Raw genomic sequence first — 71,569 nt, 5'->3', positions numbered from 1 at the left:
CCTCTTGAACTGTCTCCACCTCTTCTGAAGGAGAAGCTGTTCTTGCTGCTCTGTTTTGCAATTGATAGTAGTGAGGGATGCTCTCCTGGTGCTTTCATTTGCCTTGCTCCTCTCCCTCAGTGCCCATCTGCTTTTGGTTAGTCCTAGTTTAGTTCATGGAGCCACTCTTGTGATTGAGAGATCAAGAAAGAGAGCCTACAGTGTGCTGCAGTAGGAGAGAGAGTCATTTAAATATGACCCCACTGCACTGTGGAAGTACTGTAGGAATTTTTATTATTATATTATTATTTCTTCCTGAGGATGGCAGTCCTGTAGATCAAATTATTTTATTAGAAGCTAATCCTTCCTCACTCACTTTTCTGTGCTGCACCTACCTGAAGATAAACGGCCAGACCAAACACTCATTCCTAAACTCTGAGGGAAAGAGGAGTCACAACAACCTGCCAGTCTCACTTACATCAGAGATGAATCATCAAATGTGATAATCACTGACTGCAATAAACTACCAGCCAATAGGAATTATGAATGAATAAGGCAAATGAAATCATATACTCGCACAATTTTGAGGAGTACTGCATTATTTAACTTGGCTCAGCTACAACAACTCAGGCCACCTTGGATAAATCAGGCCATTTTCTAAGCAGCGAATGACTATGCTTGGAATTATGAGTCAAATGATTAATATTTGTAGCTATGTCTTAATGCCTTTAATATGGTTTATGCAAACATGTCTTTGAAAAACTGGCTTGCAACTATCTTGCCTTCCTTTCTCTTGGGATTTATCAGTACTAGAGAAGCACTTTGATACAGCCGCAGTCAGGTCTATGTAAGAACCTAGACAGAGAAAATAGCTCTCACTCTGATGCTATAGGCTGAGAGGAGCTATTTTAGGATGAAGAGGAGCTCCCTATTCAAAGCTTTCCTTTTTTAAAAAATAAGAATCTATGCATCATCTATATTCAGTGTACAGTTTTTCCCCCAAAGCAGCTATGCACCTACACCCTATGGGTTTTCCACGGGAAGCCAGTTTGTAATTCCCTCAAAGGCTTTTCAAAATTGCTTGTTTAGACAGACAGCTCCTCTGCCAAGAGCCAAGGACCCTGGCTGTGACTAAGAAGAGTGACACAACTGTGAAGCTGCAGCAACACTTCTCCTCCTCCTCCATCCCCATCTCTTGCTCATCACCAGCGGGCAGAGCCAGTTTGGGTTAGAAACCTCCGTCCTCCGTGTCACACTGCTGCTACCATTGACCTGCCTGCTGGCGCCGAGCCCTCCTCTGGCACCCGCGTGGACAGACGGGCCCCGCAGCCCCCGGGGAACACCTCCAAAACACCAAACCCTCCAGCACGTCCCTCAGCTGGCCCCACTCCTGCCCGCTGCAGGGTGCTGGGCACACCGGCGCAGGCAGAGCCCTCGTGGCTCCACGCGGCCACAGGTTCCAGTCCCAGCAGGGATGGGTATGGTCAGCAAGTCCGACCTGTATTTTTACAGGCCGGAGAACTTGATCAAGATTTCAAAAGAACAAAACAGCAAGGCAGCCATGCAGAAATGAGAGCTGAGCCGTGAAGAGCGAGCTCAGTTTGTTGTAAAATTCAGCAGGTACCTGGGAGTCCTGCTGTGCACATCAACTACTTGCTTATTATTTTATCACTGCTGGACTGAGGAATTCTGTTTGCAAACCAAGACCTTTAAACAATAATTAAAAATGCATATTGGTCTGCTATATTTTAAAAGTAGGTATTTTATTTGTCTGCATGCAGAAGATGCAAACATGTTCACAACTGATACCAACCACGTGTATATATTACTGAAAGGGAAGGAAGTACAAGAGCCGTACGCTGCCCTGGCTTTTTTTTTTTTTTTTTTTTTTTTGCGTTCTTCTGAATCTTAAGTTTGCAGATGGCAGGAACAAAGTGGAGCATATTAAAAATAATAAACCCAACCTCATAGGTTTTTAGGTTTTTGGTGACTCATGTTATATCAGTGCCTAAGTTCATCCACAAGTTCTCTCCAGTATTCTGAAGCAATAACCTCTTCGTCTGGCCTCAACTTTGCTCCCAAGAATATCATTCCCATCATGTGAGCTGATTTTACAACAAAACCCAGACAAAGGTTTAATTTCCAAGCTCCGTCAATCGTTAAACCACACAAGACTAACAAATATAGTTTTAGAGATCACCAGAGAGATATCGATATTCATGATATAGTGCATAAAACAAATGATCCATACATTTTCATGCAATTGCTTAACCTTACACTCTTATCACATGTACTCTCATGGGGGACTTGCTTTTCCTTGCCATTTCCAATGGTGGTGGTAGGGTTAGAGGTGCAGGATAAAATAAGAACAAAATGATCCAGGAAACTATTTATTCATCACTCTCACATGATGCTAAACTAATCTCTGATTCTGCAAGTCGTTAGAAATATTCACAGATGTAACATAACCTTTTTGCCAGTGTAAAAATGTCCAAAACTCAGGCTCAACTTTGCACCAATTTAGAAACAGAGCATTATCTCTCATTAGCCAGAGTTGGACAGTTCCCTGCTAGACAAATATTTTAGAAAAATACCAAGATTGGAGCCAAATGAGTTCTGTAGTTTCACTTTTCCCTTATAAATAATACAGTTTGTCAGAAAGTATCTGGAGTGTGTATCTAATCTTTTTCTCCACCCCTCATCCCAAGCCTCCAGGAAAATGTGCCAGAGGACAATTTTGACAGGGAGAAGAAACCAACAGGAAAAAAACTGCATGGAACTCCAGCTTCCCACGTTACAATGTCTTGAGAGGGAAACCTCCTAAACAGTTCTAAGGAATATAGTTACAGATTTAATTTAAATAATGCAGCAAGACTGAACGGTACATAAAAATTAAATATTTTTATGTTAATTAAATACTTCCCTATGCATTATATATATATATATATATATATATATATAGTTTGTTACAGAACTTCCAAGTAGATCTTTTTTAAGCTTTTTTAATTTTTTTTTTTAATCTAATCCCTTGAAATTTCTCTGCCCAGCTGGTAAATTGTTTTCCTGACACTTAGTGTACTGCAAACTCCCAGGTAATTCCAGAGGAATTGCTATGGCATTTTCACTAAGGAAAGTCAGGCATGACCACGCTGCTTTTCCAAAGTCTCCTTGCTGCGGCATGGTGGGGTGGCCTGGCCTGGCCTGCAGTCAGCTCAGCCTGGGAGCCGCCAGCAGCATTGCATTGCTCCTCTCGTTCCCTGGTGAGGCTCTGGGAGGAAGTACCCGAGAGGCACCGTGTATGGTACCAAGCCAAATTTTCAACCTGGGTAAGATGACTTAGTAACATTGTCTTCAACAGAATTGCACCAATTTAGACCAGGCAACAGTTTACCACCAGAGGTTTAAATCAACCTCTTTCGCCAGAGGTATAAAACCCTTTTAAGGTTTTTTTTGAATCAAACGTGTTTGTGGAGAAAACCTCCTAGACTTGGTGCTTTGTTGCAGCTAGCCAAGCTTTGTTATAAAGAAATTGCCCAAACACCAGAGCCTTCCTTCTGTTCTCGAGCAGTTTGCCCTGGTTTCTGGGACTGCATTTATTGTTCAGAAATATTCACCGCCCTGGTTTCGTCAAACTGGTTGAAACTTATGAGCTGTCTGAAGTTTCTTCACTTTCATTGGTTGTTGTTTAATACGTGAAATTATCTTGCTGAATAGCTAGGCGAGGCGGCATTTGTGTTTAACCCCAAACAAGATGGGGTAAACTTTTTACAACAATGGACTGATGAATAATGAATGCATATTTTCAATAATGAGTAATTCATTTCCTCTTGTGCAAAAGCACGTCACACCAGAGGGCTATTCCCAGTGGTTAAGACAGACTCATTTATGCCTGTATGACTAACTGTGAAATACCCAGCCGGTGCTTATGCACTTCTGAAGGCTCTCAATGTACAGCAAGGGGAATCAGAGCATGAGGCTTTCCCCCATTATTTCTTAATTTCACATTTAAGTTCCATTTTGCCTGCTGTAATCATTAAAGGCAAAACTCTCCCCTGTCCTAAAGGTGAAAACACAACGTATGCACTGCTCAAGTCTGTTTAAGCCTTGGACTCATGCCAAAAAATAGCCCTGGAAGTTTTGATTTTTCTAGCCTCCAAAGGCCATTTTGTATTTGAACCACCCTTTTACTGTAAAAACCCAGGTGCCTATCCTCCATTATAGCTTTTTTCCCCCCACACCCATTATAAGTGGTCAAATTAATTGAGATGTCACCAAGCTAAAACTCTTTTCAGGTTACGTGCCTTCCGCTCCTTGCCTCTGGTCACCTTTGTGGTTTCATATTTACATATATTAAAAAAAGCATTTTCTCTCTTTTCTTGCTATGTGAGACTTGCATAGAATTAGGAAAGCTATTAGGCCTCATCAGAAATTCAAATTTCCATCCTGTTTTCAATTTATGGAGACCACATTTTCCAATGAGTAAACACTGACAGAAAATTGCAGTTCCAGTAGCTATACACATAGTGTTGACTTATTTACCAAGTAGGCAAACTCTAAAGGCAGGAAGCAGTCGCTTCTTCCCCACCCCAGTTTCATTCAAGAACAGCAAATTTCAGTGTTACTTATATAAGGTCCAGGAAAAAAAAGGGGAAAAAAAAATATATATAGGGGCAGAAATAAGAAAATAAACAACATCCTTTTTAAAAGTGACTATTATTGTAGTGCAACAAAAGTGAAGTCCCGAAAGCTCTGTGTGCTGGAGCGACAAGGGGAAGGCTTCCCTCCTTCATGTGCTCTGTGTTTCTCTTCAGACCTCTCTAGGGGATATTTTTATTCATGCCTCCAGCTCTGGAGGTTGCGTCCACCTGTGTCAGTCACACAGGGTCACACCGTGGGATGCAGAACACCACACTGCAACTGCCTCTGCAGCTAAAACACAGAAGCAGGTAAAAGAAGACTTCAAGTCTTCTCAGTTTTCTGAGAAGCAGAGAGGCAGAGCGCTCAAGCAGGGAGGACAAGAGTCTTTTCTGCCAGCTCCCGGTGGGATGCGTCATGGACTGCGTTTAGCTCTGGCGTAGTTACGATACATCTGGCACTGCACTTCTCTTAATGGAAAATGCTGATCTATGAGAATGACATCAAGACTTAAACTGCAGCATAGACGTGAAGCAAAGCAGTTCAGTCCAAGTCACTTTTCACAGAGCCTGGACTGACAAGGGGAGCAGAGCACCTCCGGCACCAGCCTGCGGAGGTGTTTACAGCTTTTGCCAAGCACAGCACAAAGAAGGCCAATTCTTACCCAGAAAAATCCACCTGAAGCTCTCCTTGGGCTCTCACTAGGACACTAAGGAAATACTTTCCTCAAAATCTTATTCCAACTCTCTCTGTCCCTAAAGCAAGGCAGATGTCTTCTTTCTCAAGTCTCTAGGCAGCAGTCATCCTCTTCCCTTTCTCCGTTGTGCACGATCTGGAGATAACTTTGAGCAGCCACCAGCTTTAAAGGAAATATGACCCCTCCAGCAGACGCTGCCTTCTTACGGTCCAGAGCCCTTTGACACCTTATTTAAAGGCAGGCAAGCAAGCAGATAAAAACCACCTCTCAAACATTATACATTATTTCACAGACAAACAGGCCCCAGTTATGATTCATTTGCCCTACAGAGTAGAAGACTTTAAACCATAGCTGAATTTGTCCCTGCATGATGTTCAGATGCAACAGCTAGCCATTAGGAAGGGAGTAAGTGCCTTAAATATAACAAGTCCTACAGAGTCATGATTTTCTGATAACTGCCATTTGATTTTTCTTGAAAAGTATTTCTTGAGAAGTATTTTGTTTGCTTTGATTCTAAGAAAAGTAATTTGCTAATGTTTGCCCGATCAACTGATTTGACCTTCTGCTAGTAATCCGACATCACTGTGTGTTGCTGAGCCTTTTGAAGTGCATTCGACTGTTCATACAGTAGGGTTTTCTCTTACTCATTCTGTGTGGCCACTTCATATAACTGAAAGAAACATTTCTAAAGCTCTCATAAAAATAACTTCAAACAGCTAGTAAAAAAATAAAGACTCAATATTCCAATGGAACATTGTAATAACAAATTTCAAAGAGTGGAGGAAGAAACAACTGTCTTTCAATCAGCTCTACTTATAATGCTGCAACTCTTGCAAAATATGGCCTCCCCTTTAATTCTTTGTCAGACCAGGTGGCTGCTATACAGCGCAGTACGTTCAAGTTTTTAATTAAAAAGTATTTGCAAATGGCAATATTTCATCTGTACCCATTATGTCCTCAGAGAAATGTAATTAAAAATGAACTGTTGAAGTTAACATAGCTTATGTCCTGTTAATTTGGCAGGCATGTATGGGACGATGAAGAAGCCGTCAATCCTGATATGGGAAGAACACGAATCGCACACAAACAGGTTACCTGAGAGAAAAGCCTCTTACAAATGGAAGAAAGTTTTCAACGCTCCAGGTAGGATGCAGCTTTTAGCAGTCAAGTGCAATTGAATATGTTGCATTTCTCAGGCATTGTCTAGATGGGGGGGGGGGGGGGGGAGGGGGAGAGTGCCTTAGCCAATAAGCTTTTTCATTAACATCATTTTAAAAACTGTTTTTAACATCTCATAGAGGGTTCAATACCTTCAAAAACTTCATGGCTCACTCCTCACTACGGTTGGCCATAGCCAGCTTAAAACACGTTCAAATGTGTTAACATATTGTAAACATTTGTTCTCCTAGGCTAGACAGGGCCTTCCTGCACTTACAAATACTTGGGTAGCCCCAGAGCCAACGTGGGCAGAATCAGTTCTGCAAAGCCCTTGCTGTCCTGGGGTCCATCCAAACTCTCTCCTCCTGGAATGGAAAAAAAATCCCAGCTCCTGTCACCGAACTGCCCCTTAGTGGCTGGCAGCACCTGGCCCTTTATCCAAAGGGAGGACTTCTCCTCCCGGCTAGTTCTCCACACAACTGATTCAACAAGTGCTACAGCAGAAGTAAGAGGTTTGTTGCCAGTGCTAACTGTTTGTAGGAAGAAGGATTTCCTGAATATAAATAACCTGCTAATTACAGTGGGACTAAGTTATTTATTTATGTGTCCCATTCACCTATGGTTATTTACATTATAAATTTTTACATTACAAATGATATTTATTTGCATGATAAATCACCTGTATAAGATCTGCCATCAGCTGAGATTGTTCTTAGGGCTTATAAGAGCCTTGATACTAGAGGCAGACTTTGGCCTCAGAAAAGGGATGTCTCTGGCTGTAGAGCTCTCACACGCTTTCCTTTCCGAGCGAAGAGTGCCATGCAGAGCTGTAAGAGCAGGCAGCTAAGCTCTCCTTCATGACGCAGGGAAAAAGTGGGCATCCCACTGCTGGTTGTCATTACCTGCCTCCCATTTGAAGGGTACAGAGCTCACTCAAACCATCTGGAGAAGGTTGAATCTCAAGGCAGAGAGCTGCCCTTCTCTTGGTCCCAGTGCACCTCCGAGTTCCTGGGCCATGAGGGATGGGGCGGGAGCAAGAGGGAGAGCAGCACCTCTGTCCTTTCTTTGCTCTGGGAATCCCAAGCCCGTGAGGGTGACATTAGAGACACTTGCTCTCCTGGGCAGATTAACGTTTCCTTGTGTTATGGGGCCAGTGGTTAAACAGCAGCACTTTTCTGTTTGCAGCCTTCTGTGTTGCAGTCCTCTTTTGCCCACTGAACCAGGCACTGACTTTTCTGAAGATGACAGGTCTGCAATTACTCGCGTGCCTGGTGAAGTCCAAAAACTGAGAGGTGAGACAGCATGCTCATGGCTTAGCTACAGGCCCCTAACAGCTCACCAGCATCCCCCGCAACACGAGCTCTCCTGTCTGTTAGGATAAGAAACAGTGGCTCAGCCGGTAGGAAGGGGCCCGAGAGCAGCCTCCTGCCCACTCCAGCACACCAGTGCCCAACAGCTGCCTCCTTTCTGCGCTGATCTGGCCCGGCAGAGCCAGTCCTGAGGCACAGCCACACGCAGCAGGCCACCGAATTTGGCTTGTGTTCCCTTACGTGGTAAGCACCATCCTAAATAGCTGTAAAACCACAGATGTCAATAGTGGAGCATATTCATGTATTTGTGAGTCTCATGTCAGATAAAATGATGTGACCCAAGTGTACATTAAATAATTAACACAAATATTGACAGAAAACTTTTGGGGGTCTGTCACTAGCTTTGGTGTGGGGTATTTACTTGGAGCTCAGTTCTGCCCTGCGAGGACGGCCACCAACATCCCTGGGAGAGCAAAGGGAAGGGGCTCTCCTTCCAACGGGGCACAACCGGTGCTTTAGAGCCTGCTGCTAGGTGGGGTAGGGATAGACAAGCAAATCTTCCTCCAAGCTCTGCGGCCAGAGCAGATTTAGATTGGTAGCAAATACGAGGCTGGCCAGCCCAGCCTCCAATGATGAGGCAGAGTATTAGCTGCTCTCCAGCATCCCACCAGAATTTAAGAGGTATGGTAGTTGCTTTTTTGAAGTATAAAACCCCAAAATATCCTCCAGCCTATTTGTTGCTGGCTCATCTCTCCTGTTCCTGTAATATCTCTGCTTCAGGCTCTGATGGCTCTTGCGCTACATTTCCTCCAGCACATAGCTACGAGAAGTACTGAAATGATAAATTCCCTGACATCCCTGCCTGTGTCAAAGCACCCAGAGCTTGATGTGGTTCACCCTATTTGTTGAGCCAGGCTTTTTTTTTTGGTGGGGTGGGGGAGGGGGAAGGGGTAAGATAATGAAAAAGATGAAGCCCCACGTGTCCCCACAGGTTATTCTGATCTTTTCTTGCTCAAGCAGAGGGATTCCAGTTCTCCATCTAAAACTCTACCTTCAAGTGTCTATATCTCAGTAGCACCTTTAGACTGATGTTCATGAGTTTTGGACTGGGGCCACAAAGCTTACTGTAGATGTTACATTGAAGGTATGGGTAAAAATAATATGTGATAAAAATGAATAATATGCGATAAAAATCACATAAGTCTATTCTGACCCAGCCTACAATGGCTGTTGCAGTGAGGTACTGCAGATATGATAAGGGAGGTAATGCAATAGAATGATAATCTGAATGAAGTCAGATGAAATGATTCAATAGTACTGAAAAGCTAAAGTTGTCCAAATGTGTTTCTGCAGGAAAGGAAACCCATGGAGCAATACTTGCTAATACTGTAACGCCACAATCAAAAAAGATACAGGAAGGAAAATAGCTGGGATCAACAGTGATGAGTTCCTGGCAGGGGACAATTATGAACAGTGACTTCAAATGCAGAACAATGAAAAACTCTGTGGATGAAGACAGAAAGCACCCCCTGAACTGCGAGGTCTCTAACTTACTTGCAGGTCTAATCCGTAAGGAAGAGGACATTGAATTTCTGGGTTGTACAGTACAAGGCTGTGCTGTACACACTGGGATACAAACATAGAGGAAAAAAAAGATCGGAGGTGAAATGAAATAAAGGAGGAACTCCGCTGAGAAGAAAAATGCTAGGACTTGCTTTTCATTATCTAAAGCCACAACTCAGAACTGTCCAAGTGATATGAGATGTCACCCACCCAGGGAGCTGGGTCCAGAGAGGAGAAAAATGAAAGCTTTCAAAAGAGTTTCTATGAGACATTAAATCAGCTTAATATCAAGTGAGACTGAAAGCAAACATTTTAATTACAGAATGCCAAAGCATTGGGAGAAAACACGCTAAAGTAATTCATTCATTCCTGAATGAAAAGTCTGGGGTTTCAGCCTTTACATGTTTGGCAAGTAGTCCATTATATTAATCATGACAATACTGCACATTCTGCAGAGTTTTCCAGGAAAGTCAGAGCCCAATTTTGAGCTGAAAATCTGCTTTGACTGAAAGTTCTCAACTCGCTGGGTGAGTAATCACATTCTGCCACATAACCTCTGCATGAAATTTCAGTTGATAGCCTTCATCATTTTCTCCTCCAAACTACTGTGTGGGAGTCGTGTGGGCTGTTAAGTGGCTATTGCTTTGCCCCTAGAGCGAGCTCCACTCAGAGGACAACACCTGCTTGTACACGCAACAGTATTCATGGTCTATATCCAGAGACTTTGTGTGAACAAAGCTCCCAAAGACTCCAAAGGAAGTTTTGCTTGCCTGAAGACTAAGATAGCCTACATTTGTTTGTAAAGCTTTCAGGTCCATTGGGATACAAAGAACTGCTGCACACAAGCATAAAATTATGACTGTAAGGCAATACTACCATGAGATAAATTACAGTATAACTGCTCTTAGAAATGTGTTTAACCCAAATTAGCTACATCACACTAACACTGAAGTTACAGACTGAGATTCCTATAGCTGACTATGGGATCTGAATGCCTGGTTGCTTTTAATTTTAGTAGGAACCAGGGACTCAAATCCTTTAAACACTCTTGAACATTTCATCAATAATGTATAACAAAAATCAAAGTAACTTGATCTTACAGCCTACAAACCTTTTCCAAAAGATTTTGCCTTTATCTTTTTGGAAGCTCCCACTCCAAACATTTTGCCATTAAAATCAGAGATTTTCAAAAATCCATGAAAATATTACAAATTGGTGTGAATTTTTCAGGGAAAAAATCCAAACAATACTCTTCAAAACTGATCACTTGCTGAACCATTTGAAAATTGTAATTGGGCTATAAATCTATAGCAGCCAAACCCTCTGTTCTACACCTTAAAACAGAAACAACTGCTCACCCAAGACCTGCCCTTTCTCCTGTGACCCCACTATAAAGCTTCTGCTTGCTTGCCTTTTTAAGGGAGCACAGAACAGGCCTTTAAATTTAAGTTTCTCATGGCCAACATATTAAGATTATTTCCCAACAGAACCAAAATGTCAGTGGTGGTAGAGAAACAGAGGGGTCCTGGTCACATGAACAAAAACCCCTAAATAAACATCCCCCCCAAAAAACCCACATTTTTTCACCACTCCAAAATATTTCAATAATGAATCTTGAAAACTAATCATATTCCTTCCTAGATGCCCAAGGTGTCTGTGTGCCTGTTAAAAAATATGGTATAAGACAGCATCCCACTAGGTTAAACACTCCTCAAAGTAACCATTTTCACACTAGCCATATCTCTCCATTTTTTCAGGCTGTTTTCTAGGGACTTTGCTCTCCTGAGCAGTGGTTAGTCACATGGATAGCTCCACCAAAGCCAGATCCCAGTGTGTGTGGGAAGCATTTCAGGTGCTCGGGTGACCCCCGAGGTCAGAAATCTCAGTGTGTCTTTACTGCGTTTGAGGAAAAACATTCAGGGGAGGAGAATGAGGGAAGAGAGAGCAGGAAAGCAATATAAGAATGATTAGTGTAATGGGATTTGCAATTCTTGTTAATTGTTTTATCAATAGAAACGTTTATTGAACCCTCTTATATGCTTGCCATGATCAAGTCACTTTGTATTTAGCTTAAAACTCATGAGCCCTGGTTAACATTGTCTGCATCTCTACTACCCACTTACTTCTGCAACAAAAAAAAGTGAAGCACTATGCCAGGATCTGGACTCTTTGCAGCAATACTAACCACCACGCTCCTAGAGTCAGCTACCACAGCACACTCAGCAGCCCAGGCTCATGAGACAAGCCCACTTTCACACCAGCGCCCTGTTATCCTCTCTGGCCACCCTGCCCGAGGTGCAGGATGCACGTTCATTGGGAGATGCTTTCCTGCCTGCCCTTCTGCTTGGCCTGAGGTGCAGCAGTTAATGCTTAAGGACTTTGCATTTAGGCTAGTGCACTGAATTTGCCTGCAGTTTAGAACAGGAAGGGACTTTTGCTCCTCATGACCTGGCTCAGATACCTAGTCATTACATTTTAGATGTATATGCCATTTTAGAGTTGCATTCTTTTAAAGAGTATATATATAAAAGAATGAACTCTTTAGGTGTATTCAAGCCTTCTGGTCCCCTGTAGTAATAGGGCACCTCTCTTGCCTCCATGTTCATTGACTTTTCCTGCCCTGAGCTGTTTGCTCATGGCTGTAGCTGACTGTCCATGTAGCACTTGGAGAGCAGGCCAGATCTTCAGCAAGCAAAAGACAGTTTTGTTTCCCCAGCTGCAGGCAGGCTACCAGCTCTGCAGAGTTATAGCCCTGTCCTTAACAGTGGGTAGCCATGCCAGTGCTTGGGGCAGCTATCTACGGGATTTCCCAATGCCTAGAAATCCAGCCACTTCCACAAGCGACTCCCTTGGCCACGTGCAGTGGTATGTCCTCGTTGTGTTGGATTCACCAGACACATAATACGGAGAGGACAGCTTTCAGGACATGTGGGACTGGCTCAATATGTGCAAACTAACCGCATAGGCGCCATGCTCCAAGGCACCACTTGCACTAGGCCTACACATGGAGCCACACATGTTCTCACCTGCGCTGGAGACAGCCCCTTTCTAAAGCTTCGCAGATCACGCACAGTTGGATCTTGCACTTCTCACACAGCATTTCCTTTAACAAAGGACTTGCTAGCAGCCCCTGCTTTGAGAATTCATTAACTAGATACTGAAGAATCCATGAAAGATATAAAAGCAGCCAGATAAGGAGAGACAAGGCACAACTGGTAACAGGGTGGAACAGCTCCAGCTCCACAGAGCTTACAGCAGTAAGGTCGTGGCACCACAGTAGCTTCACTGCCATTTGCCATAAATTAGTTCTATATGCTAAATCATACCATGTCATTGATGATAGATAGCATCCTGTCACAGGACATAGCATATGTTCTAAGGAGCCACAGGCCCTTCTTACAACCCATTACTGTTCAGCATTATTTTAGGTAGGTAGAGAAAGATTGCCTTAAGTTTTGCTTTCATCTCTCTAAATGTAGAGTGCTAAAAGCATGTAAAAAAAGAAAAAATCCTGTTGGTGTATCAGTATAAAACTAATTTAAAAGGCTTAACACTGGCTTTGAAGTAAGCCGAGAGAATCTCTAAACTGATGCCAGTACTACTAAAGACAGCATCCCTTGCAGAATGGCCCTCTCCGCTGCAGAGCTCAGGGAGGTGGGCCATTCCCCCCCTCTGAAGGCCTGTCCCCAGGACCTCAGCACCAAGGGAGGTTGTGCCATTTATAGACTCCCATCTCTGAGCAGACACACATCACTGTAACAGCAAGTGCCACAGGCAGCATCTGTCCGAGGAACCCAGATACCATGTTCCAGAACACAGGAACTCTGAAACATACAGTCACAAGATTAGTTTGCTATAACATGTCTTAATTTATTTTGGCATTTCCTAGGGAAACAAAACAGCAAAAAACAACTATAGGCAGTGCTCTTGTATCAGCTCTGAGTAGCATGGAAAAATACAACTGCAGGAAATGCATTGTTTCTGCTCTTGGGTTTTGGTTGGTTGGTTGGTTTTGTTTTTAAATAAGAAAAAAACCCTCTCTTTCCATTGCACCATTTAGATGCACTTTGCACTGCACAGTATCGCAGGTCAACTTGTACGCAGGGCAGGGCCCAAAATACTGCTTCTCATGGGAGCTTCTCACCACAGAAATATCCGTGTTTGCTTCTGTTTGTTCTAATATAATTCAGCAGTATTAAAAAAATGTTATATGCTTCTACACAGCTACTAGAATTTGCATAACAGTGATACTATCATGGATCACACTGGAGTAGCAAACATCAAATGTGGATCAAAATCTTAAATATCCACTGCTATGGCTGGTTCTTTGTGTCAAGACTAGAGGTCTCTGAGGAAGTCCTTTTTGTCTTTTCTAACTGGGGAGTAGGCAGGCGGTAATAATAATAAAGACATTAAGGCTCTGATCATGTGTGGACTGCGCTGTTAACTTCAGCAGGCTCCTTGCAATGGTAAAAGGAGCAATTGATGTAAAACTGTGACCCTCTGTACAGACAATGCAGTTAAACTGGTAGGAGCCTAATGGAGTTTGACACAGGGACAAAGAGAAAGCTGAGGGGTTTGGAATCATAACCCGGTGTCTGAAGAGCCATTTATGTTCCAGAAAGACTTAGGGTAACTGCTGACCCACCACCTTGCAATGTCTGAAATCGAACATATCACTCAAGGCTTACATACAGACCTGAACCTTGTCAAAAGTCTGGCTGTGTTTGGATTTTGGAAAACTGAGGTCAAGCTCGTCAAATGTGGGTTATTCTGTCACTTAATCAGTTCTCCTTGTGAGGAGACTTTGAGGGAACGGTTCGCTTGGAAATTTGTCCATAAAGTGAGTGCAGAAGCTGAGCAAAGAGCTCATTATCTTGGTTCTTCCGTATTTGTGATACTCTTCTTCCTCAATGCAAGAACACATTTTTCTTAGCTGCAAGAGTAGGAAGTGCTCTATGATAGATAAATAAATGAAGCAAGAAGCAGCTGACTTAAAATGTCCTTGTAGATCTAAATATCTCTTCTGTAAAAAATAAGTAGGTGACTAGATGAAGAGAGTTCCCAATTCCTGCAGGTAACAGGAATAGAGCTTTCCAATGATTACAGTGTTACATGTGAAGTGAAACATCACATACTCGGTTTCCCACTTCCACATGTAACGGAGCGGTTATGTGCAGACAGCTGTGAGCCAGAAAATTACCTTCAAATAAAAATAAAAAGGAAGCTTGAGAATCCAGAAATTAACTATAGGAGAAAAAAGATGATGCAAAACATTAAGCAGACTCTAGGGAAGAAGCATTGATGAAAGGAAAGGAGAGCCAAAATGCTAGCAACACAATTTATAAGGATAACATCATTCAGAACTATTAGCATTCAGTGGACCATTAGATGCTGAAAATACCTGTCTAGCCATCAGCTTTCTGCATTATATAAGGCTGTCATCTCCTACTGTTTAGGAGAGCTGTGAAAACCCTACTCCGGATTACTTTCCATTATCAGCCCCTGAAACCAGCTATGTTTAGAGGCTGAGGCAAAGCAGGATGAAAGCAACCAGCGACTTTTAGTTAACATACATTAACACATGAGTTTCAAGTTAGACTGTCTGATTTACTAGTCGCCTTGTACTCTCCCCATCATACTCCTCTCTATGCCTTTCCATTTAATGCTGTTCAGTCCCAAATTGATCTAGGTGTATTGTTGAAGAGACAGATTTTCCTTCCACCAATACCAGATTATTGTCACTGACTTTGTTAAATTAACATGGATTTATGCAGGCAGATTAGTGTAAATTAACCCTAGTGGAACCAGAAGTCTAGAAGGGATTTCAAGAGGTCATTTAGTCCATCCATCTGTGTAAGGAAGGACCACTAAACATAGTTATTCCTGCTGGATATAGGTCTAACTTGTTTTCAAAGTGTCAGAGATGCGCCTCTCCCAGGGAATTTCTTCCAGTCCTTCACACTCCGTTACAAATAGATTAGTTATTAAAACAAAGTGTCCCAACATTCCCTTGAAGCAATTTAACCCACTGCTTCTTGTCTTAATTGCCAAGGTCATGAAGAACAAATCGTTCCCTTTCTCCTTTACGATAGCCGACAATGTTTTTGGAAGAGATTTCATCTTCCCCTCAGGCTCCCTCTCCTGACGATATTCATTTAACCCACTCAATCTTTTCTCACAGATCACACCTTCTAGACCTGTGATCTTTCTCTTCCATTCTCAACCATTGTCCATCTCAGCCTTGAAGTACAGTGGCCAAAAGTCAATGCTGTACTCTAGCTGACTAGCACAGAACAGACTGCAAGGATTATAGTCCTTCCAATACCTTTGATATACCTTTTCTGCAACAGCATGGCATTGTTTACTCATGATCAGCTTATGAGCCATCAAGATCTTTGATTCTTATTGATAGATCAGCTACCTATACAGTTATTCCCTCATCCTGTAATCACTGTTTTTTTCCCTATAGAACAGTTATGTTCAGTGTTTATTGCAGTATATAATTCTATATTCAGTGGGGAAAGCACACACTGTCCCAGATAAATTGCAACTTTTTCTTTTAAGCCACATATCTAGCTTATTAAGGTTATACTGAACTCCAAAGTATTCACAGCCTCTTCCAACATAGTGTCAGCTACAGATTTAAATTGCATACCCTCTCTTCATCAGCCAGATCACACATGGAAATGGAAGATACGCACAATAAGCCGGTCAGAACATCCCTCAAAAACATCCTTCTGCCTTGAAAGCAAACTGCTGTCAGTTTTCTGACCAGCTTTGGTCCCAAGAGGGAGCACCTTCATCTATGCCATGCTTGTAGGAGTATAAGTGAAACAGTTCCAAAAGTCAACCAACATCAAGGTCTGTTACCTTATCACAGAGGAAAATTAGATTGCTTGAAACTCTTAGATCTCAACAAATCCATGCTGCCTGTTACTCACCCCTTTATTTTCTTCTAGGTGCTCACAGATAGTTGGCTTGGCTATTTGTTCCAGTATTTTTCCAGGAACTGAAGCTGACCTGACAGGTCTATAATTCTAGACCTGCTTGTTAGCACCACTTTTGTACTGATGAGCTCAAACCTGCACATCATACTCCTGGGCTGTGCTCCAACAGACTACTTTAGCACATATTTAATTGCAAGAGTGAGAGACATCTGTGGATATAGAGGAGATGAGTCACATGCCTAATGTTACGCATGTGCTTAAATGCTTTGCTAGTTCCTGAGTACAGATACATCATAAAAAACAAAACCAAGCAAGACAATGGCATGTTTTCACAGTGTTTTAAGCACGCAAATGCCAAAAACCACTAAATGTCGATCCTCATGTATGAGTGAAAAGCATAAATCACTTTTTGTTACCCATGTACATCTCTTGTATGATTCTTTTGCTATTGCAATGCTTTATTACCTGGTTTTGTTAGATCTTTCTCAAATGTCCATTATCATGATTAGTATCAGTAACATAATGCCTCCAGCAAGTTTTTCATCCTTGTTATTCCTTTCTTTCAGAGAGTTAATGAACTGATGAGACACCACCTAGTCTACTATGGACTGCTCTTGATATCTCTCTCTTTTAGCCACTTTCTTTGCATTTTATTTTCATGCTTCTGAAAGTCAGAGTACTGACAGCTCTGGAAACCTGGACTAAACTCACTCCTGGGCCAACTCCATTCAGATCAATTCAAACCATTAAACCTTGTATTTCATTGCTCAACTTTAAATTACCTGCAGTAATATCCTGAGAGGAAGCAGGGTTATTGATAAAGATCACAGGTATGACGAGGTCTGACACATAGAGGTAGTAACCCCACAGAGGTGGGGCTCAAGGGGAGCTATCCTCTACCAAAGGGTTGGAGCAGACTGTCTTTCCCACTGATGGTGGATCCTCTGCTGATGCTTTGTCCAGCTTCTCCTCCAGTATCAGAAAGTCCTTACCAAGCTCCAACTCAGACATTTAGCCTAAACGCAACTCTCTCATTGATGCTGACTGATACTGCTTTATCACATGGACTATTTACACCTGCTGAGCTGCTGCAGCAAATGGGGCCCCTTCCCTCAGTAGGTGCCTGCTTGCTGAACACAGCTGGCCAAGACAGGCCATTTGGGGCTTCATTCTCCACACTGGTAGCTGCTCACCTCTACTCCACTTGGCTGCCAGTCAAATTACTAATCTGTCATTTGAATAAAGCCATCTGAATGACCAGCTGCCTACCCCAGCACCCAATTCTCATTCATACTTCACTTTGCTCAGAGGGCATTTCCCTGTTTCTGTCACTGCTTATTGCTTGCTTCGAAGCCCTGGATGGACTTCACCAGTTGGGCTTGCTTTCCACACCACCTCTAGCTAACTTTCCCATTCTCTCTCCACAAACCATTTCTCCAAACCAGCAAAAAGACCTCAAAGCACACTGTTTATTCTGGACTACATTTATCTTATGCACTCAGAACTAGGTAGGAAATCCAGCTACCACAGTTCTCCTGCAAGCTAATTATTCTTCAGAGAAGTTTCAAGCAGTCCTAGGTAGCATCTACCTATTGATTTTCTACCCCATACAAATTCCTTGCAAAATGTAATTATTCTGCTCCTGTCTCATAGTGTCACTTGTCCCTCAGAACAACCTGGGAACAATAAGAGAATGGAATAGAGGGCACGGAGAAGGGCACTGTTAGAAAAAAGTTTCTCTACAAACAGAGTCTGTAGAGCAAAACCCAGAAATGTATGTAGACTTTGTTTAATATTCATCAGCCACTGTATTACTGAAAACTGAATGTAACTGTTATGAAAATTCAGGCTAGAAGGAAATCAAATGGAGAAAGCATTCTAAGAACACTGTCATTGCAGAGTTTCTCATTTCTGGATTTCTATCACAATTGTGCCAGAGAAATGTTACTTTATATATTGGTTGCTTACAAATGATTCCATGCTACATTTGTATATAAATTCATCTGTTAAAAAAAGAAAAGGAGCTGGCAAAAAGAAATTCTAAGGAACAGGCATATTATAAATCCTATTGCTAATACATGATTTTATGGAATGTGAATGGAGACCAGCAAAGTATCTAAAAACCCTGTTGTGCACTAATAAGCCATTTTTTTCTTAGCTCCCAGTCCAACAAAGCACTTAGGTGCAGGATTAACTTCATGAACCTTAGGAATGCCTTTTGACTTCAAAAGTTAGCATCCTTAAACCTTTATTCTGGATATTATTTACGAGATCCTGGCTTTTATGTTTGTGCTTAATTCTTCTGTGTTTGCTATAAGATCCAGCCCACTTAGGTGCACCTTTGGATTCTCCACTGATTCTGCCTAGTGAATCCCTAGTGAGAAACGGACAGTCCCCAAAGGGGCCAGAACCACTTTTGTTACAAAGAAGAAAAGGGTTTGTTAGGAGAGAACAAAGAAGGCAGGCTAGGCATACAGTGACACCATTTTGCTCACGTCCATGCTGACAAAACTCTGGGATGTAATTTAAAACCACTCCCTGGGTGTTTTAAATTACACAAGGCACAAAGCTACACAAAGGCAGTTCAAGAAGCCATGTATGTCTCTGTTGGCCTCTGCCAACTCTCTGCTGTTCCCAAACTCTGTGCAGGCACTAGGATTAAATCTCTGCGGGATTAGGGACTAATGTTGGTTCTGAGCCAAAACTTGAGTCTGGTTTAATCAGGTTTTGCCAGCCTCTTTCCCTTTGATGTTAAATGTCAGTTCAAGAGAAGAAATGAAATGCTTTGGAAAGTAGATAGAACATACAGTTATAATTCATGGCAGGCTTTTTCGAACATTTTTCAGAAGTTTTCAAATATGGTCCTTCCTGTTTCTCTTAGGAAAATAAATTCTTATCAGAAGCTATTTCATGAAAGAAGAGAAAAACTCTATTATTGACTAAAAAGAAGTAGCTGAACAAATTCAGGCAAACTCTTGTCAAACTGCTGCTGCTAGGCAGAGAAGTTGGTGCTTGGAAGACAGCTTCTCTGATATATCGACACTTAGCTAAGCCTCCTGGCATTTTATTAAACAGCCTCCACGTGACATGTAGCTTTTAGAAACAAGACATTATTTAGAAAGCAGAATAAGAACCTAGCTTTGAAACGTTACCACTGCTAACTGAGCACACTGCAACGCTTTGATTCTCACTGACCTTAAAGCACTGTCAGAGCAATGTGAATGGGCTCTAGTAAAAAGGAATTTGGGTTCTGAGGTAGAAACATCATCACAGAACTGAGCAGCTCTGTGGCACTTTGCTTGAATTTGAGTCAACTTGCTATTCCTCCTTCGTCTGGCACTCTTGGAAGTGTGCCAGAAATCAAAAACAAATGCCAGAGGGAAGGAAACAATCAAAATACAAACACAGAGATTATCATTAAAACATTAAATCAAAACTTCCAAATCCAAGTGCTTAAAGTTATGGTCTTACCTCTGTGTGAGGTGTTGCATTAAAACTGTCCTGGTTTAGAGCAGCTCTGGGCAGGAGCTGAAAACTGAATTGCTGTCGGTAGGCCTTGAACATTCACTGCACTGCTCCAGAGCATCTCCCTTTCATTTGATGCCCACTCAAAAAGCAGGCCTTTGCATAACGGCAAGAGCAAAGCAGAAAGACCTAAGCAGAAACAGCCCTTTACGTTTTAAAATGCATCTATTTTCAGTTTTGCAGCATTAACAAGAGCCCTTCCCTCTACAGCTTCAGGCGGCTGCATGCCAAGAGATGAGGGCAAGACATGCAGATACTGCAAGCCAGAGGAGAGGGCAGGCTGGGAAGAATCTAAGCTTCATGCAGCAGCAGGCTGACATTTCAATATATTATGCTTGGGAGGATGCCAGTCCCAGTACGCAGGCTGGAAAAATGAGCTCCCATATTTTTATAGTAGTGTAGCTACAATTTCTTACCACTGATGCAGCAGTTACAAGAGGCAAAGATCACTGAGTGAGGGAAACTGCTCAGCTGAGGGTTATCGGTAGACATAGTCTTCTGAAAACTGGGTCCTGCATTTTCTCATAAAAGTAGGACTACATGAGGGAGGAAGGAGGAAGGGTTAGAAACTGCCCTGAAGCATAACATTGAAGATCCTATTTTATACTAAGACCTGATCCTGCCAACCATGTCCCCCCTCGTGAGCCCAGAAATTGGCCTGATGTGCTGTTTCACTTACTGAAGGGCCAGAAGGTAACCCCATGCAGTTGCTTAGAGACCCATGAACTGCATGTTTGATACTGTGCTTGGCAGCTGGAGACTGAACTATATCAGAAAAGCCAAGCCTTATTTTTGAGGACTTTTACTTTCTAGGAGAAAAGCAGACCTACCACTTCTTTCTGCATGGCATCAGTAAGGTGTGAGACCACATGCAGGCAGATGAGTGGCAGCTGGTAACTCCTGGACCATTCTCTGCACAAACTTTGGTATCTCTGTTTTGTCTATTACAAGCCCCCTCCACTATCTATGATACTTCTTCTTCTACTGCACATCTCCAACTTTACCATGGAGTTGACTTCAATTTTTAAAAAAAATGCTAATCTTTCTCTAATTCCATCTTTTTTGGGGAAAGCTAATCAGCTTGTCCTGCACATGGGGCAACTCGGATTTGTGAGCAAGTAGAGTGGGCTTTCCTGTCAGACTCTGCCTCTGATTTGCTGTGTGGCCGTAAGCCACTTCTTCATTTCCTTACCCATGCATTATCCATCTTGCCTCAGTCGCTCTTCAGAATAGAGACCATCTCCTGCTCTCTGGCACACATGCCCATAACAATATCTCAATCTTGGTCTTGGCCAGAAACATTATTCTAATACCAACAACCAGATTTACAGCCTTGTAGTACACTGAATTCAGTTAGTTCTCTTTACTGACTCCAGCTTCTTTAACGTTTGTTCACATGCACTTCAGGGGGTTTTCCATCCTTTTTGTGCTGGAAGCAGCAGCCTTGATTTCTGCATGTTTCTGAGAATCACTTTAGGACAAGTTATGGGTAGCCCTATTCTGCCACCCTGCAAATTAAGGATGTTGCATAGCCCTGTAGGAACTATTCTGGGAAGAATCTTCGTGCCCTCACTACTAGGTGATGCTTTACTAAGCAGAGGCAAATGATACTCAATACAAGGTTGCAGAGCAATGCTCACAGGTTTTTTTCTAGTAGAAATAGGTGTCTAGATTCCTTCATTTTGGACCAACTGGCAAATTATGTGCCATATTCTGGGCTGGCCTTGAACAATCAAGCAGGAGGGCAATGACCCCTCATATTGTCATCCCACTGCCTTATGCCCTTAACTGGTGAGAAATGACAGTAAAATTATCCACGACCTCACCTGCACCAGAGTTAAATCCTTAGGACACCATTTTGCAGGCTGACAGACCTGCTGGGTGAGCGCTTATCCAGAGGACTGGTGGTTGTGGCGGGTCATCACCTAAATGCACAATCTGCTCTGCAAAGGATTTTTTTTTTTTTTTTAACTTCCATCTAGAAAGATGTAGCCAGCTCTGGCTATTCAGTTGGTAGCCTTACCTAGACCTTTGGTCCAGGATGAACAAACGTGTCCTTCTGAAGCTTATAAGTCAGTGGCACCAAGGCACAGAGAACAGATATTGTTTATACAAAGTCACAAAAAGAGCAACACCCCCCTGTGCTTATACGTATTTATTGCACTGCAAGCTCAGAGCTCTTCCACCACCATCAGCACAAAGTAATTTCCTTGCCATCTGCCTCTTAGGTCCCTTTCATTGCATCCCACCTCCAGAGTCTGTGTTTTCAGGGATGTTACTTTCTTGCCATACCTCTAAAATATCACAGCTTGTCTGATTTCTCCGTGGCATTTCCAAGCTTCTCAGCTCCTCTCTCCTCCTTCCCACCTGCCTGATCCTGTAGCATAAGTGAGGGCTGGCGCATTGGCATGGCATTATCTGAATGCTTAAACTCTGTGCAGAGTCACCCTCAGTACCCCTCAGCCACTTCTGTCCGGGGCTGCAGAGCAGATGACACTTTTGCCTGCAGAGTGAAGGTGGCACATTTACAGGGTAATCTTCATTTCCTGCAGGTATGAACAGGCCTCATTTTTCTACTGCACAGGCTGCCATCTCGTGGGCAATGTCTGGCACATGCATTTTCCTGGAAACTACTCCCAAATACAAATAACACAGTACTGTCAATACTCTGCTCTGCTGATCCAAAGTAACTGCAGACCTTCAGATCTCTGTCTTTGGAAGTTTATAAAGGAACAGAGATGATGAAATTATTCACCTTGTAACAAGATTGGTGGGATAGATTTTCCTTAAAAATAACAGCTTAACAAGCAAATCTATAGGTGCCATTGAGGCAACTGAATACTAAGGTCAGAAAGCACAAGCTCAACATACTTACACCAAAGATAAAACCCTCTTGCTTGTGTCACTGTGTAACCTATAGGCTATTCCTATCCTTTCATTGCATTGATAGAGTGCAATCAGGCATTCAAAGATAATGGAAATCTTTCTGTTGACTTCAGAAAGTTTTGGCTGCAGTTTAGAAGTGACAAAATTAGAGCTAACTTTAAAAAATGCTAAGGGGCCACTGGGCCCCGGAGGCTTCATGAATGCTCTGTCACCCACTCCGTGTGGGTGTGCTACACCCTTGAAAAGGAGGGAAGGGTTCTGGCATTTCTTGGCTATCTTCTCGTAGTATACTGTAGCTTGAGTCAGACTTCACTCTCCTACCTCTTACACTGTGAGGCTTTGCATATGTCAAATCAATGTAAATGTGTCCTCTGCTTTTTCAGACCCTTACTATGTAATATTAACCAAAATTACCAGAAGTTCATTCTGGGCAAATTTGGAATGGGATATTTTGGATTTGGGTGAAATTCTTTTAAAATCTGCTTACACTTGTGCTGGATCCATTTACCATCATTGAACTGATTTTGTGTCTGCTCTGATACCACTAGAATTTTCCAGCAGTACAACAGTGTAAAGCCTTTCCATCATATGGAGATATTCTGGAAGAGTGTTCAAATCCATACTCTATCTCCAGTTGAATTAACTTTTACCCATAGATAAACCCTAAACTTGTAACGTTGTTCCTCCTTTTCAGTAATCCTCAGGTTTGAAACTGTTCAGTGAGTATAATTATGTGCATTTCATGCAGTTAAGATGAAAAGATGTGCTGGAGAGAAACAGTTTGATTTCAGCCCCTTTCAAACTCTGGTCACCAGAAAGAGAAGGAAACTTGATCTCCCCTCATCCTTATCCTCCACCTCCACTTGAAGCTCTCAGTTTGTCACACTACAGTAATCCTTCCATGATGGAAATGGGTATTAGTCTGTTTGGAGAAGTACTCTCAGCATGTTCACTGCCTTCAGGTCATTTTGTGGTAGCATCCGCAAGTCAGGTTCATCCAACATTTGTCTTGCAGACTAGAAATGATACAAAATAGTATCTAAAAAATGTTTGTTTCTGGAACATAATGGGAATGGTGTAGGTGGTCTGTTCACTTTGCACAATGTCCAGACACAACTGTACACCAGCTGAATCATGACACATCCACCCCTGAGCAAGGGGTGTTTCAGTGTAAAAAGGATCAGTCACTTCAGGTTAGAGGAGGAGGCAGATTTCCCTGCTTATAACAGAATTTCCCTCCTGTCTCCCTTTTGTTGTTTGCTACTAGTCCAATTCTGTCAGAAAGGATTTAATCCTAGGGACTTAATAAAACAACTTCTGACAACTGAAAGACTTCATCTCTAGAATAGATGGGACATTGTACCCAGTGACAGGGATTTGATACATTTTTCACGCATAGAGATATTCCTGCCTTGCCCTTTAAAAAGGAAGCCATCTCCCTTTTATGTCACACTGAGCAATACATGTGGCATCCTAAATCTATTTTGTCAACCAATTCCAGGGTTTTTTAAAATGTGCAATAAGATTTTAATACAGCTCATCACATTACACAGAACCAGACATCCTGCTCAGTGTTCAAAGACTTGATATTCCCCATGCACAGCCCACATGCAACTGCTCCTACCTAATTATGTGCAACGAGAGCCTTCAGTTGGCTCTCTTCTTTCACACTACAGCACAGCATTCACTGGCTGAGTCTTGAACTAGGACGCACAGCTTGCCAGCTCTAAAAACTGCAAGCATTTCTGTTCAGAATGTCTTTGGCTGTCTAACTGCACCAAAAATACATTATTTTAATTTTCTTCCTGAAAAGCTAGATTTCCCAATCCTGAAATGCTTGCCTTCAGAGGCAGGCTCAGTTTCAGCTTTTTGGATAGTTGTAGCAAGCAGGATCATTTATGTTTTAGCATCAGAAGGCAGGAATGCATTTTGCTAAACTTCTACCTACCTGGGCTAGTTTTTTTCTGTTAGATAAGGATTATTTTTACTGTAACAGTATAAAAAGATTCTTGTTAAGATCAGCAGCATGCTATGATATTCACTGCACAATAGCAAAGAGACAGGCTGAAAGGGCTGGAGTCTGAGCAGACGAGAGACAACGCAGAGCAAAGAGAAGACCCACATTCACGGTGAAGTGAGTTTAACACAGCCAGATCCTACTGTTCAGAAATCAGGACCTCCACACCCCCCAAAATCAATGAATGGGCTTCAAAAGCACAAGAATGTTAAACTAAAGAGCAACAAGGAGATCTCCATTTTTTGTTTTCTAGATTTGCTTGCTTATTTGGAGCTTTTAGGAGTCAGTCACCTTCTGAGCATTTTCTGAAACTGTGAAAAATAGACACAGCACATCAAATGTGATTCCTGTGAAACCAAGACTGGCTTTTCAAGTACCTAAAGGAGATAAAAGTTTCACCTCTGCTTCAGAAAGTAAAAATAATAATGACTTACACACAACACTGGAGAGTTGAGGCTCTAAAAAAGATATCAAATATAGTTCATTACTCCTCCTACCACCTCTGAAAGTGGGCATCACTGAGTATGACAGATGGCAGATCTTGAGACAGCTCCAATTTGCAATGAGACTGAGAGGAGGAGTAGAGAGATGAAGGGCTGAGGGAACAGGCACAAGAGAATGGGTTAAACAAACACAGGTGAGTCCACATAAGAAGAGACAAAAAGCTAAGGGTATTATGGCAGGGAAAAGCTACACCCCTCCCTCCCCTCTCTTGAACCTTGATTTCTACTAGAGCTATGCTCGATAGAGATCTGTGCATATTATTAACATTCCTTGTAGCAATCTCAGCTCCCCATAGCCACTGGTCCTTTTCTCAGGAACTAGGTGAAGAGCAGATCCTTCTCCCCTGAAGATCCAACTGGAAACCCTGGGGCACACTGGAGGGGCACAGTCCATCCCAGTTCTCCTTCATTTGTTCCTTTCTAGCTACAGCTTGAGAACAAATTGCAAGTCCTTTAGAAACACACTCCATGTTTTGAGGGTAGGGACAACATGGCAACACTTCCCTGCCCAACAGAAAGGGTTATAGCATCATTGTTTGCCATCTAGTTTACTTCGGAGCAATAACTAACAGAGACAATAAGAATTGACCAATATTTTCCAAAAAGGGGCCTAATCTTAAATGCCTTAATCCCTAGTTTGGCACTTGTGGAAGTGGTCTTATTTTTCCAAGGTGCAGAAGAACTGCAGCCAGCGTGATCATCAGGAATGTAGTACTTTTGAATATCTAACCGTTTATCTAAACACACCTAAGAACCGATTTTGACACCTCTGGAAATCTTGGTCTTCAGTTTTTTAACTGTAGCAACTTGTTATTTCACACTGTGAAATACATTGTGTGGCCTATAGGAAAGTCTTCAGCATAAGCTTCACAGGTTCCTGCTCCCAGGAAAGCTCCTTCAGGAAGAGTGGAAGATACCTGGGCATGTCCTAGATGCAGACTTCTTCAGATCCTCATCAGTACCAGCCTCCACGCATCTTCCATTTCCTCTCTTCTTTGAAATCCAGACTTTTGCTTAAACCTGCTACAGAAAAACCACAACTGATTTGAATTACATACGAGGTAGAGACAAATTGGAGATAAAAACATAGAGTTTTTATGTAAAATTAGTTCTGAAGAAGAAAATGTAATTTCAGATACTGGGCAAAACATAGAGCCATAATTCAATCTGAATATGCACATATATACGTGTGTGTGTATACATAAACATGTATGCACATCTGTTTGTGTATACACATGTATGTATGCTGATTTAGGAATACAAGAATAAAAATCCAGAAGAAAAATGTTCCAACAAATACAGAAATTCTACTGCAAATAATCTGCATTGCAGACCTAAGTGGCCTTATATACTGGACTTGCTAATAGGAAGTTGTTTCTAACTATGCAGGATAAATTTTTTGCGATTCCAATCCGTAACTTTCAGGCTAAATTATTCTGTTGCTCTGACAACATACTGCTTCTGTTCTCAGATGGGAGTGTGTCACATTTGTACGCCCCATTTTTAATATCTTTTGAAGTTTATTTGGAATAGAGACAGCATAGGATTCAGAGGTTAGTTGGGTCACCTTTCATTCTTAGGGAGGATGGTTTTGGCACTGCCTGCGATCTTTGTGTTACTAATGGGACAAGAAAGCTGAGCGTAGAGACTCTGGCAGACGCAGAGAACTGGGTAGGAGGCGCGGAGGAGGTGAGTCTGGAATACCTCCCCATCTTTTTATGCTAGAGGGAACCAGACAGGGAAGTTGGCTGGAGAACAGACTGTTATCAACTCTCATAGTTTTGAGGGTTGCATAATATTTTTAAAATGTAAATACAATGCTTTGTGACTCATGTGGGCGCAGAAGATTCTCACTGATCTTTTCAAGGCCAAACAGGGCAGCATGTCCCAGTATGATGGAGAATGATCAAATAAATCCCATTGAGGACAGGTATCTGGATATCTTTCTTTGGATTTAGCTGTTCCACTTCCTACTTTGTCTCCCACTAGCAGAGTATAACCTCCTTTTCCAACCCACTTGAGACTTTAAGTCCTATCATGCAATGCCTATGAGAGACCTGAACAGGGCACAAGAGAGAACACAACAATTCAAAGCCAAAGTAAATCTTGGTGGATGGGTGGCTGACAAAAGTAAAGGCACATGAATGCTTAGGCCCATGGAAAAGATATTTAAACAGTAATTTTTCCCTTCCTCCTTTGAACTTCATTCAACGCTGTGTTGTGCAAAGGGACCCAAGACAAACATAAAGCACAGCTCGTCCCTCGGACAAATGCCATTCACGGGAACTCTTACACAGCAGGGCTCCACCAATTCTAGGACACCTCTGCCACAGTCAGATACAGGGGATATTTAAGACAAACTACTAAATGTGGAAAAGGCAGATTGTGGAGCTACAGCGATACAAATTAGGCAAATGCTTAAGAGCATCCCTTTGCTGGTAAGTTCTGCTGCTTCCTCTGTTGCTGTGTATGTCAATGAATGAATCTGGCCCCCTTGTATTTTTCACAGGCCATTTTTAAAACGCAATTAATAAAGGCATCTGGTGCATTCAAACATTTCATTTTACTCAGAGGAAGCAGATGTGACATATTTTCTCTTCCAGTAGCTGCTTGGAGAGTTTCTCCGATGAAAGAAAGGCCAGAGAAAACACTGCCTAATCAAATTTCTCCTGTAATCCTAGCACTGGTGGATTTTTGTCGATGTGTAACTGTCCTTTTAGCCTTCCAGGACCAGAGATATTTTCCTCTACCAAGGAGTGTCTGTAGGCACCCCTGACATAACACACTGAACCCAGAACTTGCTCCGGCCATAGCGAACCACATCAATTTAACAGGCCAACTATAACATAATAAGGAGGATGTTTAAGAAAGCCTCATTCCACGGATGTAGAAATACTCATGATGCTTTCCTATAAGCAGTCTTTTGCACCGATGGGGCTACGCAGAAGGCAGCTAGAGGAAAGGCTGGATTGGCCAAGGTACCGTAAGCGCCGACTGAATTTCGGCACAATTCAGCTCACTTCGGATCCGCACCGACACAGCTGGGAAGGCCGCGGTGCATCGCAGACAGCGCCCTCCTGTTTGCCACCCACACAACTCCACGGTAGATGAGCCACCCTGGTGCTACGAGCATCCGCGGACCGGCTCCCGTCCCCCGCAGAGCGCCCAGCCAGGACCGGCAGCGGCGAGCGGGGGGAAGCAGGGCCCCCCCGGGCTGCGCGGCGGCGAGCGGGCCAGGGCGGCGCCTGCCGGCCGCCCCTGCCCGCGGAGGAGGCGGCGGCCGCGGCGGGGCGCGCACCGCCACCGCCCGCCCCCCACACGGCGCGGCGGCGGCGCGGGCAGCATGTGCCCCGCGGCCCCTCTCCTCCTCCTCCTCTTCCTGCTGCTGCTGCTGCTGCTGCTGCTGGCGCTGCGGCGGCGCGGGGCGGCGGCGCTGGAGCCGGCCGGGCGGGCCGTGCTCATCACGGGCTGCGACAGCGGCTTCGGGCACCTGCTGGCGCTCCGCCTCCACCGCCTCGGCTTCACCGTCTTCGCCGGCTGCCTCTGCCCCGGCGGCGAGGGGGCGCGGCGGCTGCAGCGGGAGGCCGCCGCCGGCAGCGCCGGCCGCCTGCGCGTCCTGCGCCTCGATGTCACCCGCGCCCGCGACGTGCTGGCCGCCAAGGAGCTGGTGCTGCGCGACCTGCCCGAGCGAGGTGAGCGCGGCGCGGGCAGCCGCGGGGAGCCGCGGGGGCGGCCAGCCGGCACGGCTCTGGCCCCTTTCCGGGGGCGCTGCTGCTCATGCTGTTAATTACTACTAATCATACTTTGTATTAGGAAAAAGAGATGCATTGGTACTTGGCTAAGGAGTATGCAAAAAGGGGGGGGGGGGGGCGGTACCCGAAAATGACAGCAGTGCAAAGCGCGTTTGTACGCCGGTAAGTCCTGGGTGCCACGTTTCTATCGGGAAAGGGAACGCGTGGTTGTAAGGATTCCCTTGGAAGCCTCTGCAGGGGCCTGGCGGGAGGAGACGGCAGGGAAACGAGAACGAGAAGTGTGCGTGCACAGGCGGTGCCGAGGAGGAGGATGTACTTCTAGGCATGATTTGTGGAAGTGAGCACAGGCAGGGAACGCAGAGGGCATCTCCTGTGCCGGAGCAAATCACCAGCTGCCTCTCAGTACAACTTGGGGATTTTTAAGCTGGTCTGCGGATGGGTCGTATGCAAGGAAATCTGTCAATTATACATTTATTTCCCAGTATTTACATGTATATACATTATATATATACATTTATTTCCCATGTATTTCCCAGTCCTCCTCTGGAGCGCTCTGCTTATTGCGGCACGGTGTCAGGCTCCCGCAGTGGCTCACAGAGCGCCACTGGCCACGAGGCTGGCAGGTGAGAAGAGGATGAAAGCACCTGCCAGCCTCCACCTCTTCTGTAAGCTTGGGATACATTTTAGCATGCAAAATAATTGCAGGCAGCCTAAATCGTGGGTTATCACCTCAGAACATGCAGCATATTGTGCGCAAATAGGGCCAAATATATGCTATGGGGATACTGAGGCAGACATTTGGCTCAGAGCACATTTACTCTCTGTCAGAAGTCAGATTCCTTCAGAATTACGGACAAACGGTTCCTGGTCGCACAGAGAGTACAGGCGGGGAATAAAGTATGCAGAATGAGAACGAAACACAAGGCCTTCGCCTGCCTGGTTCGTTAACACCTTGGGAGGGGGGTGAAACAAGAAGAAATGAAGTAAGCAAAAGCCTAGATGCCGCTCATTAAGCGCATGTATTTATGGTTGATCCTGACCTCAGCTGATTAAGGGGCAGTGCCTTCATCTCTTAGGTTTGTTCCCAAGCTGTGGAGACAACACAGATGATTCATAAGAGCCCTTAGAGGCCAGACAGGGCACAGGGACTAAGTCACCTGGAAATCTGGATTACAGATGAATTATTTTATCCTGTAGATGCTGGTAGCTCATGCAATGGTCATATTCATACTATCGTTTAGACTGTGAATCCACAGTTCAGCACAAACTTGTCTATAGTCATGTGGACATGCCTTCAGATGGAGGCAAATCAAGTGAAAAACAGCAGGGTTTGCTGGCAGGGACCAGGGAAGACACTTGAGCACAGCTCATGTTAAAACGCAGACCCCATACCTGCTGTGTGCACAGCCGGGAACTTGTTTTCCTGGGTTTTACATCAGGCCCATACACCCAGCACACACCATTGGACACATGTTGAGCACACGATTTATGAGACCTTTTCATATTGTTGTTCAGCTCAGCTATGGCATTTGGAGGGAAACTGCAAAGACAGAAAAGAAAAAGTCGTTATTTGGGGAAAAATCCAATTATCAAGTAACCCTCCTCCTAAGTTTATTAAACAAAAAGGAGCAAGTGAGTTATTTTAATACCAGGTTTTAATGGAGTGAATGCCACAAGCATTCTTCATAATTTACAAAATATAGGGGCATAAATACTTTTATTACAAATGTACAAAACTGGGAGGATACTCTACCTATGTAGCATCCTTAAGCAAGACTTCTGTAGGAGGTGCAGGCTCTTGGCACTTCTGAAAACAGATGTGTTATTTTCTTTGGTATTTTAACTTCATAGTTTCAATTTAAAAATTCAGCTTAACTGTCAAATTAACCATTTTATTCCTTAAAGACAGTAACTGTAATTAATTTTTTTAATATTGTTTTTAATAAAACTTTTTCATGAGGAAAGAAAAATCTGAGCCATCTGTAATTGCATTTATATTCTGCCAGCACTTAGAAAGTCAGAAAGGTATGTGACTATAAAAAACATCTTATCTGCTGCCTAAAGGTTCTCAAAGGGTGGGCAGTGGAGAATGCAGCTTGATATCCCCCCTGCTAAGGAACTCTACATAGTGAGACTTTAGGACATTTGTGCTAGTGGATCATACAAGTACAACATCCAGTGCCTACAACATGAGGCTAGCCAAACTGAAAATCAGGTAGATGTTGGACATTTGTAATAGGGAGAACAAAGAGCAGCTGATGAGTCCAGTAGATTGTCCTTTTTTTTCTTGTGTTTTAAATAAACGTTGGATATCTAGAAAATTTGCTTTTGTTTTTGCATAAAGAATTCAAATTGATACAGGAATTCAGTGGGTCTTGTTGAAAGATCAGAGCAGTAGTTCATAGATTATCTCACTTAAAAAGCTATGAAAATATCTACCTTCAAAATACTTATTAGAAGTATCCTGTATTTCCTTTTTAGCTTGTAAGTACTGTTGAACAGCTCTCTCTCTCTCTCTCTCCCCCCTCTCTGCTACACCCGCCTCGCTCTCTCAATATAACCTAGTTCTTTCAGTGAGTTCCTATAGAAATTGAGAAAGAGGCATCATATCATTTGGAATCAGCAGGCATTTGCTTTAGGGGTTGTGCCCTCTCTTCTCTTTGTCCCATTTTTACTATTTTCAGTTTTACTCAGATACCAAAGATTTCAAGTGTGTCATGTCAGCATGCTGGACCTCTAAATTCAGATCACTAAAGCACCCTCTTATCTTCCCAAAAATGGTTAAAAAGAAACACGTTCAGCAATCTCAGGGTTTAATGGTAAGTGTGCTAAAGCAATACATTCCAAACTAAAAGCTACGAAGAAGCACCTAAACAGTGAGAAAGCAGTTAAACAATACTCACTTTTTTGCTCCATATTTAAATAGCTCAAAGTAAATCCTTGTAAAGATTGAGTATTTGTTCTTTATAATTACAGTATCATCTTTCCCATGGACTGTGCCTCTAGCATAAGTATTACTTTTTGAATGTCAAACATTGGCAGATATGCTTTCTTCAAAGTTGTGTTACCTAACTGAGAAGCCAATATTTTGTCCTTTTTCTTTTATCTTAACTCTTTTTTATAGTTGATGAAAATACATATTTTCTCACAGGAGTTTATTTTCTCAGTACGCTATTTTCCTCCTCTCAAACCATCTGTGGAATGCTCTTGTGCCTACTTTTATTTCCATACAGCCTGTTGACCCCAGTCAGCATCACATACGTTCTTGTTCTGGACATGACAAATGAACACAGTAAGAGAGTCCCTGTCCAGAAGAGTGTGCAATCTGTAATGGAAGGTTCTCCAGACAAGAAGCTGACAATGAACAGAGGCTCAGAGAGATTACATTCCTCCTGAATCTTGTTCTTTGGTGGACTGTAGTTGCTTTGACCTAGACCCAAATGGAACAGGCTGCATTTCTACACAATAAAGCCTGCAGTTGTTGCCTGAAGTCCCACTGAGAAAGCCTAACCACCAACTTGTGGACTCAGCTGGATGCAAGAGCCAGGCTCTCTTTCTCCCACCAACTTAACTCACTGCACAGAGAGACATGAGAGGTTCCTGGTGCTTGGGGGAATGAGTCCAAGAAGCCTCACTCAGCAGTTGCCTGGCAGCTAGGAGACTCATCTGGGATGGAGGAATATTGTGCTCTGATACTTTTGTGTGCCCAGGACCATTTCTGCTCTAAGCAGACTATTCAATATAAATTGCACAAAAAAATCTCATGGATAAAACACAGCACTCCCCATACCTTCACTGTTCCATAACCATTAGAGAACTAAGCCAAACTCCACCTTGTCCTGGCATCTTTAGGACCTAAATATAGATTTTGAAATCTGATTTTTTATCTTTGTATTTGTGTCTTTTGGCCAGTATGTCCTGGAATAGAAACTATCTGGGAAAGTATGTGAGAGGCAGTTTTCTTCTCCTGAAAGCCTCACTAATCTTAAATTACGTTTCCTAAAGTGATTTTTTTTAGATCCCCTGCTGTATTTCTTAATCTTTGTCCTCAAAATCCATTTTCCTGACAGAGACATTAGTGAAAATCTCTTTGACATCCAGTTCTGCTTTCCAGTTTATTAATTCTGTGTCTACCCTGTATGTAGTCTAACAGCCCTCCTCCTAAACTGCCTGAAGTGAGTTCTGACAACCTGAGTTATTTTTCCCTTCCAGATCAAACATCAGCTGCTTTTTCCTAATGTGTCTGTATAGGGACACTCTGAGGAACTGTGATGACTCTTTTCTCCAGCAGTTCAATTCTAACATGGGCCTTGTACTTCTGAGGGGTGGTGAATTAACTGACTCTGGATAGGACATCATATTCACGTCAAGCTCTAGCAAGGACAGTGTCATGACACCGAGATCAGAAGCCCTTCAGTAGATGTGTGGATCTTACTTCAGCTTTTTATGGCCACTATATTTCTATATTGCAGAAATATTGCAGACTTCCCGGGATTTCCCTCAGGGATCCTGTTGTCAAGATGAACACAGGAAATACTCCTGCATTTAGCTGGACCCTAGTTTTGAAATCATGCCTGATTCTACACTGAAAACTGCCACCTGGAATCCCTTCCCCTCTGCAGGATTCAGCAAAGAGCTATGTATACATGTATGTCTAGCACTTGTGAATCCCAGTAGAGAATCAGGCACCCAGGGAACAGGCAGGAGGAGGCCAGTCACCCATTACGCTGTAGGGTTCCTATTAGATTTCTGTCTACTGAGGACTAAATTTCTCAGGTTTGTGCTACCTTAACTGCATTGGTATAAACAAATACACAGTCTGTTTTGTGTGCAGGTTTATAGCATTAACTTTTTTACTGCATACGTTTCAGGAAAGGAAGACCAAAGCTGATTCAGGTACCTCAAGTGCATAGTTGGGAGGTAGTACGTTTTCTGAAAAAGTGGCATTTGGCAATAATGAACTGTTCATTATTTGGGTAGAGTTTTGCAACTTGTTTCAGCTGAAAGAAGTGGCAGGAAAACTTGTGAAAAATGTCAGAACATTTCATGTTTGGAAATGCCAAAATGTTCTGCTGAGAAACAATATGGGCAAATACAGTGTTTTGAGCTGGCCCTGAGCAAAAATCTCTTTTTATGTTTTATTTAATCTTCTCCTCAGAAGACTTTCCTCAGAAGAGAAGAGTTCCATTTTAACTCCAGCCAATTTTTTCCTCTTGACTTTTTGGTTTGGCTATGGAACTAAAAGAAGGAGCCATTATTCTGTGAACTCTGCCTGTTTATAGACACATCCTAGTTTCACCATCTTGAGTCTTTGAAGTGCACCAGGGAAAGCTGGCAAGTCACTGGAAAGAAAACATATGGTTTGCAAGCTAAATTCTGCATTATGTAGTTTAGAGAAAGAGGAAGAAAATAATCAATTGCCTGAACAGTTGAATGGCTGTATTTCAGAAGTCCTAATGAAGTCAGTGGTATCTGGAGCAACTGTTCTTGCTAGGTTGTGCAGGATTCAGTTGCAGAAGCAAAATGACTTTTTTTTATTAGAAAATGTAGGGCTCAGAATAACAGGGAACAGCTTTAGCAGTGATGCCAGGCTTTGGTTTATGTTGTATTAGGGTTAGGTTATTTAAAAAAATAAATAAATCTGAATAAAGACCCCCAGCCTTAAGTAGAAGCAGATGGGATATGCAGCTACTCAGTCTCTCTGTAGATTAGATCATGTGTAAGTACAAAAATATAGGTAATTAGCTCTTACAGATGATTTTTTATCCATTGATCCTGAAACATTTTACAAGGAGGTCTTATACTGTTAGTCCCATTTTAAGAAGGGGAAATAAAGCTGTAGAACAATGGTATGGCCTGGAACAGGGCAATGGCAGGGGGAAGAAGGAAATTCAGGAAAACTCTAAATCTTCCTCTCCTATGTCTACTAGTCTATTGGGCTGTGGAAAAAAAGATAAGTAGACAGGAAACAATGCAATATTACCAGGACAGCAGTCAGTGTGTATCTAAAGTTAAAAGAAAGGTTCAGCAACTGGGAATGCTCTATGACAGAATAATGAATGATGATTTATTTGCTTTGGATGGTAGTGTATTTTAAATTGTAGGTGGGTCAGCTTCTGGGTTTGAGTGCTTTGCTATGCAAATGAGACATTTAGTGAAACCACTTTGGGTTTTTTTGTGTATTTAAACCCCACTTTCATTACATAGTACAAGTAATGTATATATCTGTGGCTTTGGGCTAAAGGGCTTGCACTTGCTGGCTTAGAGTTGTGCGAGACTAAGTTTACCTGTCCATAAAAATCTGCTTGCAAACACTGAAATCTTACTGAATTTCAGGGGGCTGGCTTCCTTAGTGCAAGGTCACTTTGTTGTAGGAGGAGTAGACCTGGCTGTGAGTACAAAGCCCAGAGAATACTGTAGTTGACCTTAGTCAGAGTCGGTCAGAGAATACTGTAGTTGACTGTAGTTGTAGCTGACCTTACTTGGTAAGTGGTACCTACTGCATGGTACCTGGAGCCAGGTTGTGCTCAGATACTTGATTCTGGCAGATTTCAGGAGGAATTGAAGCTCTAAATCCTGGAAAAGGAGCCAAGACTTAGGTTCCTAAATTGGTCAGGCACTTTGAAAATACTACCCTTAGCCTTTAGCCTGCTTAATATAATTTTCACAAAGCTGCTCATAGCACACAGTGGGATTAATGTAATTAAAATATCATGGTACACCACATTGGCAGTAAGAAGTAGTCTCCCAGATCATGTTTTTCATAAATAACTTAATACGACTATAAAGTGAGTGATTATTAAGTAGCACTGAGACTTGTATAGTCTAGATAATGGCCACGATTACATTTCTTCATTAAGCAAAATATGCCTGTGCTTATAAGTAGAAAAGACAAAAAGATAATGCAGCTAAAAAGTTGTTTCCAAAGTTTCCAATCACTAGTGCTGTTTGATTGCCTGATGGTGGTCATTTTTCAGTGAAAGATGCCTGTTAAGTTATGTTTCTCCTTTAGGTTTTTGGGGGCTTGTGAACAATGCAGGAATATCAACATTTGGTGAGACAGGGTGGCTGTCTATGGAGAAATATGAAAAATTTGCAGATGTGAATCTCCTTGGGAGCATCAGAACAACCCTGGCATTTCTTCCTCTTCTAAGGAAATACAAGGGTAATGCTAATCCACTGTTATTTAGAGTTGTAGAATAATTAGCTTACTATAATCAGGGTAATGTAGCATCTATAAAAGAAGCCTTAATTGTCTCTCACTGAACTGAAATGACAGCTTTGCTCTGTGTGGCCTGAAAGAGCAACTTGATCCTGAAAAGAGGGCAAAGTCATAAGCCAAAAAAAAAAAAACAAAAAAAAAAGAAAAGATTCTGTCCTTGTTTTCCCCCTCCCAAAGGTACTGTGTTTAGAAACAATAAATTATCTCAGTTTTTGACTTGAAAAAGAGAGGTAGAATACAGTAGGTTATTAACCCCAGACAAGACTGTGTAAGCTCTGACAACCAGGAAACACAGAGATCCGGTAAACTCCAGCTTACCTTCATTATTTAGGCTTTACAATTTTACTGTTCGGGAACTGGGAGGGGAAGGATGATCCTGAAGAGGGAAATGAGAGACATCCAGCTTCCAGTTCCAGACCTAGAAAGATCCTGTGATCTTGGGCAGGCAACTTCATGTATGTAAAAGTGTCATACAGAGTTGCATGGGTAGGAAACAGAACAAATGCATTTGCATGGAGCTCCTTAGCATGGGCTTTATCCTCATGAGAAGAAATGGTTCAGATAATTCTCTCCAGCATTGCAATGTCTCTTAATTGCTTTGCAGTTTGTTCCCTACCTGTATCCCTCTAGATCTGGGAAAAAAAGACACAATTTTCCTATCTCCTCCCTTTGCTTAACTTGTCTATTTAGGTAGTAAGCTCTTTAAGGCAAGGATTTGTTCTATGGTTGTGTATACAGCGTCAAGCACAGTAAGATCTAGGTTTCATGTGGAATCCCCAGATGTCACTGTTACACAAAAGGTTGGTAAGATAAAAGCGTCCCCTTTTTGACTGCTCTGCTTAGTTGCCTTCAACTGATTTTTGATGCAAGAAAAAAAGGAACTTTTAAATACTGCCAGATGGATGTGTTTCTCTGAAAGAACATGCTATTGTATATACTCGGTGAAAAACAACGGATGCGATATGTGGCTATTACATGGGAGAAATCACTTTCCTCCTTTGCTGACCTACCTGCTGCTGAAACTCTACGATGCTGATGCACCAGAGGCATCTGTCGCACGTTACGAACTGCAAGGGGTTACTTTGAAGCCAAAGGGACTGCTTATGTGTATGATGTTAAGCACACGTATAAACCCTTGGAAGATTTGGGTCTGAATGGCTGCATCTACATAGTTTCTTACCTCCAAGGAGCACTCTGCATCTCAGTCTTGAGATGCGACACTGGCTGTCCATACTGCCTTTTTAGCGGCCCACACACCATCTTCAAATCCCACCTATCTTTGTGCAAGAGCAGGCCAGGGCCCTTCTAGGAAGAATTCTAGGTTGTCTTGTGTCCTTCACATTGTCCCTGCAGGAACAGCCAAGATAGCAAGAGACCTCTTCAAATGAAAAGCTAGAATTGTGGGTGTTGAGCATGCTCCTGGGAAAGCTAGGTTTCAACTACCTTAGGCCAAGAGAGAAATGAAATGATATGTCCAGCATCCTGGTTGCATGTCCTAAATCAGTTAGCTACTGGACAAAGGAGGAAGAGGTCATCCTACCATCACTTACCCAATAGCTGTGTCCTGAAGGAAACGGCTTATTACCATTTTAGGATGAGCACCTATTCCAGGAAAAGCTTCAAGATTATTAATACATGTGAAGGACAGTATTTCCCTCCAGCCTAGAATTAAGCATCCAGCTCCCTGAGAATAACAACAATTTCCCATAACTTTTCCAGTTGGCCAGCTGAGACAGTATCTTGATCAGCAAGCTGGTACTTGCATTCCCATTTGTATATATCTGACTTATCCCATACACTGTATAAGAAAGCAGAAAATGTAATTCAGAAGGACGGATTTCACTGCACTGCCATGAGACCCTTTTGATATTCCAAAAATTTACACTATTTGGACAGATTTGGGCTCAGGCAATAGCAATGGAACCACGATCTTGGAACTGTTGCCTGCGAGGCTTCTTCTCTCTCACCTCTAGTATTTATATATCCACATTCACAGGTTTCTCATTCTATGGTATGATTGTATGATGGAAGGTTACAAGTAAACAGAAATGGACCAGAGCCCAGTGCCTCAAATCTGAAATCACCCATATTCAATGCACACATGCACTTGGCAAAAGTTATAAAGGAAAAATAGCAGCAAAGATCAGGGAAATCACAGCAAGACAGTGTAAAGCTGCCCCTTTTATCAAGTCACCTTTCTCTGGTGAGGCTTATAACTGTAATGACTGGTTTTGACTTTAAATGAATAGCAATTCAGAAGACTCAGGTAAATCAATTCTACGTTAAAGACTGAGAGTGAAAAGTTATGTTATTTGCACTGTTTCCTTTCCAGGACGCATTGTTTTTATGTCCAGCATTATTGCCTATTTTACTCTGGGAAATGGCATTTACTCTATGACCAAGGCAGCTATTGAAAGATTTTGTGATGCTCTAAGACTGGAAATGAAGAAGTTTGGTGTCCTGGTAAGTGATGTAGTAAGTAGCTATTCTGTGAAACTTCCTGGTATTTCAAACATTTTTCTAGGAGAAAGAGGTAAGTTTTACTCCTGAAACTTCTCGCAGAGCTGAAATGCCTCTTCTTCTTTTGGGGAAGGAAGTAAGCAGCTTGTGCAAATACTGGACAATGGTGTGGGGATGGAAATTTTGGCCAATGGAACAAGAGCAAGCTTATGGAAAATGGTATGTAATCTCGTGCAAACAAGCTCCATTTATCCAATTAAAAAAAATGAAGAGCAGAGCTGCTTGGCTGAAGCTGTGGATGCAGCCTCCCCTTGGAAAGCAGTGGTTTCTGTGTACTCTGAAAATCATGGGAGACAAGGGGCTTAGCTGGTGCTTGCAGATCTGAGAGGCTGCGGGATAGCATGCTTTCTCCTATTTGTGCCAGCCACTGCAACTCCCACCCTTTCTCCACATCCTCTACATTGACCAAGCCTTGTGAGGCAGGCCCGGCTGTGCAATGCCGTGCTCTGAGAAGAGCTTGTAAAGGCACAAACTAACTGAAACTTCCTTTCTCTGGGGTAGCTGCTGGGAGCAAAAAGCCCAGGTGTCAGCGCTGTGTAGTGACAAGGAGTTCTGTCTCTCATCTCATCACATCAGTAGTTAAAGGCTCCTTCCTTTTGCTGGGAACAGCAATATTGCAAGAGACAGTATTCACGTGGAGTAATTTATGTTTTTACTCTCTTAACCTAAGAAGCTCTAAGAGTGCTCTTAGTGCTCTAACTAAGCAACACTGATGGTAGTCAAGCCTGAAGCTTAGATCACTAAGTAGCTTCACTAGGCTTTTTTCTTGGGAGTCACTCTGCTGCTGAAACACTCTTGAAACACTGATTTTTTTCCCTAGAGGATTTACATTGGTACACTATCTACATATGCAGATTTACAGCATTGTTCATGAGCTTTGCACTGGAAGAAATTACAGCTATGCATCTATTAACTGCCCCTTTTGGAGAAATAGAATGCTATAAAATGCAAGTGATTTTACACATCATAATACCACACAGCATGATGAGGATTTGAACCGATTAGCAGAGGATAATCTCAAATGCATGGAAGAGCTTAGTTTAACAGGTTAACTACTCTGGTCTCCTTAGGATTTTTACTGTTCCCCTACCCCCAGAATAGCCCTTGCACACAATATAGTGAGCCAAACTGACAAACATTTCCAAAATAGTCACAATAATTCCTTTTCTGTCTTTGACTGTGTGCTAGGCTCTGGCTGGCATTGGCCTCAGACCCTACCCTGCAGAGAGCCAGCAGAAGACACGTTCCCTCTTCTCCATGCTCCCCTCCTCTGCTCTGACGTTCCCTTTCACCTTTGAGGAGATAGTCACCCAGAGGTGGCAAGGAACAGATGGAGCAATGACTCTACGCCCCTGAACTCTGGCCAGGCAAGCTGGCTGCCCACAGGAAGCTAAGTATGTGCTTTCCGTTAAAAGGCTACAGTAAATAGGGGAAGGGGAAAAAGCAAATCTCTCCAGCTCTGCCAGCTGACTGCAAAAAGCTCCAAGACATGAAGTTTTCAAAAGCCCTTTGTTTAGAATACATCTGTGTTAAGTTTAATCTTGTCATTAGTTTGATAAAAAAATAAACACTTTTGAAAATAGCCCCCCAAAGCGAAAGCTCTGAGAGGTATCCTGTGACAAACCTAGCTAAGGCAGCATAACACATACCTGGCTATGCACCATGTGTCTCTGCTGGAGGTCACCCGTGTCCATTCCCACCTTCTGCATATAGTGCCTGCACCTCAACCACTTCAGCGTGCGGTTCAGCAGATTGGCCCAAGCCCCTGAGTGCTGCGAAGGCGGAGAGGCAGGCACATGCCCAGTGTTGACACATGGGTGGTAGCCTCTGGTAGATGGACTGCATGGTAGATTAAGGGCACTAAGGTTTGCCACACTGTCCAGGGATATCTGTCAGATCCCCAAGGCTCTTACACAGCTAAGCACTATTTTTCTTCATCTTGTGTTGTAGTCCGTAGTCTTAACTGCAGGCAGCAGTTAAATGCCATGGAGTTTTTATGTGGTGTATCAACAAATAGTCAACATGCTGTTAACTCAGATATTCCAGGAAACACGCACATACTTCAAGTGCTAAGCCTGCTCTAAAAATCTCCAGAAGTCTCAGAGGTTAACAGAACAGCGGCAACAATGCATGCAAAGAATACCGAGGCTGAGCAACAAAGGGTTTGTATAATTTGGATTTAAATCTACACACACAGAAATCTATGCAGATTTGCTAAAGATCTCAGCGGGATCTGGAACAGGACCCTTGGCCCTCTCTGTATCTGGTTGCTCCCACATATTCCTTTTAAAATACACCTAGTGGAGAAACTTCTGTTTCCCAGGAATTTCTAATATTTTGACATCTTCTTTTGTCCCAAATTGGGGCAAAATATCACCAATTGCAAGATTTGCCACTGAGTGAAAAATCCAAAGTATTCCACTTTGGAGATATCAAAGTCATATTGAAATGCTTTGTCTCAGTATTGTCAAAACATTTATACTATTAAGTGTTCTATAAAATCAAAGACGCAATATTGCATTCTGTGAAGGTATGCTGAGTAGTCGAAACAAGAACATTAACATCAGGTTGAAGTGGGGAAGGCAGAATGAAGCACCTCTGAAATCTTAAATGTTTCATTCGAATATATTTGATTTCAGTGAAGTTCTCAAGGTTAAAATTTCAATGAAACAGCATTTTCTGAAAAGCCTATCTATGGAAAGTTTTTGACCTATTTCGCTATTTATATTATTTAATTGAATTCAGAATGACTGATTGCATTTTGATAAGTTTTACATCTTGCTTTTAGGTCTGTATTATTCAGCCAGGAAATTATGCGCGTTCTACAAAAATTCAGCCACCAGTCAGTGCAGAAGAGATTTGGAATGAACTCAGCGAAGAGGAAAAGGAAGTTTACAATAAAGAGTATGTTCAAGAGCGGGCAAACTTTTTCAACAACATTCTCAGTGAAGGAAGCACAAATGGCAATGAAGTTGTAGATGCCATGGTACATGCTTTAACATCTCCTGCACCCAAGGCACGTTATATGGTTGCAAAGCTAAAGGAAAAACTACTGGTGTTTGTATGTGCTTTGTTTCCTACTGTTGTGATGGATTCTGTTTTATCTTATGCACTGAGTAATGTAAAACTCGCATAGCTGACATTGGTGCTGTTCAGTGACTCAGGCTGGGTCACTTTTTAAACTTTAAAAGTCAGGGCTTGACTTACTGCCTCCCAAAAAATCAGTGTAATGACACCAGCTAACTCACACAAACTTTGGAGGGTATCCTAGTCAGAACTGTGACTTTTATGTAGAGAAACACATCTAGGACCTCACGTAAAACTAACACATTTGTCTAGGTAACTGTATTTCTCCCATGTGGAAAAAAGAAAGGCACCTTATGCTGCTTTTAAGTATTGTCTAGAAAATGTAATGCAGCTTTTTCTACTGCAATACCAAGTTACCGTGTTAGAGGCATCACAAAGACAAAATGGCGTATATCCTTCAGGGCAACTGCCCACCTGAATTCATTAGGGCAGAGATGAAAATACCTTATTTTTAGGAACCTGAATAGTAATTTATTAGGAGTGAGGGAAAGAGACTAATGGAAAAGTTAGGAATGAGCAACAGAGCTTGAAATGGAGTCAAGCACCTGCAGAAAGTGAGGAAGTGTCAAATGTAGTATTCTTACCAATTGTAGTATTCTTACCAATGGAAACAGTGGCTTGTAATCAAAGAAACAAACACCAAGGTGACAGATAATCAGTATCATGCAGTAACAACCTGCTTAAAAACAGCATATTCAGCCTGGAGCACTGTTTTTCCTGACATTATAGGGCTTAGGGTCTGATGGGACAAAATACCTACTAGCACAAATGGGAAAACTTTGGTAACGTATGCCTATGAGAGTAGTTGAGTGCACTGGCTTCATTAGCAGTCTCTTATTAACTAGTGCAGAAAAGATTTCTGGTTTACACATACACAGTTTTAAATTTGGCTTGCTTGTGGCATGGCACAAAATCCAAGACCTCTGGGAGCAGGAGATCCCAGAATAGCTGGCAGGTCCACTGTGGAGACTCTTGTGGTTACAGAGCAGCAGCATGAACCACTAGTGCCAGGCCTCCCGTATCAAATCAAAAGCTCTGGTATAAGGTGACCTAATTAACTTTTTGGTCTGAACCAGAAATTACATCCTATTCCTGGGAAGCCTTTCCTGATGTATTTAATTACTGAGATTTGTACAATTTCCAGGGTTTTTTTAATGAAGTGTTTCAGTTTTGATGATGCAGTACTTTGCAATAAAATCTATGCGACTGAGAAAAAATTCTGTTTATCCTGGTGGTTATTTGACAGCCCGAGTCAGGAACATCAGCGAGATGTGTGGACTGACTATTCCAGTTCCTCTCTTGATAGCACTTTGCAGTGGAACAACCTTTTTACTGTACCTTTTTTAGCTTGTGGAACATTTTACTTCCTTTCCCAAATGCTGGACCCATCCCTGTAGCTGGCATTGATTAGAGGACAGGCAAGGCCTCTCTCCCATTCCACTGCCAGTCAAGAGGAGGATTATCAGATGATTATCGTCTGCTCTCCTCATTTAACCACAACTGAGCAAGGCCAAGCAAGGAAAGAGGAGCAAGGCTTATTCTAATTGAACCAATTGATTTCGTGTATAGGAACTCCCCCAACTTGACCTTAGGGATTTCAGCAGTCCTTACATTGCTTTGGAAGAGTTGGTTTCATGCTCTTAACACATTCTTTGTGCAGATTGCCCTTCTGTGCAGTAAATAGCACCTAACTCAACAAGCAGCTTTGAAATCCAGATGTCTCTCCATCAGGCCCAGGCTACATGTGATCTTTCCATTCTCTGCCTCAGGAATAATTTTGCTTTCCATTATATGTTCCTCCTGCCATTTACATTTCTAAAAGCTACAGCAACAACTCTGCATTGCTGAGAGCCAGCTCCTTCAGAAGAGCTGCCTTCTAGATACAGGTGACATGAAATATTTTTAGCTGAAAATTTCTCCTTTATTTCTGCCTTATGTGGTTAAGCATGTGATCAATATTTCATTAGCCTCATATAACATCAGATGAGCAACACTCCAGAACGTTTATTTCTCTGTCTTGAAAACTAAGAGCTTGCAGTGCCTATTAGCACTCACAGGGTTACAGTAGCAGGCAGAATGAGAACAGATTGGACAAATGAAGGCAGTTTATATTGTCATTGCTATCTAGCCTGTCAGTGTGGAAGCGAACTGCAAAACAGCTACAAGAAGATTCTTTCCTCTTCCCTTTCCCATTTAATATTGTGATCAGCAGACAAAGAACTGATCAGAAGAGTGAGAGCTGCAGTTATTAACAGGCCTGATGCACTCCCACTGAAAGTCACCTGCAATCCTGCCACTGTGTCATATGGGCTCCAATGCATACAAGCAAACTTAGACAAGCAAATGTGGACACCTAAGAGAAAGCAGAGGGAAGGACTGTCCCTGAGCTTAAAAGAAAAGAGACCCTCACAAGCAATGGTGATGAAAGGGGTGGTGCACTCCCTCCTCCACAGATCTTGTAGGGTACGGAAGTTGCAGGATTAGTAACAGGAGCTTTTTTTGGACAAATGTTGCTAAGCATGCTAAGTTGTGACAAACTCCCTGAGGTCCCCCTCAGCCATCTACCCATTTGCTGAACTCCTGCCCTCCTGTTTAGCACTGGAAAATTCATCCAACTCTAGTGCTCCCAACTCTCATCCTGGGCCATGCAGCATCTAGGGAGCCATCCTTGGGGATGCATGCTGGGAAATCAGCAACCGCTGAACTGCCCCACAGTCCTTGGCCCATCTGCCATGTTGTTGGGTAAGAGATGCCTCTCCCTTACCCAGTAACCCTGAAATCAGCTTTACCTCCAGTCAACTTAAAGTACAGATACTTACGAGAAATCTGTATTTAAAAACATCCCAAATAAGCAACAGCTACAGCGTTTTATGAAAGGCTTAGGTGACAAAAATGAAAGGAAAAAAAATTATCAACAGTATGATTAAATCTGAAACACCCCCTCTCAATATCCAGCTAACCTGCTGTAGGTTTTTCTTTCCTGCACCCACCTAAGCAGGGATTGTACTTTTCTATGTAACATTAATTTCAGATTGCAACCAAGAGTGGACTCCTTGGCAGATATGCTGGCTTAGTCTTCTTTTATAAGCCCTCCTGAAAGTTTGGAAAAAACTAATCTTTCCCTTGAAAACAACAACCACAAAAGAGACAGTGCTCATCTTACAAGTCTCTTCTCTATGGAAACAATATTAGGAACCTAAGATTGTACTTAAGCAGACATGATACCACTGCGGGTTATAGAGCACTCTCCTAGGGGTATGGTCAGGCACACGCACATGTACGCACGTGGATTTTACAGAGCTGTTAAGAGGTAAATTCCAGCCATTGTAAGGTTTCCTTACTAAGCACTCACATCAGTTATTTCATGGGCTTGCTCTTCTGTGCAAGGCCTTATTCTTGAGTGCCAATGTTAATCACCAGAAAGAATGAACAGGGCTTGGGATCTTTTTTGTTTTGCTTTTGACAGTAAGTAACTACAAAAATAGAGTATAAAGAAGAATTAAAAGAAGTTTAGTTAAGAGTTTAGTCAGTTGTGCATCCATCCAAGAGAAGTTAATTGCTTCATACAGCGTCATCAAAAAGAAACAGAGGGGAGCCCAGGAAATACAAATATACTACAAGGAGTAGCAGGGTATATTATCTATCAGCACCATTCTGAGGTGGTTGTGTTGCCACATAAGGCAAAGTTCAGCTCCAGAAGTTCATTGTTCTTTCCAGGACAAGATGTTTCTTTTAGATCAAAAGGGAGCAGTTTGAGAAATGCCTTCATGACAAGTGCCCAGCCTGTGCTGCCAGCTGCCTACAGAGGGTAGGAGAGCTGTATCTCCAAGCTCACAGGCAGCGTTCCCTTGGGCATCAGCGGCAGTTCTGCATATGCCTTCTGCATACGTCCAGCTGCGCTTCGTCCCCTGCTTTAGTGTTACGGATGGGCTACTCATAGTTTTATTGAAACTTAGCAATATTAATACTTGCTGCCCAGATGTGATCTCAAGCTTCAGTGTAACTCACTGTAACAGTCCAGATGACTTTCAGAATTAGCCAAATGTTTATGCCTGTATCACTCCTCCATGCTGGCAAATCTGAATGAAGAGAGATTTTGGTGTAATGCACCATACAGTGGAATTTTTGCAGTAGCATCAGAATCCAAAGAGATGAGTAATAGTAATAATAATAATTGCTTGGGCAGCAAAAAGCTTAAGACACAATGCAATCCCCAAGCACACTTCCCAGCTGAAGTCACGCTATCATCTAGCCCAGCTCCCACTGAGGTCAGCAGGACTATCAAGTAACGGTAAGCACAGGAGTCCTTACAGTACACAGGGTCCTTCCAGAGGTGGGCTGTGGGGCTCTTTTAGCATCCTTGTGCTTTTACATCAACCGATAAGGCAGCACAATACAAATACAGCAAGTTATACTGAGAATGATAGCTATATTTTTCACTTTTTCCATACAGGAACTATCTAGTGCTGTCAGTCTGGTGCCTTATGCTAGCACCAAACAAAACACTTAACAGCCTTTATATTTATATTTCAAACACTCCAAAGCAGCTGTTAAGCAGTGAAATCTTTTAATGTGTAATCAGATCAGCCTTGTGCCATAAGATGTGAGTATCGGTAGTGGTGGCTTTGCCCACCGTAATAAGTTGAGGTATACATTGTAGTAGCAACTGAGGTTAATGTTTAAGAATCTGTAAAACAAGGGGGGAAACAAATATCGTCCTTATTAATTATTAATTATCCTATTTAATTAATCATCCTATTAATCAACATTCTGTTGAATAGTCCTGGTTAGAAAATACTTTACTCCTGATTATCTTATTAAGCTCAGATATGGTGGTAAAACATAGTTATCTGCTATGGGCTCCAGGGACTGTATTCATCCAGGCAACCATGAAACCAGTGGAGCACCTCTTGGTTTGTCCCAGGAGCAGACATGGTTGCTTCCTGACTGTGGGGCACTAGAGATGTCCATGTGTGGGAAGGGAGGCTACATGCTTAGAGCAGCCAAGAAACAGCTGTCTCAAGGCGATCCCAATTTATACCGTGAATTAGACAAACTCAGGACAGCACTACCCCTTGGATTAAGACACAGGCAGCTTTGTCTGCACCTGTGAGCAGTTGTGTCTTGATTTGTCCTGTGACATTTTTTTCCAGGGGCTGTACTCTTCAGTTCTGGGAGCTGTAATCCCCAGCTACAAGGCTGTCTGATACATTCAAGGTGCTGAGCAGTTTGCACTTTTTTTCCTTAGTGCAGTCAGTCTTTGTTTTTTTTAAAACACACCCCTCTCCCTCGTATTCCCCTATTAGCTTGGTACTCCTCCAAAACTGAACTGTCTGCTGAAAAGAGCCCAACAGCTTGAAGCTACCAGCCTTCAAGTAATTTTCTCTGGTGAGTTTTATTTATTTCTAAAGGCAGGGAATACTATGAGTTTTTCCAGTGGAATTTTGATCTTATTTCTTTTAGAGCTGTTGCAGTGCCCTGATACCAGAGCAGCAGGCGGCAAGGCAGAGACCCTCTGCTGCTGAAGCCACAATGCTTTGAAATACCCAGTATCATGTTCTGCTGGTGAGAAAGGAAGGCTGTTTTGTCTTGAATCATGAGTCCTCATTATCACCCTCAAAAAAACTCACAGGAAGAGCACTGTGAGAAAATAGATCAAGTATAAAAATCTAAGTATCTCCCTCCAGCACACCCATACATACATCTGTACTTGGGGTAAAATACCAGGTCCCCACACTCCCTACAGTCTCATCCCAGAGTTGCCATAATTTAGAGTCAAGTGACGCAGGTGTTTCAGGCAGGTTCAGCTATTTTAGCATTGGACCAAAATCTCAAAATACACGTGCTAGCCTTTCTAACATGTATTTAATTTGTGCTAATCTATGAAGTGAAATAAAGGTGCATTCACCTGGGTCTTAGGCTGAGGCACTTGTGTCTCCTTGCTTGTGTCGACAGCAAAACCAAAGAGTCTGAAATATTATGCAAAATAGGCAAGGAAACATCATCTGCTGTCCCATGTCTGCAGCGTGTTAGGTGTGACAGGGAGACGGAGAAGGGCATGGACACTGTATTTTCCAGAGAGCAAAGTGACGACCAAGGTAACGCAGTGCAAGACTAATAATCCAGCTAACTCGCATTATGAAGTGCTAGCATGAAACAGCTACTGTACAAACGGCACTCCTTGCAGGAAAGATCATGAAGTGCTTTATGCCAAAATGATGTTATCTGTTGTTGTGACTCACCGTAACGGTCTCCTGCCTTCAACCAGCAGGCTTCCTTCGCTACCGGACAGGCATCCCGCCGCGCATCACCACTTCTCTGGCAGCAGGTATTTCTCATACAGAAAAGACGTGGCCCTTGAACTCCTTAATGCTAGAGGGGCTTTGCGAACAGTTCGGCAGCCTGTCTTGGCAAGGCGCAAGACCAACAGCCTCGCCGCAACAGCCTGCCGCCCTGCCACGGCCCCGCGAGGGACGAGGGAGCCCCGCAGGTGCGCTGCGCGCCCGCTGGCGAGCGGGGCCTGAATGAGGTGCTTCGCAAAACAGAGAGCAGTACAGACAGCTTTTGCTGTGTGTTTCCTGATTTTTCTAAAAGGATTTCTGCTTCAACTCACTTAAATAGCCCTGAGCATTTTCTTGTCCTGTTAATATTCAGGGTTCGCCTTCCTGTCAGGTCTGTGAGCAATCACGCTTCAACCCAAGCCTATAGCATGCAAACACCACAGCGGCTGCCATACAACGCCTCGGGGAATAGCTAGAAAGTCGGGCTACACGCAAAACTCCTAACTCCGTTTCTGCGGCCAGGGAATTTAATGCACGCAAGCAAGTCACTGCTAAGAAGAAGCCGAAGGCCCCGACATCGAGCTCCCCTCGCACCTTCCCCCGGGCCAGGGCAGAAGACAGGGGCCCCGCAGCCGCCCCCCCCCCCCCCCCCCCGCGCCCCCGCCAACGGCCAACCGCCAACGGCCAACCGCCAACGGCGCGCGCCCCCCCCCGCGCCGCGGTTGCTAGGGGAGGCGGCGGGCGGCCATGGCGGCGGCCGCAGGTGAGTAACCGGCCGGGGAGCCGCCGCGCTGCGGCCGCGGCGGGCCCGGGGCTGCTCGGCGGGGCGGCCGCCGTGTTTGGTGGTGCGGGAGGGGGGGCCGGGCACCGGGGGCCGCCCCGGAGCTGCTCTCGACGCCCCTGGAGACCTGGAGGCGGGAGGCTGCCTGTGACCCGGCTCCTGTGAGGGAGGGGGCACCGCGTCGGCTGCGCTCCGTTCGGGTTTGGAAACACCTGCTCTTACCAGGCCTTGCCGAAACCCTCAGCCCCGTCTCGGCTGAGGACAGCCTGGAAGTTACTTGTTTGTCCTTCTGCGTCGCCGGGCAGCCGAGGCCTTACCGCGTAAGCACAGCCCTGGCGCGGTCCGGCACCGGCTCTGCATCCTGTTCTTTTGGAGCAGTTGCTCTGCCTTTAGAGCCCGTCTCCTCTATCGGCCACCTGCTCCTCTGAGTTGCAACCCAGGAAGGGTCAGCTGCCATCGGCTTTACTCCTTACCTGGCTTCTCAGGGCCCCCAGTGCTTCAGCCTCTGTGAAACCTGGCAGGCATCCTTTCCTTTGCACATGGCACCTCCTCACCAGCTCCTAGGCAGTCCAGGGCCACGGTGGCACCCCCTGCAAGCCAGGGAGCGACCTCCCCAGTCTGGCCCAGGGCCTGCGCAGCCTCTCCTAGCCCCAGTGCCCGGCAGGTGTTGCTCATACACCTGATTGGAAGGGGCTGGCTGGTCCGCAGGGCTGCCGGCCCTCCCTGCGGCACAGTGGTCACTGTGGGCTCTGTCACATTTGTTTTTGGATGAATGTTAAAGCAGTGGGAAGTTGGAAAGTGAAATGCAAAAAGAAGGCGTATCTTCTGTTCAAATTCAGCCTTAGCCTCAGGGCTCTCTTTACAGCACTCAGGACTGGGCCCAGCTTCGCAGAGGGCTGTGCCCAGGAAGAAACCTCCACGTCAGATTGGACTTCAGAGAAGGGGTAACACAAGCGGGCCAGGAAAGTGGCCGTCCCTCAGCACTGCACCACGGCTCAGTCCAAGGCCTGCCTGTTTCCCGAGAGTTAACCAAACACCAAGGGCCACAGAGAGAAAACCCAGCATCACAGACTATTCATTATACAGTTTTAGGAGGATTTTGCTGCCTCACTCCCTTTGAACATTAGCCGCAGGGAATTGGCAGCCAAAATATCCAGTGCAATTATTTTTATAAAGCTATAAAAACAATGTGGTACTGTTACCATATTGGTTTCCTTTATACCAGAATATAGGGCTCATGCTTGTCTCTATGGCCAGTATGCAAATGGATTGCAATTAGAAAGCGCTAAGCTATTTTCTCTCACAAAAGATAAAACATGAAAATTTTGTTTATGAGTGTGTGAATAGTGATAATTAAAGGGACATTTTCAGCTTAAAATGTTGAAATTGAAAAATGTTGAAAACTTCTTAAAAAGGGAGTCCCAAGTGTATTCCATGGGAATACTTGAGTTTTCCTGATGATTTTCTTCTTTTTATGGTTTAATTTTCCATTTATACATTTTTTTTTGTTGTTGTACAAGACCCAATAAAAACAACAGAAGGCATTCTGACTTCAGAGGGGAAACATCCACAACATGAAAAAAACTGAGTAAAGAGAAAGGAAGTTTTCTCTATTGTCATATATCATCATGTCATCTTGTCTGTATTTATATTAGCATCTGCTTCTTTTCCATTGAAGTCTATGACACTCCATCTCTGATGCTGATGAAGGACTTATACAGGTGGCTTTAGGGTTGCATGTTAACTATATTAGAAGGAGGAAAATTTTTTTCTGACAGTGATCAACTCAGAGAAAAAAAAACAGTGATCAGGCACCAGGCTTCCACAGAAAGTCAGTGGGTGAGAGAGCTGGCCACCTGACCTTCCCTCCCTATCAAAGTAGCTCGACCACAGCTTGGAAAGCTTTGTGAGAAAACAAGAATCTGATTTAAAGGATTTTCCTAATGCTAGGTGTACTGGAAAAGGGATTAATCTGAAATTAAAATGAGTTTTATGCTCTCAACCAAAACTGTGACCCAAGCTGGCAGAATGAAGGTAGTGACTCTGTTGGTGTTTGTCAGCAGATAAACAAAATCGTTGCTAAGCAGATGCTACAGGCTTAGGGTTTATGGCTACAGCTTTGTGAAGTCCTCCCCAGTGTGCGCCTGTTTCAAAGCTTTGTTAACAATGACTCATTTTCCATTAAAAGATATGTTACAGATGAAGTTCTAAAAACTCTATGAAGTATATATGGTTTATAATATTTACTTAATGAAGATCAGCAAGATGCTGTAATTATATTTTCATTTATGGAAGCCTTCAAGGCTTTATGGAAGCTCACTTGCTTGTAACTTTACCTGACTCTGGGTAGAATTTTCTACATCAGTTGTCTTACTTTGATTCGGTTTCTGCAGAAACTTCTAACAAAACTCAATCCTGTGACTTTGAAGAAATACTACAAAGAAATATGAACTGTTTGTCACAGTTAAAATGTTACAACGATTTTCATGTACGTTGTTGTTCTTAAGCTTTGAAGCAAAAATTTAAATTTGGTAGGGAGTCTCACTGGTGGATGGGATATGGGATAACAGCAATCTTCACTATTGTGTGATGAAAATAATTTCACTTCTGTTTGTGGAGATAATTTTGTTATTGTGTGTGAAATATTCAAATAATACCATGATAACCCTCTCAAAAACACCAGAAAAAATTTATTCTGTATTAGGACTAAAATTGGAATGGAGTGTAATACGTTACCCTGTGAGCAAATAGGAAAATGTCTAATAATGACTATCTGCTCATTAAAGGTGTGCTGTGAATCCAATGTCCTGATCAAGGCAAAGGTTCTAGGGAACAAAAAATACCTAATATACTTAAAAAATGATCATTAGATATATATATACAGGAGCATTGCATGAATGTTGCAATTGTTTTTTAACCATATTGTGTGACTTCTAACATGTGCAGCACACACCTGCCTTTTCTGCCACTGCTGCTGATTCTCCTACTGCCTCTCAAAGCCACTGCTGTTCCTGCAACTGCCTGTGTGCCTTGTGCTCCTGCCTCTTTGCTGTGTCACTGCTATGGACACTGACAATAACAGGAGCATCAGTGATGGTGGGCGTTTGCTTACAACTACTACTTGCTTCAGTGTATAAGATGCACTTCAGTTTCAGACTTCCTTTGCAGGGAGGTCATGCACTGGAAAACACAGCACTCTGGAACATGCTAATTCTGGATACTTGTACTTCAGAGTCTGGGGGTAATGTTTGTGTGAGATGTAGTACTAACACTGCTTTGAATCCCAAGGATAATCCATAAAATAAATCCAAATCCAAATGCATTGAATATTATTTCCATTTTTATCTGCATTGAATGTTACTAACAATTTTTTCTCAGCTGCAGTGCTGCTGTAGCTTTATTAACCTGTTACCATGAAGAATGTAGTTTCTTCAGTGTCTGCAGCTTCATGTGGCAGAAAGAAAGGAGGAAAAGGCAAGTTTTGATCCTAAATAGGTCCCTGAAAAATGCACAAGATCCAGGTGTGTACAGAAAGTACTAAGAAATATTGGAAAAATCCTCAAACATAATAACTTGACAGATCTTCAGCCAGTGTAAATAAATGAGTATTGATTTCCCTGGAGCTCTGCAGGTTGTGCTGGCCGTGTGAGGATCTGGCTTATGTTCTCCGAGGCAGTCTCAGAAGCAGCAGCAAGCCACGCTATGAGAGAGCCCCCCAGAGCTCTTTAGGGTGCCACTGGAACAGCGGGGCAGGCTCCTCTCCTGCTGTTGAACCAGTGATGTTGGCCAGGGCAGAGGTGGAGCATAGGCATTTCCCTGCTTTTCCATTTCAGAAAGGATGGACCAGAACTGTGATTATGCCCAGTCCTCCTTAAGGAGCGAAGCTCCTGGGTTGCAGGAAGGACTCATGTTGGGCGGACACAGAATGTTAGATTGAAGCTATTAGGTGCTGTCCTGATGTTTTAAATAGCTGTTACTAGAGGACCCTGAGATCTCTGCGTGTCACTTGCAGGCAGATAATGATTAACAGTGGGAAGAAAGGATCCCATTTTTGGAAATGAACCCAAGTTCCTTACTGCTGCAGGGTGGTAGGAGAGAACAAGAGCACACAAGAACAGTTTAAGCTTGTCAGCTGAGACATCTAAGTATCTTAAAAACCTCTCTCCTCCTGAATTTCAGTGGCATGAGTAGTTTAAGAGCCTTTCTTGCAGTACCTTCTTGCTGCTGTAAGCCACAGACCCAGCAGAGTTTACACCACTTTAGACACTGCTCAGAACCCAGGATAACGTCCTGTGTTGAAGCTTTGTTCACTTCCTAGTGTTTCAGGCTCTAAAAGCTAGACACCATGGGTTACTCTAGTTTCCCTGCTACCAGAGCACTACCCAGAAATAACCTTATTTCAGAAGTCTCCAGGTGAGGGCTAGAATGCTATTATAGTTGTAACTTCTGTCAATAGAAAAATCTCTGCATTTATTCTCTTTCATAGGATAAGGTACCGCAAGACACAGAACGTGTTAAGAATGAGAGTAAGCAAGCCACAGGTGACAGATACAAGTCATTGTTGCTTAGTAATTTAGTCATGTATTGTAAGAATATACTTTGTTTACAATCAGAATGAGGGTTGCATAAGACCTACATAGAAAAGAACTTAGCATTTAGGCAATGTCATACTTAAATAAGAGAAAGCCACCTAACCATGGGAACAGCTGACCTATTTTGAGCGGTTTACACTACAGATAGATAGTAAGTCTTTGCATTTTAGTGCCCACTGCAACACTCGTAAACGTGAACAATTTCTCATAATAATGTCATTCAAATAAAACACGGCCTAGAGCTGGTCAAAACTGTTACAAGAAAAAACAGTTTTTCTGAACATGAACATTTCACAATATTTTGCAAAACCAAAAGGCCTTCTTTTAAGTAGCTCCAGGCATTGTACAGCCCTTCCTGCCCTTTCCATATTCCTATTCGGAAACATCTCTGCTTTTAACTCTGTTTCTGTGGAGGAGCTGTGAGCTGCAGTCACATGGCATAATAGAGTTGTTTTGCAAATACAACCTGACTCAGAGGGCTGCAGGCATCTTTAGGCAGCATGGCCAGGCTACATGGGGAAAGTGCTAAGCAGCTTGTTTAGCAGGAAAAACACAGAGGGGCAGTTTTCAGGGGTCTGTGAGCAGTAAACCTGACCACTGTCTGTTGCTCTAAAAATAGGCTGGCTACAGAATTTCAAAAAAATAGAAGATAGTAGTTACAGGAACAGCAACTGACATGTTGTACCTGCGGTACAAAAATCACAGTTCTTGGTCTATTCCTCACATACTTAGTCTTTGTCTTCTGTATTTTTCTTGCAGTTTTCTTCCACGCTTCCTTTTCAGAATGAAAAATACTGCCTGTAAAAGTCTGCTAGAATTGTGCATCCTTTGCACATCTCTCTTAAAACCTCAACTCTACTTGGACATCTACAAAGCACTGAACAGTAGCCAGTCAGACTGCTAAATTACCTCATTTGCAGTCTGTGATGCCAGTCCAAAAAAAAGAAAAAAAGTCGCGTTGCCCCATCAGGACCATGTTTCTCCACAATTTCTGTCTTGTGTCCTGTAAATGCAGTGTTTGGAGCACAGGCTGATCAAAGGCTTGCTGAAGCTAATAGGAAGCTTTCCATCCACTTAACCTAGCTCAGAAATGGTCCTTATACTGTGTGATCTTTGCTTGGCCCTTTAGCCACATATGCAGTCCAGACAGATAACATATTTGCATCACACTGTATAAATCTTCTTTACGCAGGAGGACTGCAACTCCTTTTTTAATATCAGTCATGTTGTAGCATTTATTAAATGAAGGAGGGTCCCTCCCCTCCCTGTTCCCCTGGATTTACTAATACAATGCGTTAGGGGAAAAGAATGGTTTCCTGATCCTTCTGTGAGTGAAGCCTATAAAGGATGATCAAGCTGGGCTTCTTATCACCTTCAGTTTAATTGCAGCTCTTGTTATAAATAGGAATAGGTAAAGGAGGATAAAAAAGCCTAGCATAATCATAACCGAAGCAAATGCAAGCTGATATCTTGCACCGTGTTTTTCTCTAGAAGCAATTGTTGCATCACCCAGAGGAGCCTTCTTCTGTACCAGTGCCTCACTTGCTACATCCTTTTCCCCCCAAGAGACTTACTGCAGAAAAACATAATTTACCTTTTTATATAGATAGCCCAGCAGAAAGTTCATGCATCAGCTACTATAAAAGAAGGTGTGCAGGTATTGAAGTGATGCAAGAACCAGTTTGATACTTTAGCAAGTGCAAATGACACTGTGACTGTTGACTTTTTTTTCCATTTGAAGTATTAAAATGGCAGATGATGAAGCTCCTCTTAGGCTTCCAAGTAACTGTAGGTTATAGCAGTTCCTTGAATAGAAAAGTTACCCTCTAGCTTCTTAACTTAATTTTCACCTTGGATGAAACTTAAGAGCAGTTAGATGATGAGAAAGAACAATTTGCAAGGTGCTGCTGTATATTCTTTCTATGTTCTATATATATTAAATGAGAAAAATTCACTCAAAAAGCTGTGTTCCGTCAAGTCAAAGCACATATTTTCATGGCCTTGAACATAGTTTGATTCCTATTCTTACTGGCATGTAAGAATAATCTCACACATCTGTGTTTACATGTTTGTCTGTTTTTTTTCCATGCAGAAATTATTTCCTTGGAAGAAGCCAATTTTGTTATTTCAGGATGTTATTGGTAGATAAAAGACTTCAAAACTTGCAGATCTACAAACTTCTCCAGTGTGTTCACCAGAAAGACAGGAAGCAAATAGAAAAGCTGATCAAGCTTGGAATTCCAGATCTCATTAATTTCACAGAGCCTGTGGATGGATACAGTGCCCTTCACTTGGCCTGCATTAAAAATGACACCAACATGTGCAGCTTCCTGCTAGAACATGGAGCTCATCCAGATGTCCAGGATAAAATGGGATGTACTCCAGCGATGAAGGCAGCTGAGCTAGGACATGACTTGGTTTTGGACTTATTAGTAAAAGCTCAAGCAGACATGACTGTTGTTGATAATGAAGGAAGAAGTAAGTAAAAGGGAACCGTATCAGAACAGAAATACCATTAAGTGATACCTCATTTCTTACTATGCCACATACTTACTATGCCACATACTTACTATGTATGTTATGTCCAGTTCTAGTAACTTTAGTTAGTTTTTATAAAGGATAAAGAACTGTTACTACAGTAGTATTTCTTTGGTTCCAGTGTCTGAGACTTGTGCCTTGATACTGATGACCTCAGGGCTCAATCTCCAGTGAGAAATCATGGTTGGGGGTAATCCTTACAGCTCAACACAAGCTATTTGCCATAAGAGCTTTGGTGGAAATGACATTTATTCTCCCTAAACAGTCTGTGCCTTTGAATCTTAGCTCGCTCCAGCACGTAGCTGAACAGGGACCCTACGATTGACAATCACGTTCCTTCCATGAATTGTCGCTAATATTGAATACTGGTTTGCTCCCTGGGTTAAGAGGCCCTAAACCAGAAATCACATTGCATGTATTACCCTAAGGGAAGTTAATGGGCATCTATTGAAGGAGTCTGTCCTTTCAGATGTGAAGTTTACTGCCTAAATAATCTTCCTTACCATTTAATGTTGCTCTGTAATCCCTTCTGTTTTTCTTTGCAGGTATTTTGTTTTACAGCATTTTACCTACAAGACGGCACTGCCGCTGCACTCAGATTGCCTTGGAATATGGTGCAGATGTTAACAACAGCACTACTGAGGGGAAGCCTGTATTTGTACAAGCCTGTGAGCAAGCCCAAGGGATTAAAGAAATATGCCTGAATTTTTTGGAAAGAGGAGCAGATCCCAATGCAATAAACCCAGTATGAATGTTTCTATGTATATTATGTTTCTAAGGGTATATATACAGGATTGTGGAATAATTATCAGACCACTAGAGCATATGACTGTAAATCCTCACATTAAATTAGTAACAGCAGTAGCAAGTGCTTAATTCTGTGGCTATGTCTATTCCCTTCCTCTTTATCATGCTTACCTTAGAGGGGTGGGAGAAGGAAGGTTTTAAGCGTTCAGCTTGAATCATGTATCCTGATTTAGATTTTTGTAGGTTAAAGTGTGTATGTTTGATAAAAACAACTGGGCCAACTCCTAAAGAGCTGTAGTTCACTGTATCTCAGTGGAGCAGTGCTGATTTGTGGTAATTCAGGCTACCCATAGTTTTGGCTTTGGTCCTAGATTTGCAGTATCCTGCCTATTTTGTAACTATACTGAAATGTTTCACCTGACCAAGGTATGGACATCCTTGTCACATCCTTAGATGCAAATGCCCCCATCGTACAGTTTGTGTACTTGCAATATGATGAGTGTCCTCCATTTTTTGTAATATGACAGGCACACACCTGGTCACATAATGGGAATGGTTTGCTAGGCCCAGAGAAAAACCACCAGGGAACAAAATATGGTTTAGCAGAACAATATCCATGGCCCACTGTCTGCTTCCTGCCCATACATGTGCTCCCTTCACCCCTTTGTACAGCAGTGAATAAGCTATGCTAAGCATTGCTGGGGGCCAACAGGTTATAACTAGGCTATTCCCCATGTGAGATGCACTGTGTTCTTGGGAAGGTCACCAGATATACTAAAGTCAGTCATTATAAAGAAGATATATACTGCTATCAGAAACACACTGTGTTTTTCTACATAACAGTGTATTAATGTATTAGAATGCAAACTTTTCCTCACAGATAGAACAGTAGTGAAATTCCCCAGCAGCATTTCTCCAGGCATGGTTACTTATATACTTTCATGATAGAGGTGATATTTTGTGTTAAAATTTGTAAACGTGCGTGGAAGTATGCACACAGAATAAGGAGTTCCTTCAAAGAACTGATATTCATGGGACTATTCAATTGACTCAGGTTACTTATGTATTTTAGTCACTAGGGTTTGACCATTCACATTACAGGACTAAGTTCTTAAAACTGGCCTGCAAATGTCTTTGAAAAACAGGAGATGAGTCTAATGGTTTCAGTAATGCCTAAAAGGAGGCCTCCAGTTTTAAGCCACTTGCAACAATTAGATCACATTGTTCCAGAAGTCCCTTCCAACCTGAATTAGCTTATGATTCAAATTATAAATTATTTTCTTGCTATCTTTCAGGCTACGGGTCGCACAGCCTTAATGGAAGCAGCAAGAGAAGGTGTTCTTGAGTTGGTGCGTGGTATACTTGAGAGAGGAGGAGATGTTAATGTATTTGACCTTGAAAGACACAGTGCTGCACATTTTGCAGCCAAAGGAGGCTTTTTTGAGGTATCATCATCAGTAGCACAAAGCATTGCTGCAAAGCCAAACCAGGCTTTCTCTGAGCCCAGTATCTCAGCTGATTGAAACATAATAATAATAAATAGTCAAGAGCAGCATCTTTTAAAGTATCAAAGGAAATTCAGAAATAATAGAATTTCTCTAAAAATTGCTGAGACTTTTTGCCAAGGTACCTATGAGTGTATGTTTGCTTGTCTGGCTGTCTGATGTGGGCAATTCCTTTGGAGAGCTAGTTTCTCTTGAAGCATAGCATGTAACAATTGTGCGGCATGGATGTGACTTTTCCATTATACAAAGAACATAGGCAAATGCCTGTAGGTAGGCAGTTTCTTCCTCCCCCCCAATACTATCTTTGAAGTATATAAAATTATGCAGTTTTGATTATGCATATAATGTCAGGGTTACTTTAAAAACAGTGCCCTGCCATAGGCTGGTAATACTGAAGATTGTCCTTGACCTCTACAACTAAAGGTTTCTGTTCCTGAGTTAAGTAAACACTGCATTATAACAAACAAACGTTATGTGTGAATTGATAAGCTGAGCATGCGAGAGAAGTTCACTATGTAAAGTGGGAATATGTACTATTGCATTTATTTGTAAACACTCTTACCCTTCCCCCATCCTAAGAAATGCCAACAAGATTTTTGATAGTACTATCTTTTTTGCAGATTCTGAGGGTAATTTCAGCTTATAATGGAGACGTGGGTCTGATCGCTATGAATGGGAACACACCACTTCATTATGCTGCAGAGGGAGGGTTTGCAGATTGCTGCAAATTTATAGGACAAAGAGGTACACTAAAAATAAGTTACTTTACAAATATCATCTGTACCCTATCTTTGCTAAAGAAGAGATTTCATTTTGGCATCTATGAAGGATTTGACCCTCTGGGGTATCATGTAGCAAATTTAATTCTCATTAGGAGGTGCCTAACATAAGCTATCATGACATTTTTTCCACTCATGGGCCTAAGACAAGGTAAACCATTTCTCAAAGCAAGCAGTAGAAACATCATGGATTTGTGTAGTTTAGAATTGGACTGGATTAAGTGTTTGTATTTACAGTTGGTTCAGAAATATTGCACTGAATCTTCCAATCAAAAATTAATTTTTGGTTTGCTGGTCATTTAAACAACGATCTCAGTGTAATCAGGAGGAAAACAGCTTCCATGAGTGGTGAAACATACTTCAAAGAAGTTCTGATCAATTTCTCACTTCATCAAGTCTGTCATTTCACTTCAAGCTTTGTTTCCACAGGACCATGCAAAATCCTATGTTCTGTTCTTGTGGTTCAAACATTTAACCAGTAGTCCAGAGGGCAAACTATAAGAGTATAGAACAGTAAGTGGTGTTTTAATCTTAGTTCAGTTCTTCTTAATCTTGCTAGCCACTTTAAGAAAACCTTAACATTTTCATTGAACTTCTGCCTTGCCATATATACTCATGAGCAGACAGAGAAGCAGAGCAAGGGCTACCCAGCAAATCTCTTTTTGCACAGCAAATATGGATATGTGGCTAACATGCCAGTCCATGTTTATAGATGTGATCCTATACCAGCAATCTTTATTGTTAAGAGAGTATAAAGTTGTAGATCTGTGCTAATTAGCTGCCTGTATGGTAAAAATCTCTTACGTTACATGAATTGAGTCTATGTTTTTAGGCTGTGATCCTACATGGAAGAACTTATTAACAAAGACCCCAAGAGTCATTGCCAAGGAAGGTGGTTTTAAAGCAGCAACAAAAGAATTGCGTAAAATTGAAAAAATCTTTGCTAAACGTTCCAAGCCTGGAGCAAAGGATGACAATCCCTGCTGGGCACTGAAGTTATACGACTGGTCCTTGGAACATCAGGCTGCCCTCCATGAGGCGTTTGAGATATTCAACCAGGGAGATGGAACAGTAACTAAAGATGATTTTATATCAATTATTCGGAAACGGTGTGCCTTTGTAGATGATGAACAAATACAAACTGTTGCAGAAAAGCATGAAATATCTCATGGTGCAGGAATCAGCATTGAAGAATTTTTTAAAGGCTCCAAATACTTGCAAAAAGCCTATCTCATCACATCTTTTGGACCCAAAAAGAAGAAAGGGAAGAAAGCAAAAGGCAAGAAAGGCGTCACAATCCCAGTGCCGATTTGCGTCATTCCAGAGAGCACATGTCCACGTAGAGAAGATGGCCTCCCTGCGTACATGATTGAGGCTTTTCAGAACGTCACTGATAGCAACCGTTTTACCCAGTACCACCCATCTACCCATCCTGTGCATGATGACCGTGCATGGTATATAGATGAACCAAGGAAAATGTACATGAATATTAACTACCTTGTCAGAGCAGGAGACATTCTGTCTCTCAAGAAGGCATTTGAGGAGGGTGTGCCAATAGATGTAAGAGATAAATATTATAAGACACCTTTAATGGCTGCATGTGCAAGTGGGAACATAGGTGCTGTGAAGTATCTTTTGGAAAAGGGGTAAGATCACTTCCAGGTGTTTTTAATTGCTATTTTGAGAGAGTTTTCAGAAGTGTACATTTGCAATAACCAATTGGATGCAACAGACTAGGTTTGGGAGAAATTCATTTTTATTTGCATAATGCTTAATATTAAAGTTAGTGCAAATGATCCCTCATTACAGAGGGTTTATTTATTATTTTTCCTATTTTAGTAATGAGGAAATAGAAGCACCTAACAGGTAATTTCCCCAGGTCTGAAATTTTTGGTGTCTCAGCTATTGATATTTCAGTTTGATGCAGAGTACCTACAAATCCAGTCTGTTGGAACTGCACTTAGCTCACATCCACTCTGTCTCAAATAGTGCAGCTTCAGAACTGAACTCTCAAAATTAAATGAATGAATTTTGGAAAATCTGGCTAAAGTGACTTGCCTGAAATCATCAAGGTAAACCTAGACTCCCCTGTTTCACATGCCAGGGCCTTTTCATGAGAATGTTTTAAGGGGATAAGCCATACAGAATCACTTTCCTCTGCAGCTCAGCAGGCTGAGCAGCAGGATTTACACTGGAAGTGCATTCTGTTATTTAATCTGTTCCCCACTTCAGAAGTACTTCAGCCGTTTGTACCCTACAGACACACTTGTGAAAAATCTTAATAGCTTAAAAATGAAAGCAACTTAAGAAAACTTCAGTCATACCCATGTAATAGTGTAATCTGTTCTCTTTTATAATCAGACTGCTGTAGTCCTACAGTCATTCAGATAAATGCTGAAATGGACATTTTTCAAAAACAATGATATTTACATTAGCTATATTCTCTCCCTATAGCCAGAATTCATTTTAGTGTTCATTTCTAAGTATGAGCAGCTGTAGTCTTAGCTCTAATTCTTGCAGAGACTGAAGAGCATATGGAACTTTATGCACCCTGGCAATTTCACTGACATTCAAGGTGACAATATAAAGTTGTGTAAACTTGTATATTCAGGTCTTCTGAAGATAAAGATACAAGAGTTGTCTGGCAAATTAATCTCCAGTGAGTTCATCAAATCTCCCTAGATTGCACAGGAGTCACAATGTAGTAACTTAGTTTAAAAATAGTACTAATTGAGAGTTTAAATTGACAGAAATCAGAAAATGGAGAGGAAAATTATCAGTACAGTGTTTAGCTTTGCATCTTTCAACAGTGTAGACCATCAGATATATTGTTTGCTATAGGAATCTAAATTCTTTTTTCAATATGTTTTTTTCAGTCCAGTATTATACTAAATCCATACCAAATACAAAACAACAATTATTTAAAGCTATAGAAAATGATGTGGTTAAAACAAATTGGGGGTATCTAATTTTATCTTGTTCTAGAAAGACTCAGAAATAAATTAAATTTGGGCTACAGGAAAATTTACCAATGTTTGACCAAGAGAAAATGCTGAAGAATTTTTAAATCTATGCTGTGTTTTCCCTGTTAGCCTTGATCAGTTTGCTTCAAATAGAATGAAGTTAGCCAAAGGGATTCAGGGACAGAGAGGATCAGTACAGGCGTGGGGCAGGGTGGGGGGAAGAAAGAGAAGTGAAATAACTGGAACTACTTATTTTAATGAGGAGAAATATAGCAGAATGTAAACTGCATATGAATAAATCATACTAGCTAAGCAACTGAATGGCAACAAAGATGAAAAAAACACTGGTAGGTCTGTGGAATTTCTGCTATAAGATCTCACCAAAGAGAGGATTTTGAAAAAGATTAAAAATGTAAACAAGAAAAGATGAGCAGATGAATTCGTTCTTTTGATATAGCATTAAATATAAACCATTTGATAGAAAAAGCAAAAAAGCTATCCCTGGCAGCAGGTTATTTCAGTTTTTCCTTCACTTTGCTCCATTTCTTCTGGGTAGACATCAGGCCTTTGTCCCTAGGGTAAATGGGCCAGTGACCCTAATTCACTCCAGGTCTTCTAGGCAGTCCTGGATACAACGGAAAGTAGTTCATTGTACTCCAGTATTGGGGAATCCCCTCTCGAGGCGCCTCTTCTGAACCATGCATGGCACACATCAGAGATGGCAACCTAGGTATGGTCATGGGCTATAGTTTGTTCAAAGACATGGGGAAACCCCTTAGACTTACATTACCTTTAAGAGATACTAGTGGCTCTTGTTTCCCAAGCCTTGCTTTTGCATGCCCTCAGCCCAGAAGCTCCCAAGGATTCCACTTGCTAAAAAATTGATAATGCTTTTCCCCTGAACTTCAGCTGAAGGCAGCATATTGCAAATGTTACACCATGACTATCCCTTACAGAACATGCCATATATAAAAATACTAGCCTGGCAGTAGAAACAAATGTAGCCTAATTTTGTGACATAATACCTGGAAAAAAAAAATCTGGAGGATTTTCTGTGATCTTTCTCTAAAATCTTCTCTGTTTTAGGCCCCAAAGCAACTCCAATTTTGCCATGAGTTTCAGAGAAAGGTGTATCTGTTCTTGGCCCACAATCTTTCTTTTTTGGATTCCTTAATCTGCCTTTTGCTGTTACCTGCTTCATCTTATCCCACCTGTTACTATCTGTGTCTACAATTTAAGCTCCTCTTCCACTTCTCAGATCCCATCTTTCCCCACCAAAAGCAATTGCTCTTATTAAAGTGTGACCCCTAGGGCAGATGAGTGACAGGAGAGCAGAGCCCTACCATTTCATGAAAGACGCTCCTGTAGGGCTGTTTCCTCCTCATTTGCATGGCATACTGGAAAAAAAAAGGGCAGTAAAATGAAGCTAAGAACAGGAAGCCAATTGTTGGGCTCACTGGACCTTAAGGCAACTGAGCCATCTCAGAAAAGGACATAAATGGCAACAGTGTCGAAAGTAAGTAGCAATCTACTTTATCCTCTTAGCTTGTTTTCCTAAAAATTCAGAACCTTGATGTTTGTTGAGGAAGAGAAGACATAGTTGTAGAAACTTGAAGGGCCACATTCATTCTAAATGAAGCTTAAGCACAAACACTAGCAGCATTTTAGAGAAGGACTGAGTTCTTTGGAAGGCTCTTTTTCCTCTCTCCATGTGAAAACCTCCTCCAGAGGACTACCATGTGGGCTCAGAGAGGAACAGAGTAATGTATAAGATCACCACCAGTGCAAGCTGCTACACTTGATATTCCATGACAAGCTATGTCAGATACTAAAACGGTTTTAAAGAAGCAGTATGAAAATACTGCTTTACATTGAATATGTCACTACAGTATGCAGTTAACTTGGATTGTACTTGGAGTTGCAGAAGTTACTATGTCTAGTAGCTGGCTTCATCTGTTCACATGTCAACCCCTCTTTTTCTTTCGTAGGGCTGATGTAAATGCAAGGGACAATTTCATGTGGACTCCTCTCCATCATGCATGCCATGCAGGACAACTAGATATTGCTGAACTGATAGTGAAAGCTGGAGGAGCAGTGGATGCACTTGCGATTGGCAATTCAACTCCACTAATGAGAGCTATTGAGATCTGTAGATTGGATATTGTGCAGTTTTTAATCGATGCAGGTGCTGATGTCCAAATGACAAACAGAAATGGTAAATATCCATGTCTCATAAAATGACTTGTTTACTTATGTTTATACATATTTCATAAAATAAAAGTTTAAGGTCTTGGAGCACTTTGGAACACTGAGAAGTGCTCCGAATTTATGACTGAACTTAACTGTTAATCCCGATCCTGATAGCACTTAGCTTTCTACAGTGTGGAATCACTATTCTAAATATTCAGCTGCCCAGTTTTTGTGCCTTTAGAAAATAAAGCAACAGTAATTAATTGCACAGAATGAAAAACAAAATACCCTAACATTGTGGCTGAAAAGATCCCTGGTAAAGCTGTTGTACCTCACCAGATATATACAAAGTTATAAATGGCTTTAATGAAAAAAAATGTAGCTAATTGTTAACATTACTTGATGGAAAATTAGATTTTAGTTGTGGCCAGTGTCCATTCTGCCGCCCATTTAAATCACTTATTTTGTATGCATAGGCAGCATCAGTTAGAAATTTTTCTTTCTGCTTAGCATGTAAATATTATTCCTGAGAATGAAAGTGTCTTAACAGCAAAAAATCTAGATTGCTATAGAAGTGTCACCTTCCTACAGCAGTAGAGGGAGAGGTATATCATAGATCTGCTTTTGTCCACACCACACCCCCCCCCCGCCAAGTTTAATTTTACAATTACTTTACAGCCATGGGGCCTCATCTCATGAGATGCAGGAGGGCCTTTTCTTTTTTAGGCACTGATGGTGTTCAGCCCCATATAAACCATGGGGCTTTCCCTTCACTCCTCACCAGCCAAAGAGCAAGCCCTAGGAGAGGTAGATACCTACAATAAATTGGTCTAAATTCCTCATCTTGTAATATCTTCGCCATTTTCTAGTGTTAAATTCTCTCAGCTCTCAGAGGTCAGAATTAGAACCTGCCAGACCAGTATATTAAGCTGCAAATACCAGGACATTAAAAGCAAAGTGGCCATTCCAAGAATACCCACAATATATTGTTTCAAGGCTCGTTTCTGCAAGCTCTTATATCTGCAAGCAGTGCTGATGACTGCCCGGTCTCACACCAATGTCAGGCAGACACCTGGCACACCGAATGGTTAACAGAATAGAGCTGTAATTAAATTCAGTTGACAGCATTGTCATTATCCAGTTAAAACAACTGTCAAGGTTTATTTTCATGGCTTATACAGGTATTTATTTTTAAACTACAGGAGAAAGTGTTGTTGATATTGCAAAAGCATTTGCAGATTCTAGAATAATTGATCTGCTTCAAAATAAACTGGATCATTTGCCAAAAGTACCAGAAAAAAAAGCAGAGAAAGGAAAGAAAGGGAAGAAGGTCGCCAAGCCAAAGTCGCCTTCTAAACCGAAGCCTGTAGAGGTAGAAACTGTGAAAAAAGAGGTATGAGCGATTGTAACAAGGGACCGATTACTGTATTTGCTAATAGTTATTAGCATTTTTATTTCTTTCTTTCATTTACTTGCCATCCAAATTTCTATAAAGCTGTAAAACACTTCAAGGTAGTGTTTTCAAAAGCCAGTACTTTTCTTGTTCTTGGCACTCCTAGTACTTGTTCATCAGTTAAAACAATGACTTGTTAGTTATATGAATTTTGCGTCTTCCCCACTCCTACTTAAGAATTTTTTTTCCTATAGCACTGACAGGACACAGAAAAATCCTTCCTCTTCTTCTCCCTCTCCTCCTGTCTTTTCCCCTGAAGTTTATGATTGCCCAGCTATGATGTTGTAAACACTGAATTACCAATAACTGTAACTTCTTAAAGGAAGTACCTATTTCTTCATAGGGTAAGACCAATCTAAGGCCCTTCAAGTCAGTAGAACGGGTTTTTCTTTTTCTTCAGCTTGTTAAACTGACTGAGGTAATATCAGGCTTCTCTTTTCACAGTACCTCTCACATCCTTCCCTCCTCCCCATTGTTGACCTGAGTCTTATTTCTCATATCCTACACTGATGCTGTTTGGCTCTTCTACTTCTGCATGCATTTTCTGCACCCTCCTGGAGCCTTGAGCACTGTGCCATTTCCCTAGTTCCCAGGCTAACATCAGCCTCACTGGTTGTATTGTGGTTCTGTTACTGTGAATGAGGTTTTCCTGATTGACCAGTGCTATTTGGTAATCAGACGCAGGATACTATTTAGAGAGAAAATGCAATTTTGTCTGCATAGCTAAAACTGATTTTTCTTCAGTAATCTTGCCCTTGATGGTGTGGTAAATACATCATAGTACCCAAATGCTGTTTTTTCCCTTTCGAAGATTCTTTGAATTTGTCAGGGGTAATCTAGGATTTCCACAGATTGGAGGAGGGTGGGGGAGGGAGGGGGCAGAAATGACCTTACGTGTTTATGTATCCATCACCCTTGCACACGGTAGGATCTGTTACACCAGTGGCACTAGGTGATTGTCCAGTGAGTCTTAAAAAGCAGTTAATGTTTTGTATGTATAACGTCCAAGAAGGAAAACCACACCACTACTTTTTAAAGTGCTTTCCTTGCAATTTCTGATATAAGTATTTATCAACTTGAATAAACAGATTCTATCAGAAAATCCACACACAACTTTCCAAATAGATGGTTAGATGAGTTCCAGAGGATACAAGATGTGTGCCTTATTTCCAAGTGCAACATATTTGTATAGCTGATACCTCCTCCTTTTTCAGCCTTCACAGGTATCTCTGACAGTTGTGGAAAAATCCGTTTTTGAAGAGGGGACACAATCCCTTAAGGACAGTGTTATTCATCTGCATTCTTTGATAACCAGTGGTGCTACTAAGAAAGTTGACATCACGTTCAAACCCAAGAAAGTATGTAAAGTAGAAAAAGCCATAAGCACTGTTTCACGTTATTTTAAAGATAGATAGTAGATCACATTCTCTACAGGTCAATGTGTGGAGTTTGGCTAAAGTTAATTGAATGAAGCTGGAACAATATACAAGCAGAGAATCTGGCCCAGCATTAACATGTATTAGCCAAGCATCCAGCTTTTCTCATCACATGCAAGTGTGTAGTATAGAATAGTTTAGAAGTTTCTGAATAGCTGGTTGTAAGAGTTAACAACCCAATAAAATTGTGGGAAGGAAAGAGGGGAGAAAAAGAGAACAGCTTTACACTTTTAGCAGAGATTTTGCAGTAGGGTGCACAGTTAATTCCAGTAGGCTTATTCTCGATTATGTTTCCTTTCTTCTCTAGCTAGAGAAAGGCAGGAACATAGGAGTGGCTTATTTCAGAACCTCTTGACGAGAGGAGCTGGTGACTAACATGATTCAATCCAGAACAGGAGTTCTTTCTATCTTCTTGCTAGTTACAATTTTTTGTTAATTTTGTTTTCCTCTGTGCATGATAACCTACAAGCACAAAACTCTGCTGAAGATCAAAAACCAAAACAAACTGATGAAGTGACCTCACAATTTAACTAGCTAATAGATGATGTGACATAGGCTAGAGAGGTCACCACAAAACAACAGTAAACCAAAGTGTCCATATGTATAAATAATATATATAAATACATGTATGTACACACACAAATAAAACATCACTGAAATCAAGCTCTTACCAAGATTTAAAATAGGATTAGATTAAAATGGATCCACAGTAAAGTACAAATAGCAACTACATTTTCATTTTTAGTCATACAGTGTACTTTAAGAATAGGAGCCCTTGTGCATGGGACCTGCACCAACTTCTAACTTGCTTTCTCAGTCAGTTATCACATGATTACGTATGTCAGTGACGGGTACTGAAATAGATGGCTCACAACTGTGGTCTATACTAAATATATACCTCCAGTATTGTAAATCTAGGAAGTAGAATTCTCATATCAGGGACTCATTAGTATTCATTCTCACATAACTGAGAAAAGGAAACAGAGGATCACAGAGAAGTACCTTTAAAAAAAAAAAAAAAGAAAAAAAAAGAAAAAAAGTCATTGCTGACCAAGAAGCTTTCTTTGGAGTTTGTTTACCATTTCCCTAACTCCTACTTTTGTTGGTTTCTGCTATAGTCTTAGGGGAACAAGCCTGCTCTGCCAGTGACTCTACAGTACGTTACTAATTTCCACTCTGAGGCTCTTGGGCCTGATTCAGCAGTCATTCTGAACTATCAGCTTTGGGTCTCCTTTCCCACATTAGCCCTGAATTGATCCAATGGCATGTTATAGATCAGAAGTGACAACAAGACAACACACTGCCTATGTATGCAAGTTGTTGTGATATCTTCTGCAAGGAAGTTGCACTAGTTTTCTTCTATATCTCAGGCTAGGAAGGACTTCTAGAATGTGGCTCTGTAAGACTAATGTTTTCTCAAGGTTTCAGTTGCAGAAGTTATATCCAAATCAACTAACTGCAAATATCTTTATTTTTTAGATTTGGACTCCTGAAGACACAACAGAGGAGCCAATAAGAAAGCGAGAATTGCTCCGTGAACATTTGGCTTTTGATGGGGACTCTGAAAACTCTGAAAACTTCATGACACCCTTTAAGAGGAATTTTATGGAAAAAGCACATCAGCTAGAAGAAGCTACTTCAACACATACTTTGGGGGTACAAAGATCAAAAAGGGCTACTCCTTTGTAAGAGGGGAATCATGTAGCCTTTAGTAAATGCATTTCAGTTATGATATAAAATTGTAGCAAGTTTTTCCTCAGGCTTAGTCCTGAAAAAGATTTATCCTCTTGAGATTCTGAAGTCTTGGCACTGGCTCTGTGTACTTTACGGAATGCCTACTACTGTGGCACACATCCTTTTTCTGCATAAAGCTACAGCTTTATGAGGCTATTTTTGGTCCCAAGATAAGACTCCTCCCTAGAAGATGTGCTGTCTTTTACCTTTTCTGCCGAAGGGTATTAAAATATAAAAATATGAACATAGTATTTCAGAAATCTGATAAGACACAGAGATATTCCTAGTTATCTGCAACAGAGGCAAGAGAAGATTCAGGTCTTACTACTACCAGGATTACTACTGTCCAGTGAACAGTTTTCATAGTCTTACATGCTTGCAAACCTTTCTCCTCATTCGCTGCTAATGTATTGCCCACTTGCACTGCTACAGCATAACGATTACTCAGGACCTCTACACATTTTCAGCACACTGTACCCTAAACCTTGAAAAACACTCACAGGTTCTATGAATGCACATTCTTGCGGTCAGAGCTACATCACAGCTAATCCAAATCAATACTTGCCCTCTGAAAGGAATGAAGTCAGTGGATGTTGTTCCTGTCTATAAAAGGAGATCTTTAGGGGAACAAAATTGTGGTCTTGGGAAATGAACTGACCAGCCTGCCTTAATTTGGCATGAAGAAAAGGCACTAGAAGTTCATTGTAGGGAGTATGAAATGCTGAGGTTTGTGTCCAAGGATCAGGACAAAACAGTTCTGCTGAGGAACCACATCCCTCTTGAGTTCTGCTGAGTGAGCCTGCAAAATAGCTGACAGCACAGAAGTGAGGTTGAAATGGAGCTTCAAAAAGTGAATAAGAAGTGACAAGCTTTGGGTAGGCAGAAGGCTGAAAATAATAGGAATGTTTAGCTTAGAGGAAACAAGCGAGAAGTGCCATGAGAGATATCTAAAGCAGCAAAGAACACAGAGAAGTGAATTGAACATCCAATCTATCCTTTCTCAAGATAGGATAACATTCACATTACTGAAGAACCTTGAAAACAACACACAGAGATACTAAATAATACTATGTAATGTGCAAGTAGCCTGTGGAATTCTCTGCCCAATTATCCCTGGAAACCCAAAAAACAAAAACAAAACTTTACGTAGATTGTGAGAAGAATCTAGTTAACTAATGCATAAGGGATAAAATCCCTTGTGTTTCAGGACCCCAGCTAATTACTGCTTGCACATGATAAAGTTTTCTAGCAGTACAGTTCATTGATTGATGTCTTGTGTCTCTTAGAAAAGGCACTGGCATAGACAAATATCGGAAGTTAGATCAGTGTTTGATAGTACCTGTTCTTTATTTTTATGCTGTGAGATTAACAAATGTCTGGTTCAAGAGTGCAACTACCTTTGAAAATTTGTTTAAGTTATTATTACTTTTTCTTTTTTAAATTGCAAGTCAACATCTGCAGAATCTGAGCTTCAAGTTGAGTTCCTTTCTTCTGGTTCATCACCACCTGTAGTAAGGATTGCGCAGGCCAAGTGTTGCCCTAGTTGATGTGTGACACAGCATTTCCATTTCTGAATTTTCCTAGGCATGAGAAGAGCAGAAGTGCTCTTGATGGTGTCTTGGGGAAAAGATTGCCCCTTCACCTTCTTAAAGAAGCTGTCTGCATGACTCTGCAAGCAACTTTAAAAGACCCAGTGACTTCTTTTTAACTCAGGCTGCACACAGAAGTATGGATACCTGCTAAATACTGCATCTAAGACAAACGTGAAATGGATATGTCCAGTAAGATACTACTTGTATTTTCAAATACCATTGCTAAACATATTTGTGTTAATGTGGTTGTAGATCATTAATTTATTGAGATATTCTTGAAGTACCTTGTTGTATTTTTAGTCTTAATATTCCAGTATAAAGAAAGACTTTAAAGACAAATAGGATACCATTTCAACATACTGGCTGTCTTGGTATTCTTAACATCAGTGTCATATCTTCACCTGTCAGCATAAAACTCCCGCTTGGCTGCAAATGATTGTAAGTAACAAAAATATTTTTATTTACAACTGGATTTTTTTTAGATGCATTCTGCTCCTCATCTGCACTGCCTTCTATGACTAGCTTTAACACTATCTTTGCAAACAGGAGAGGCATGGGGTCAATCTGCTAAACAGCCATTAAAAATAAATCAAGCTGCACAGTCAGAGACTCCTAACTCATTTTGTAAGGCAAAATTGTTTTGGGCAGAGCCATGTTGTGGAGATTAGCCAAGAGCGTTCTCTGCCCTGAAAGCCAGCTGCTCAGTTCTCCCCTGGGCAAGTACTGGGGAAGTGCTCCACACTTGAGCAAGTAGTGTTGTGTCAAAGGCAAGACCATTTCCTCCTGGCTGTGTTCCTCAGGATAGGTGTAAGGAAAAGAAGTTGAATGCAAAGGGAACAAGCTAACCTAGCCTGCAGAAGGGCCTGTCTCACATCCGTTTGGATCAGTAGGATTAAGCTTGTTGGCAAGTTGCTCTCTTTTCTGAATTGCGTTTTCAAAGGCATGGGGGGAACTATTTTCTCTTCCCATGGGAAACGCTTATGAACATCATCTTTGTGCCTTTTCCTCCTGGCTAGAGCAGGCCACAGACTCCCACGCAGCCTTCACATGTCTCACAGAAAGAAGGTGGAGGGCAGGGAAGAGTTGTCCTCAGCTGTACACAACAGCTGAGTAGAAAAAAATACGTACATGTATGTGCTCCCTTGGCCTGCATTATCCTTGTACATAGCAGGCT

General features: G+C 42.1%; 3 protein-coding genes across 4 annotated transcripts in view; all 3 read left to right on the top strand.

Annotated features, from left to right (window-relative positions):
- LOC135327963 (estradiol 17-beta-dehydrogenase 2-like) overlaps window positions 1-14,583 on the top strand; it is a 19,373-nt gene extending 4,790 nt beyond the window's left edge. The window contains exons 2-4 of one of the 2 annotated variants that reach the window (XM_064509997.1): window positions 6,335-6,454; window positions 7,655-7,761; window positions 9,133-14,583. In XM_064509997.1, coding sequence (XP_064366067.1) covers window positions 6,335-6,454; window positions 7,655-7,758 — 224 coding nt within the window. In that variant the 3' untranslated portion in view covers window positions 7,759-7,761; window positions 9,133-14,583. The remainder of the gene's footprint in view (window positions 1-6,334; window positions 6,455-7,654; window positions 7,762-9,132) is intronic. The other variant, XM_064509998.1, reaches the window with a different exon arrangement.
- Window positions 14,584-28,566: 13,983 nt separating this feature from the next.
- Window positions 28,567-43,015, top strand: LOC112980002 (D-beta-hydroxybutyrate dehydrogenase, mitochondrial-like). Its single transcript, XM_026094568.2, has 4 exons — window positions 28,567-28,915; window positions 35,988-36,140; window positions 38,530-38,660; window positions 41,506-43,015. The coding sequence occupies exons 1-4, from the start codon at window positions 28,567-28,569 to the stop codon at window positions 41,851-41,853; spliced, it is 981 nt and encodes a 326-aa protein (XP_025950353.2). The 3' UTR covers window positions 41,854-43,015.
- A 5,789-nt stretch (window positions 43,016-48,804) lies between these two features.
- Window positions 48,805-70,801, top strand: ANKEF1 (ankyrin repeat and EF-hand domain containing 1). Its single transcript, XM_064509996.1, has 10 exons — window positions 48,805-48,848; window positions 55,551-55,936; window positions 56,542-56,741; window positions 58,039-58,188; window positions 58,869-58,992; window positions 59,860-60,673; window positions 63,979-64,205; window positions 65,383-65,573; window positions 66,848-66,991; window positions 68,549-70,801. Exons 2-10 carry the CDS (start codon window positions 55,591-55,593, stop codon window positions 68,756-68,758), a joined length of 2,406 nt encoding a protein of 801 aa, XP_064366066.1. The 5' UTR covers window positions 48,805-48,848; window positions 55,551-55,590; the 3' UTR covers window positions 68,759-70,801.
- Window positions 70,802-71,569: the final 768 nt, after the last annotated feature.

Source organism: Dromaius novaehollandiae, chromosome 3 (genome assembly GCF_036370855.1).
Source record: "Dromaius novaehollandiae isolate bDroNov1 chromosome 3, bDroNov1.hap1, whole genome shotgun sequence".
Classification (NCBI taxonomy): Eukaryota; Metazoa; Chordata; class Aves; order Casuariiformes; family Dromaiidae; genus Dromaius; species Dromaius novaehollandiae.
The sequence above is the reverse complement of the archived record's forward strand: the minus strand, read 5'-3'. Positions and strand labels throughout refer to the sequence as shown.

Bases quoted from the DNA above. Each gene is read 5' to 3' on its own strand.
- ANKEF1 (XM_064509996.1), top strand. From the start codon at position 55,591: ATGTTATTGGTAGATAAAAGACTTCAAAACTTGCAGATCTACAAACTT. The intron at 64,206-65,382 runs GTAAATATCCAT...TTTAAACTACAG, and splicing joins CCAAATGACAAACAGAAATG to GAGAAAGTGTTGTTGATATT. The intron at 66,992-68,548 runs GTATGTAAAGTA...TTTATTTTTTAG, and splicing joins TCACGTTCAAACCCAAGAAA to ATTTGGACTCCTGAAGACAC.
- LOC112980002 (XM_026094568.2), top strand. From the start codon at position 28,567: ATGTGCCCCGCGGCCCCTCTCCTCCTCCTCCTCTTCCTGCTGCTGCTG. The intron at 28,916-35,987 runs GTGAGCGCGGCG...TTTCTCCTTTAG, and splicing joins GCGCGACCTGCCCGAGCGAG to GTTTTTGGGGGCTTGTGAAC. The intron at 38,661-41,505 runs GTAAGTGATGTA...TCTTGCTTTTAG, and splicing joins TGAAGAAGTTTGGTGTCCTG to GTCTGTATTATTCAGCCAGG.